Below are 60948 nucleotides of genomic sequence, written 5' to 3' on the forward strand. Positions count from 1 at the left end.
CTGCCCAGCTCTGCTCAGCCCTGCCTACTAACTCTGCCCAGCCCTACCTACTAGCTCTGCCCAGCCCTGCCTACTAGCTCTGCCCAGCCCTACCTACTAGCTCTGCCCAGCCCAGCCCTACCTACTAGGTCTGCCCAGCCCTACCTACTAGCTCTGCCCAGCCCTACCTACTATCTCTGCCCAGCCCTGCCTACTAGCTCTGCCCAGCCCTGCCTACTAGCTCTGCCCAGCCCTGCCTACTAGCTCTGTCCAGCTCTGCCCAGCCCTGCCTACTAACTCTGCCCAGCCCTGCCTACTAGCTCTGCCCTGCTCTACCTACTAGCTCTGCCCAGCCCTACCTACTAGCTCTGCCCAGCTCTGCCCAGCCCTGCCTACTAGCTCTGCCCAGCTCTGCCCAGCCCTGCCTACTAACTCTGCCCAGCCCCTACCTACTAGCTCTGCCCAGCCCTGCCTACTAACTCTGCCCAGCCCCTGCCTACTAGCTCTGCCCAGCCCTACCTTCTAGCTCTGCCCAGCCCTACCTAGTAGCTCTGCCCAGCCCTGCCTACTAGCTCTGCCCAGCCCTACCTACTAGCTCTGCCTAGCACTGCCTACTAACTCTGCCCAGCCCTGCCTACTAGCTCTGCCCAGCCCTACCTACTAGCTCTGCCCAGCCCCTGCCTACCAGCTCTGCCCAGCCCTACCTACTAACTCTGCCCAGCCCTGCCTACTAGCTCTGCCCAGCCCTGCCTACTAGCTCTGCCCAGCCCTGCCTACTAGCTCTGCCCAGCCTACCTACTAGCTCTGCCTAGCACTGCCTACTAACTCTGCCCAGCCCTGCCTACTAGCTCTGCCCAGCCCTACCTACTAGCTCTGCCCAGCCCTGCCTACTAGCTCTGCCCAGCCCTGCCTACTTGCTCTGCCCAGCCCTGCCTACTAACTCTGCCCAGCCCTGCCTACAAGCTCTGCCCAGCCCTACCTACTAGCTCTGCCCAGCCCTATCTACTAGCTCTGCCCAGCTCTGCCCAGCCCTGCCTACTAGCTCTGCCCAGCTCTGCCCAGCCCTGCCTACTAACTCTGCCCAGCCCTACCTACTACCTCTGCCCAGCCCTACCTACAAGCTCTGCCCAGCCCTGCCTACTAGCTCTGCCCAGCCCTGCCTACTAGCTCTGCCCAGCCCTGCCTACTAGCTCTGCCCAGCTCTGCCCAGGCCTACCTACCAGCTCTGCCCAGCCCTACCTACTAGCTCTGCCCAGCCCTACATACTAGCTCTGCCCAGCCCCTACATACTAGCTCTGCCCAGCTCTGCCCAGCCCCACCTACCAGCTCTGCCCACCAGCTTGAGTGCCCAGCCCTACATACTAGCTCTGCCCAGCCCTGCCTACTAACTCTGCCCAGCCCTACCTACTAGCTCTGCCCAGCCCTACCTACTAGCTCTGCCCAGCCCTACCTACTAGCTCTGCCCAGCCCTGCCTACTAACTCTGCCCAGCCCTACCTACTAACTCTGCCCAGCCCTACCTACCAGCTCTGCCCAGCCCTACCTACTAGCTCTGCCCAGCCCTACCTACTAGCTCTGCCCAGCCCTACCTACTAACTCTGCCCAGCCCTATTTACTAACTCTGCCCAGCCCTACCTACCAGCTCTGCCCAGCCCTACCTACTAACTCTGCCCAGCCCTGCCTACTAACTCTGCCCAGCCCTCTCTACTAACTCTGCCCAGCCCTACCTACTAGCTCTGCCCAGCCCTACCTACTAGCTCTGCCCAGCCCTACCTACTAACTCTGCCCAGCCCTACCTACCAGCTCTGCCCAGCCCTACCTACCAGCTCTGCCCAGCCCTGCCTACTAGCTCTGCCCAGCCCTGCCTACTAACTCTGCCCAGCCCTACCTACCAGCTCTGCCCAGCCCTGCCTACTAGCTCTGCCCAGCCCTGCCTACTTGCTCTGCCCAGCCCTGCCTACTAACTCTGCCCAGCCCTGCCTACAAGCTCTGCCCAGCCCTACCTACTAGCTCTGCCCAGCCCTATCTACTAGCTCTGCCCAGCTCTGCCCAGCCCTGCCTACTAGCTCTGCCCAGCTCTGCCCAGCCCTGCCTACTAACTCTGCCCAGCCCTACCTACTACCTCTGCCCAGCCCTACCTACAAGCTCTGCCCAGCCCTGCCTACTAGCTCTGCCCAGCCCTGCCTACTAGCTCTGCCCAGCCCTGCCTACTAGCTCTGCCCAGCTCTGCCCAGGCCTACCTACCAGCTCTGCCCAGCCCTACCTACTAGCTCTGCCCAGCCCTACATACTAGCTCTGCCCAGCCCTACATACTAGCTCTGCCCAGCTCTGCCCAGCCCTACCTACCAGCTCTGCCCAGCCCTACCTACCAGCTCTGCCCAGCCCTACCTACTAGCTCTGCCCAGCCCGACATACTAGCTCTGCCCAGCCCTTCCTACTACCTCTGCCCAGCCCTACCTACTAGCTCTGCCCAGCCCTACCTACTAGCTCTGCCCAGCCCTACCTACTAGCTCTGCCCAGCCCTGCCTACTAACTCTGCCCAGCCCTACCTACTAACTCTGCCCAGCCCTACCTACCAGCTCTGCCCAGCCCTACCTACTAGCTCTGCCCAGCCCTACCTACTAGCTCTGCCCAGCCCTACCTACTAACTCTGCCCAGCCCTATTTACTAACTCTGCCCAGCCCTACCTACCAGCTCTGCCCAGCCCTACCTACTAACTCTGCCCAGCCCTGCCTACTAACTCTGCCCAGCCCTCTCTACTAACTCTGCCCAGCCCTACCTACTAGCTCTGCCCAGCCCTACCTACTAGCTCTGCCCAGCCCTACCTACTAACTCTGCCCAGCCCTACCTACCAGCTCTGCCCAGCCCTACCTACTAGCTCTGCCCAGCCCTGCCTACTAGCTCTGCCCAGCCCTACCTACTAACTCTGCCCAGCCCTACCTACCAGCTCTGCCCAGCCCTACCTACTAGCTCTGCCCAGCCCTGCCTACTAGCTCTGCCCAGCCCTGCCTACTAGCTCTGCCCAGCCCTACCTACTAGCTCTGCCCAGCCCTGCCTACTAGCTCTGCCCAGCCCCTACCTACTAGCTCTGCCCAGCCCTACCTACTAGCTCTAACCAGCTCTGCCCAGCCCTGCCTACTAGCTCTGCCCAGCCCTACCTACTAACTCTACCCAGCCCTGCCTACTAGCTCTGCCCAGCCCTGTCTACTAGCTCTGTCCAGCCCTACCTACCAGCTCTGCCCAGCCCAGCCCTACCTACTAGCTCTGCCCAGCCCTACCTACTAGCTCTGCCCAGCCCTACCTACTAACTCTGCCCAGCCCTGCCTACTAGCTCTGCCCAGCCCTGCCTACTAGCTCTGCCCAGCCCTGCCTACTAACTCTGCCCAGCCCTGCCTACTAGCTCTGCCCTGCCCTACCTACTAGCTCTGCCCAGCCCTACCTACTAGCTCTGCCCAGCTCTGCCCAGCCCTGCCTACTAGCTCTGCCCAGCTCTGCCCAGCCCTGCCTACTAACTCTGCCCAGCCGTGCCTACTAACTCTGCCCAGCCCTACCTACTAGCTCTGCCCAGCCCTGCCTACTAACTCTGCCCAGCCCTGCCTACTAGCTCTGCCCAGCCCTACCTTCTAGCTCTGCCCAGCCCTACCTAGTAGCTCTATCCAGCCCTGCCTACTAGCTCTGCCCAGCTCTGTCCAGCCCTGCCTGCTAACTCTGCCCAGCCCTACCTACTAGCTCTGCCCAGCCATGCCTACTAACTCTGCCCAGCCCTACCTACTAGCTCTGCCCAGCCCTACCTAGTAGCTCTGCCCAGTCCTGCCTACTAGCTCTGCCCAGCCCTACCTACTAGCTCTGCCCAGCCCTGCCTACTAGCTCTGCCCAGCCCTACCTACTAACTCTGCCCAGCCCTGCCTACTAGCTCTGCCCAGCCCTGCCTACTAGCTCTGCCCAGCCCTGCCTACTAACTCTGCCCAGCCCTGCCTACTAGCTCTGCCCAGCCCTACCTACTAGCTCTTTCCAGCCCTACCTACTAGCTCTGCCCAGCTCTGCCCAGCCCTGCCTACTAGCTCTGCCCAGCTCTGCTCAGCCCTGCCTACTAACTCTGCCCAGCCCTACCTACTAGCTCTGCCCAGCCCTGCCTACTAGCTCTGCCCAGCCCTACCTACTAACTCTACCCAGCCCTGCCTACTAGCTCTGCCCAGCCCTGCCTACTTGCTCTGCCCAGCCCTACCTACTAACTCTGCCCAGCCCTGCCTACTAGCTCTGCCCAGCTGTGCCCAGCCCTGCCTACTAGCTCTGCCCAGCTCTGCCCAGCCCTGCCTACTAACTCTGCCCAGCCCTACCTACTACCTCTGCCCAGCCCTACCTACAAGCTCTGCCCAGCCCTGCCTACTAGCTCTGCCCAGCCCTGCCTACTAGCTCTGCCCAGCTCTGCCCAGCCCTACCTACCAGCTCTGCCCAGCCCTACCTACTAGCTCTGCCCAGCCCTACATACTAGCTCTGCCCAGCAATGCCTACTAACTCTGCCCAGCCCTACCTACTAACTCTGCCCAGCCCTACCTACTAGCTCTGCCCAGCCCTACCTACTAGCTCTGCCCAGCCCTGCCTACTAACTCTGCCCAGCCCTACCTACTAACTCTGCCCAGCCCTACCTACCAGCTCTGCCCAGCCCTACCTACTAGCTCTGCCCAGCCCTACCTACTAGCTCTGCCCAGCCCTACCTACTAACTCTGCCCAGCCCTACTTACTAACTCTGCCCAGCCCTACCTACCAGCCCTGCCCAGCCCTACCTACTAACTCTGCCCAGCCCTGCCTACTAACTCTGCCCAGCCCTGCCTACTAACTCTGCCCAGCCCTACCTACTAGCTCTGCCCAGCCCTACCTACTAGCTCTGCCCAGCCCTACCTACTAACTCTGCCCAGCCCTACCTACCAGCTCTGCCCAGCCCTACCTACTAGCTCTGCCCAGCCCTGCCTACTAGCTCTGCCCAGCCCTACCTACTAACTCTGCCCAGCCCTGCCTACTAGCTCTGCCCAGCCCTACCTACTAGCTCTGCCTAGCACTGCCTACTAACTCTGCCCAGCCCTGCCTACTAGCTCTGCCTAGCACTGCCTACTAACTCTGCCCAGCCCTGTCTACTAGCTCTGCCCAGCCCTACCTATTAACTCTGCCCAGCCCTGCCTACTGGCTCTGCCCAGCCCTGTCTACTAGCTCTGCCCAGCCCTACCTACTAGCTCTGCCCAGCCCAGCCCTACCTACTAGCTCTGCCCAGCCCTACCTACTAACTCTGCCCAGCCCTGCCTACTAGCTCTGCACAGCCCTGCCTACTAGCTCTGCCCAGCCCTGCCTACTAGCTCTGCCCAGCTCTGCCCAGCCCTGCCTACTAGCTCTGCCCAGCGCTGCCTACTAGCTCTGCCCAGCCCTACCTACTAGCTCTGCCCAGCCCTACCTACTAGCTCTAACCAGCTCTGCCCAGCCCTGCCTACTAACTCTGCCCAGCCCTACCTACTAGCTCTGCCCAGCCCTGCCTACTAACTCTGCCCAGCCCTGCCTACTAGCTCTGCCCAGCCCTACCTACTAGCTCTGCCTAGCACTGCCTACTAACTCTGCCCAGCCCTGCCTACTAGCTCTGCCCAGCTCTGCCCAGCCCTGCCTACTAACTCTGCCCAGCCCTGCCTACTAGCTCTGCCCAGCCCTGCCTACTAGCTCTGCCCAGCCCTGTCTACTAGCTCTGCCCAGCCCTGCCTACTAACTCTGCCCAGCCCTGCCTACTAGCTCTGCCCAGCCCTGCCTACTAGCTCTGCCCAGCCCTGCCTACTAACTCTGCCCAGCCCTGCCTACTAGCTCTGCCCAGCCCTGCCTACTAACTCTGCCCAGCTCTGCTCAGCCCTGCCTACTAACTCTGCCCAGCCCTGCCCACTAGCTCTACCCACTAGCTCTGCCCATTAGCTCTGCCCACTAGCTCTGCCCAGCCTTACCTACTAACTCTGCCCAGCTCTGCCCAGCCCTGCCTACTAGCTCTGCCCACTAGCTCTGCCCACTAGCTCTGCCCACTAGCTCTGCCCAGACCTGCCTACTAGCTCTGCCCAGCCCTGCCTACTAGCTCTGCCCAGCCCTACCAACTAGCTCTGCCCAGCTCTGCCCAGCTCTACCCAACCCTGCCTACTAACTCTGTCCAGCTCTGCCCACTAGCTCTGCCCACTAGCTCTGCCCAGCCCTACCTACTAACTCTGCCCAGCTCTGCCCTGCCTACTAACTCTGCCCAGCCCTGCCTACTAACTATGCCCAGCCCTGCCTACAGAGCTCTGCCCACTAGCTCTGCCCACTACCTCTGCCCATTAGCTCTGCCTACTAGCTCTGCCCACTACCTCTGCCCATTAGCTCTGCCTACTAGCTATGCCCACTAGCTCTGCCCACTAGCTCTGCCCATTAGCTCTGCTTACTAACTCTGCCTACTAGCTCTGCCTACTAGCTCTGTCTACTAACTCTGCCTACTAGCTCTGTCTACTAACTCTGCCTACTAGCTCTGTCTACTAAGTCTGCTTACTAGCTCTGCCTACTAGCTCTGCCTATTAGCTCTGCCTATTAGCTCTGCCTATTAGCTCAGCCTACTAACTCTGTCTACTAACTCTGCCTACTAACTCTGTCTATTAGCTCTGCTTACTAGCTCTGTCTACTTGCTCTGCCTACTAGCTCTGCCTATTAGCTCTGCCTACTAGTTCTGCCTACTAGCTCTGTCTACTAGCTCTGCCTACTAGCTCTGCCTATTAGCTCTGCCTACTAACTCTGTCTACTAACTCTGTCTACTAACTCTGTCTATTAGCTCTGCCTACTAACTCTGCCTACTAGCTCTGTCTACTAGCTCTGCCTACTAGCTCTGCCTACTAGCTCTGCCTACTAGCTCTGCCTACTAACTCTGTCTACTAACTCTGTCTACTAGCTCTGCCTACTAACTCTGCCTACTAACTCTGTCTACTAACTCTGTCTACTAACTCTGTCTATTAGCTCTGCCTACTAACTCTGCCTACTAACTCTGTCTACTAACTCTGCCTATTAGCTCTGTCTACTAACTCTGCCTACTAGCTCTGCCGATTAGCTCTGCCTATTAGCTCTGCCTACTAACTCTGTCTACTAGCTCTGCCTACTAGCTCTGCCTATTAGCTCTGTCTACTAGCTCTGCCTACTAGCGCCACTGGACCAAACTCCAGAGGACATACACTTACATAATTCTAACCTGACAGCAGTGCAACTTGATCATTAATCATTGATCCATTGTTATCTGATCAATTCATGTGTTTGCTGCACCTTTGGCTTTTGGGGTAGAGTAACCTTACTGAGTTTTCAACTGAAAGCATTTCTTACTGTAAAATGTATTTAATGGATAAGGAGAGATATAGGGGAATATTTGCCAAGGAAATCTAGTTTGTGAAACCTTTTGGCATGTCTCAGCTTTGAAGTGATTACCCATATCCTCCTCGTCCTTTTCTCCCCCTCGTCCTTCTCCTTCGCTCCTCCTCCTCGACTCCTCCTTTGCTCCTCCTCCCCTCCTCCGGGGTGGCAGGTAGCCTAGCGGTTAGAGTGTTGGGATAATTGTTCGAATCCCCGAGCCAGCAAGGTGGAAAAATCTGCCATTCTTCCCTTGAGCAAGGCAGTAAACCCCCGCAACAACTGCCAATGATGTGGACATCGATTAAGGCAGCCCCCCGCACCTCTCTGATTCAGAGGGGTTGGGTTAAATGCGGAAGACGCATATCGGTTGAATACATTCAGTTGTGCAACTGACTAGGTATCTCTTTCTTCAATAAGAAGCAAAGTCTGCCATGACAACTCGCTCAATGACATCAGACAATCACGTGCTTTGACATTTGTATGTATGTGAAACCTTAGAAGGCTTAGCTTACATGTCTCTTTTCTAGATAATACATGCAACATTTCTGTTATGTCTAAATGTTACTCACCCATACAAGTCAGATACTACTAAAATCTTCTATGAATTTTGTCAGTGTATTTGCTGCCATGTGTATTACTGATATGTTCCAGGGAGAATGTATAAGAATCTTGTTAAATTCTTCTAGATCTTTTCCATACGGGTATGGAGTGACATTATCAGAGATGTGCGTATTATTAAACATTCTGTCTCATTGATTTGGGTGGGACCCAGTCATTGTTATATACAGTTGAAGTCAGAAGTTTACATACACTTTGGTTGGAGTCATTAAAACTCGTTTTTCAACCATTCCACAAATTTCTTGTTAACAAACTATAGTTTTGGCAAGTCGGTTAGGACATCTACTTCGTGCATGACACAAGTAATTTTTCCAACAATTGTTTACAGACAGATTATTTCACTTATAATTCACTGTATCACAATTCCAGTGGGTCAGAAGTTTACATACACTGAGTATCACTAAGTTTACATACACTAAGTACACTTTTTGGTATCTTTAAACAGCTGGGGAAATTCCAGAAAATGATGCCATGGCTTTAGAAGCTTCTGAGGCTAATTTACATAATTTGAGTCAATTGGAGGTGTACCTGTGGATGTATTTCAAGGCCTACCTTCAAACTCAGTGCCTCTTTGCTTGACATCATGGGAAAATCAAAAGAAATCAGCCAAGACCTCAGAAAAAAAATTGTAGACCTCCACAAGTCTGGTTCATCCTTGGGAGCAATTTCCAAACGCCTGAAGGTACCACGTTCATCTGTACAAACAATAGTATGCAAGTATAAACACCATGGGACCACGCAGCCGTCATACCGCTCAGAAAGGAGACGCGTTCTGTCTCCTAGAGATGAACGTACTTTGGTGCAAAAAGTGCAAATCAATCCCAGAACAACAGCAAAGGACTTTGTGAAGATGCTGGAGGAAACCGATACAAAAGTATCTATATCCACAGTAAAACAAGTCCTATATCAACATAACCTGAAAGGCCGCTCAGCAAGGAAGAAGCCACTGCTCCAAAACCACCATAAAAAAGCCAGTCTACGGTTTGCAGCTGCACATGGGGACAAAGATTGTACTTTTTGGAGAAATGTCCTCTGGTCTGATGAAACAAAAATATAACTGTTTTGCCATAATGACCATCGTTATGTTTGGAGGAAAAGGGGGATGCTCGCAAGCCGAAGAACACCATCCCAACCGTGAAGCATGAGGGTGGCAGCATCATGTTGTGGGGGTGCTTTGCTGTAGGAGGCACTGGTGCACTTCACAAAATAGATGGCATCATGAGGATGGAAAATTAAGTGAATATATTGAAGCTACATCTCAAGACATCAGTCAGGAAGTTAAAGCTTGGTTGCAAATGGGTCTTCCAAATGGACAATGACCCAAAGCATACTTCCAAAGTTGTGGCAAAATGGACAACAAAGTCAAGGTATTGGAGTGGCCATCACAAAGCCCTGACCTCAATCCTATAGAAAATTTGTAGGAAGAACTGAAAAAGCGTGTGCGAGCAAGGAGGCCTACAAACCTGACTCAGTTACAGCAGCTCTGTGAGGAGGAATGGGCCAATATTCACCCAACTTATTGTGGGAAGCTTGTGGAAGGCTACCCCAAACGTTTGACCCAAGTTAAGCAATGTAAAGGCAATGCTATCAAATACTAATTGAGTGTATGTAAACTTCTGACCCACTGGGAATGTGATGAAAGAAATAAAAGCTGAAATAAATCATTATCTCTACTATTATTCTGACATTTCACATTCTTAAAATAAAGTGGTGATCCTAACTGACCTAAGACATTGTGAAAAACTGAGTTGAAATGTATTTGGCTAAGGTGCATGTAAACTTCTGACTTCAACTGCTGTCTATAGGCCCAGCTCTCCAGGCAAAGCCTTGAAGCAGGATGTTTATCAAATAAGCTCAGCTGTAGCCATTAGTCACCTGTTGAGTATGTTTCTTAGAGCATGTTAATCTAGCCATTTCTCCTGCCTTCACCACTTCCAAAAGTGAGCGGTGCTATTTTGATGGTATCTCTCATCCTCCCCATGTTTATCTCTCTCTCTCTCTCTCTCTCTCTCTCTCTCTCTCTCTCTCTCTCTCTCTCTCTCTCTCTCTCTCTCTCTCTCTCTCTCTCTCTCTCTCTCAACTAAGCCGCTGGGCTGACACTACTGGGATCTCTGGCCTGGCCAATGGGAGAGCAGCTATGGGATCAGGTGGTCTTTAGCTATTTTGAACAGGAGCTTGAAGTGAAGCAACTAAATTACTGACAGAATCCATGGACAGAGGGAGTGGAAGAGAGGGAAGGACCGTATGCAGTAAAGGAGCATGTAGCGAGGCAATGGGAGAGAGAGAGAGAAAGGTTGAGGAGAGAGAGGACAGTAAGATAGAAAGAGTAAGGGGGGGGTAAGAGTAATTAGAGGTATCCATACTGCCTGTTGATCGGTACATCACCCTGGTCCCTGCCTCACACTCCCCTCCCCTCCAGACTGTATGTGTTTCGTAAAGGATTGATTAAGTCCCTAATTGTGTCTCCCTCTCTTTTTCTCTCCATCGATTTCACTCCCATCCTTGTCTTTTTCTATTCTGCGGGTTTGTTATGTGGTGTGACCAGGTTGAGTGAGTGAGTCACACATACTGTAAACGCACTCGCACACACACACACACACACACACACACACACACACACACACACACACACACACACACACACACACACACACACACACACACACACACACACACACACACACACACACACACATCCCTCTTGCTCCCTCTCGCTTCACTGCATCACAGACCTGTTGCAGCAGTCAGGGAGTTGCTGTTCTGTGAGAGTTATTCTGAGGAGGCAGTAAGCTATTCTCTCCTCTGTATTCTCTCTCTTAGACAGACACAGTCCTCTTGGTTTCTCATCTATCGTAATTAACCTTTCTGTAATAATCAGCTCTCCATGTTGGGATGCACCTGTATGGGTTAGAGGATGACTCAGAGCCGGTAAGTGGCAACGGCTATTATCATCATTATTAAACGCTGCATGTCTGTCTGTGTCGGGGAGACGGGCAAGGGTGGGTGTGTTTGTGTTAATGAAACAGGAAGTAGGGATGGTCAGGGGTGGCTCCCCTGGAAGTGACTACACGTTGCCTTGGTTACCGGGCGTGGCATTGCTAAGCCACCGATTTGATTTTGATGGGAAAGGTGGCTACACAAGAATCAATGTTCTGTTTGTTTTGAATTCAAACCATATAAAGTGACACAATAAATATCGAAGTACCTAGCTCTCACTCACACACAGTATTTCTGTCTGTCTGTGACAGGTTGCCCTAGTGTATATTTAGTCCTTCGAGTGCTGTCTCGTCTCTGTTTGCTCTGGAGTAGAGATGGGGGCTGAAGCCGCTGAACCTTCACCTCCCAACCCTGACCCGTGCTACCTTCTGGGGCATTCTGGGACTCAACCCTTCTTTTCATTTCTTCTTCTCTTTCACACGGCTCTATACGTAGCAACAGTACCTGCAGTTGCTGTTATAACAGGCAGAGACCGAGAGACCAATAGGGAGTCAGGAAGTTTTCTGATTTTGGGATCGCACCATTTTTTAAAAGCAGTTTTGTTGAAGCACATACTTATGTGCTAATTACCAAATACCTATGTGTTTGAACTCCCCATTTTCTCACCGGGGAATTATTTCAAGTCATTACATATGGTGGATGTCAATTCTCACCACATTCTCACCTCTATTTTAAAACCCCACACCTAATGACTCAGTCATTCTGCCTCACACATTCAGCTGTCCGCATTCTTGTCTGCACCTCCCACGGGTGTATGCGGCAAGCGAGCGAGAGAGAGTCTGACGCCTGGAAAAAACCGAACAAGTGGGATAGTTACATAAAGAGAACACTCAAACACTTTACAAGTGAGCCGGGCTGTACTACCAGTGCTGGGCTGTAGTGTACAGTATGCCAGGCAGGGAACGCTCCGCTCTGAGCAGAGCCCCCACAGGAGAGGAGGCCAGGGTTTTTATTGTGTGGATGGGTGGATTAGGCCGTTTTATCTGTCTTTTCTATCTCTATCTCTCCCTCTCTCTCTGACACGCCCGCACTCAGTGAATCTGTAGGCACTGGGTGTTAAACACGTCAAAGTGCCTGATCAGATGGGATTCAAGTTTGCATATGTGTTTTGATGCATCCACTTCACACTCATATTACACCAGCCAAGTGTTCTGTGCCAGACAGTAATGTGTGTGTATTTGAGGAGTAGGCTTGAGTGCAGGCAGCCAGTCAGGCAGGCAGCGGCAGCCAGTCAGGCAGGTTCCCTTTGTGCCTCCAGGTTATAAATAAAGGGTGAAACAAAAGAAATACCACAGAGAGGTGGGACCTGATGACAATTATAAGTGATTCAGAATGCCATTCAGAATGAGGTAGGGACCCGTCAGTAGTACAGAACACAGTACAGTACATATTATGGTCTAAACAGAGATGGACAGAACACAGTACATATTATGGTCTAAACAGAGATGGACAGAACACAGTACATATTATGGTCTAAACAGAGATGGACAGAACACACTGCAGTACATATTATGGTCTAAACAGAGATGGACAGAACACACTGCAGTACATATTATGGTCTAAACAGAGATGGACAGAACACACTGCAGTACATATTATGGTCTAAACAGAGATGGACAGAACACAGTACATATTATGGTCTAAACAGAGATGGAGCAAAGCATAGGGAGACGTGAAAAGACAGGCAGTGGAAAATAATATATTGAGAGAAGAGACTGAGAGGCACAGAGTGAAGGAGAGATAAAGCAGAGAGGGAGAGAGATCCCAGGGAAGAAAAAACGGATTATCACGTTGAGCACAAGACCTTGATTGTGTTATTCCACACACACCTCTACAGTCCACTCATTTCTCTCCCCCCTGTCTGTCTGTTGTTATGGGGAGGTGTGTGTGTGTGTGTGTGTGTGTGTGTGTGTGTGTGTGTGTGTGTGTGTGTGTGTGTGTGTGTGTGTGTGTGTGTGTGTGTGTGTGTGTGTGTGTGTGTGTGTGTGTGTGTGTGTGTGTGTGTGTGTGTGTGTGTGTGTGTGTGTGTTTCCAGTAGTACTATTGCTGTCTTTATTGCCCATGGGGTTTTTATTCAAGGACGTGTGGTCATGCCATAGAATACGCTTGTGTACACACACACGCTCGAACAAACATACACACACACACACACACACGCTCGAAAAACAAACATACAGCACGCTAGAAAAAATGGCCATGCCACCATCTCCCACATTCTCCTTCTTTCCTTCTCTCTATACCTCCTCTCTCTCTGCCCTCTTTCTTTCTCTCTCTCTCACACATAAACACACACTCACAAACATGCACACACTCACTTACTCTCTCTGTGTGTGTGTGTGTGTGTGTGTGTGTGTGTGTGTGTGTGTGTGTGTGTGTGTGTGTGTGTGTGTGTGTGTGCGTGTGCGTGTGCGTGTGCGTGTTGCAGGGCTCTGCCGACTCCTACACCAGCCGGCCGTCGGACTCAGATGTGTCCCTGGAGGAGGACCCAGAGGCACTGAGGAAGGAGGCAGACCTACAGGCCCTGGCCACCCTCGAGAAAGCTAAGGTCAGAGGTCACCATGGCCCTTCCCTGTGACCCTGTCCTTCTATTATACAGTACCCCATACAGCCATACAGAACAGCACAGTCTTTAACCGTTCGCCCTGACCCTAACTATACACCTGACTAATCTCGCTAACAGTGTCCCCGCAATGTTTTAGGTACACGGTTAACACATATTATAACCTGTATTTCTAGTCAATTAACATTCAATAACAGTCTTTGTGACATTATAGACATCGAGCGACATGACAAGTTGAGTAATATCTCACCCGCTCTGTCGCCCTCATGTCATTCATCATTCTTATCCTCCGTTCTCATTCTTTGTTCTGCTTTCTCTTTTGCTTCAACCTCTCCAGACCAAACCAGTGGCCTTTGCTGTGCGGACGAATGTGGGCTACAACTCTGGGCCCAACGATGACGTCCCAGTGCAGGGCATGGCCATCTCCTTTGAAGCCAAAGACTTCCTACACATCAAAGAGGTACCGGAGCTGCGTAAACAGCACTGGGCCTTCTTGTTTCTTATTGTTAGATCATTTCTGAAGATGATTTTGTCCCCATCCCCTGGATGCTTTACAAAGACAGTGGGATATGGTGAAATGGCATTCTGTTATAATATAAACATCCGGTTCTATATTTATATCTGATTGATGTGTCGATAAGCAAGCTACGATGGCGGCGGCAGTTGCCTTGGCAACAACAGCCGGGGCTCTGCGAGCGAGGGAGGAGAAGACTGGTGTGTGTATTATTGGGTAGCGTTTACGTGTCTGTCTGTCTGTGTACTCTGTGCAGAAGTACAATAATGACTGGTGGATTGGGCGTCTGGTGAAGGAGGGCTGTGAGGTGGGGTTCATCCCCAGCCCAGTCAAACTGGAGAACACCAGGCTACTGCAGGAGCAGAAGATGAGACAGAACCGCCTCAGCTCCAGGTACTGCTGCTGCCCACACCCTTCACCCAGTCACTTTACGCCAACATAGATCAGTTACCTATCGGCTACCGTCATGTCAGAGCTGTTATCCAACAGGGTTGGGCTCAATTCGAATTGAAGGCAGTTAATTCAGAAAGTCATTTGAATGTAAAAAAATTTTACTTTTGAAATCAGTAGCGTCTACTTTTCAGTTTATTGAGAAGTCATTGAAAATAAATACCCTTATTGAATTGTAATTTTAGTTTACTTTTTAAATTGACTGCCTTCAATTGGAATTGAGCCAACCCTGTTATCCAATTAGCTTCCACAATGCATGCAACATAATACAGTACAATGATCACCCAATCACCACTTCACAAGAGTCACTACTTCACAATTTAAAAATGGGAAAAGTTCCATTTATTTTCAATGACAATTTCTTTCAATCCACTTCAATTTTCACCTACCAGTAACCATCCACTCATTGTTCTCTCCTCCTCACTCTTACAGTAAATCTGGTGGCAGCTCCAGCCTGGACGTTGCCACGGGAACACGCAGGCCCACCCCTCCTGGCACAGGTAATGTCAGAGGTAGCGGGTCATCTTCATCGCTCGGCTGGCTAGAAGAGACGCACACGACAGCTATAGATATAGCCCTCTGCCGCGGCCTGTCGCTAATATTCCGTGTAGATTTGAATTGGATAGTCAGTGATCCATGATGAATGAGCTGTCTGCAGTGTGGAGGGGAACGTCTCAGTGGGTGTGCTGCTGCTGCTGCTGGAGTGCGAGTCAGATGGAGAGAAAGAGAGAGGTCCTATAGCAGGTTTGTCATTAGCATGGCCAACAGGACCAGCCCGAAATACAGCTGAGGATATAGTGCTCCTCTCATTAAACCTGATCACGACGCTTGGCCAGGCCAGGGCTGCGTCCCAAATGGCACCCTATTCCCTGCATAGTGCGCTAGTTTTGACCAAAGCCTTATGGGCCCTGGTCAAAGGTAATGCCCTTTGGTGCACGATTTGAGACGCAGCCCGTACCTTAAGTGTTAGCACCGGGCAGCAACGGGATAGTTCAGTTCAGTCATGCTGCTGGATAGACAGTACGGTTCACTGAGGGAAATAAATAGACTGACGTAGAGACAGAAGGAAAGATTGACAGAAATATATACATGTTTTTATTAGAAAAGAACTGACTGGGAGTGAATTCATTGAATTGAATAATTGAATTGAAGACAGATGGACTAGATCAGCCACGTAGATTGACTGTAACTGGCATTGTTTCTCCATTGATGGATGTGTTACGTTAATACACGACAGTTATAGTATGGTTCTCTTTATCAACTATATTTGTTATACCTGAACTGATATACCAAACCCCTCTTCCTGCCTGGCTGTGCCAGCTTAAAACACCCCTACCCACACCCAAAACACAGAGCCTTCAGCACCTTAACCAGTCCCAGCACACTGTAAACCCTCCTTACACACCCTTTTCTGCCTCCACCTCCTAGCACCTCTTCTTCCCTGCTCTCTCTCTCTCTCTCTCTCTCTCTCTTTTTCTCGTCTCCGCCACTTCTTCCTCAGCAGTGAATAGCTCTCTCTTCCACCTCCTTTCTCTCTGCATTTCTCTATTACTCACTGTTCTGTTTCGATCACTGTTTTCCTGACCTGCTCATACACTGACTTCGTCGTGACCAAAAGCATTTATTCTTTACTTAGTCACCTATTGACTTTTATTTCAGCACTGTTATTTCTGCTATTTCTAGATCTCAGATCCGAGTCTGGCGTTCTCTCTGCTTTTGATTGCCTTTCTTATCATGCTTTTCTTGTCCTCCCTTTTTTCTCTTTCTCTGTATACATCTCCCCTTTTTCTTCTTCTTTCACTATTGCTCGATATTCTTTCTCTCTCTTTCTGTCATTCCCTGTCCCCTCTCTCTCTCTCTCTACCCCGCCCCGCCCCACCCCTCAGCTCATGTGGACATGTCCACGATGGCTTTTGACCTTGACCCCCTGGACCTGGATGCCGAGGAGCCCCCTGAGCCCCAGGGTGACCCTCGCTCCCCCAAGGGCAGCGCAGGCAGCGTCACCTCCCCCCAGGGCCAAATCCACCGCCTGCCCTTCTTTAAGAAGGTAAAGCCCTCCAGGGGACCCAGGCAGCACGGCTGCCTCCCCTCCCCACCTCCCTTCAACCAAACCCCCCTTCTGCACGAAGCTATGGCCCAGTCCTAGGCTATAATAACCTCTGTCTGTCCCCACTAGCCCCTCTTACCCCCCATCGTCTCTGACTTACTGCCCTAAACTGACCCACCGTTCCCGCCGCTAGCTAGCGCCTGTCTGACTCCCTAATCCCGATTGGCCCCTCAGTCTCTGGTCACCATGGCAACGTTGAGTTGTGTTTGCCTGTGTGTTTCTGCGCTGGTCAACTGGGGGAGGGGTTGAGCTGAGCTAAAGACGAACCTGACCACGTTCATACATTCGCCGATGCAAAAGCAATGTATGAATATTCGTCGACGGTGCAACTCGAAACAATAAATGTCATTATCGATCAGACTACAGTGGGTGTGGTCTCCGCTGTACTATTGAACAGCTCCACTCCCAATTCCCAACTAACCGTCACCTGTCAATAACAACACGTCCTCTGTCTTTTGTGCTTTTTTGTCTCTTTTTTTTGTCCCTTTTGCTCTGTCTTTTCGTGGGGGTGTGCGGAATGATACTGTAGGTGGTCCAGCTAAACAGAAACAGAAGTCGGTGAGTCGTTGCTGACCTTTAATTCACCTTTACCTTCTGTTCTGCCTCGTCCTCCTCCTCTTCTTCCTCTCTGTTGTCTCTCCATGTTCCTCAGTCTGCTCTCATGTCAGCTTATGCTAGAGAGAGTGGGAGGTGACTGGATTTGAACATTTCCTCATTTTTGTAAAGGTTTTCACTTATTCCCCAAGAAGAAGATTTCCATGTTGCAGTTGTCCCCCAGGGATATTGTGTTCCAAAATGATCAATTAATAAATGATGGAAAATGAGAAATTATAGGGAGGAAGGGAAATGTTAGTTCCACCCCCAAATGCAAGCAGGGCTTCCATTGTCTCTGTCGTCAGAGCTGATTGGGTAAACACGGGCTGTCAGTATGCAGGCAGAGCTGATTGGGTAAACACGGGCTGTCAGTAAGCAGGTGCAGGCGTGTCACGGCCCCTGTCGCTCACAGTTCTGGTGAACGTTAATGCTCCCTGATGTGTTTTCATTCCCATTCTGGACGGCTGCTTTGAGTGACAGCCAATAGCCTGTCATCAGCCCGCCTCGCTATCTCAGAGCTGTCAACACAGCTTTGATCCCATAGATACAGGAGACTGTGGAGACAGAGGCACGCTTTGTCCTCCAATAGCAAAAACATTTTCTATAGATTACGTGAAAGTTCATGTTATTCCAAAAGAGAGAGATTAATGGTGATACACAGTACACTTCTCTCAGCACTGCACCTCTAGTGAGGAGCTGTAATGGCTTTCGTATAGAGGGGACCAAAACGCAGCGTGTTGAGTGCTCATTATGATATTTATTAACTCAAAAACACTAAAGACAAAATAATAAACAACAAACGATCAGAATACAGTTCTGTCAGGTACAGAGACTAAACAGAAAATAACTGCCCACAAACACAGGTGGAAAAACCCCTACTTAAATATGATCTCCAATTAGAGGCAACAAGGACCAGCTGCCTCCAATTGGAGATCAACCCAAAAAACCAACATAGAAATAGAAACATAGAATTAAACATAGAAATAGAAAACATAGAAAACCACCCAAAAACACCCCCTGTCACGCCCTGACCTACTCTACTATAGAAAATGACATCTTACAAGGGTCAGGACGTGACATGAGCACCATTTGGAAAAGTTCTTAAGTGTATTTTTAGATGTAGTGAATCGTAATGAGGTGAACTGAGTCCACTGCCTGGTTGTGGAGGTGTGGCTTTATGTAACGTAATGTACCTTAGTGGAGGAGAGCTCTTCAAGCCTCAATGCTACTGCTCTCAGTGTACTAAAGTGCTGCGTGGAATACAGAGGAGAAGGCGTGCTGAGAATACAGAGAGCTGACACCGAATACACGCTAGCACCCTACAGGTGTAGGATCTTAATGTGATCACTTTTTGCTGCTGAGAATTTTCCTGCAGGAAATGCAAATGAGCTTTGTTATTTACATACATTTACTGAAAACCCACACTAACACACCGTTGTATTAACAGTATTGCACTTTTCATGTGTACTACTTTTGGCCAGTTAATGGCCTAACCACGAATCAACTAACATTATGGACTAAACGTTCAAAACCCGTTGCTGCAGGATTATTTTGCTGTGACAATATAGGTCAAATGAAGATCCTACATTCTCCTAATGCCTGCCTATCTGTTAGTGGATAGACCATGGGACCTGTTCTCCACTTAGTGTTCTCACCTGTCACTCCAAAACGGGACGCTTTCTATACCAGAACAGATGCTTATAGATGCGTTGTTGGGCAGATGAATCATGCTTCTCATGATTCATATTGATGCAATGTTAATGTATGCATTTGTTTTACTTGTCGGAATATTGATTGACTGGGTGTGGGTGTTTTGCGTAAGAGTGCGTGTCATCTGTGTATGTTTCCATTTTCATTGTGATATGAGTGTTTAAGTTAGTGTCTGAAATACGTTCTCTATATGCTGGTTCAAAATGAGGGGTATCTTTTTGTAGGTTTAGTGTGTGCTTGTTGTCCATTTTCTCTGGGCCTAAAAACCCATTTGGCTCGGTGTCTATCTGGCTTCTTTCTATAAAGCGAGAGGAGTCTACCACACACAGATAACATGCTACGAGAGAGTAGGAGAGAGAGAGAGTTATCTTTGACTGGAACCGCAGTCACATAAGCATTTGGCTGCATGAAAGCTCCTGAGATTCTTTTTTATATATATATATAAATAATGGCCCTTACCACTCTCCATAGCTCATTCTGATCCAATTTGATGATGGTTTATTTCATTTGCTATGACTGGGAGAGCAGACTGAGAAATGGAAATGAGTGCTTTCTGTGAAAAATGTTGAGCTCGGTCTTTTATCCTCTCCAAGATAATAAATGGCCTCTGTCTGAAATGCTGAACTGCATTATATATCCTTCTGACTGTAGTCCACTGTACAGAGAGAGGAAGAGTTGGTGTTGACATAATGTTGATTTATGTGTGTGTGTGTGTGTGTGTGTGTGTGTGTGTGTGTGTGTGTGTGTGTGTGTGTGTGTGTGTGTGTGTGTGTGTGTGTGTGTGTGTGTGTGTGTGTGTGTGTGTGTGTGTGTGTGTGTGTGTGTGTTTCTGTGGCAGTAGATTGTGTAGCTCCGGCCGTGTGCGTACAAAGTGGCTGTAGATTGTGCGTCTCAGAGTATGCGTGAGCTCTGTTCGCGTGTATGTCTGTGTTCAGACACAGAGGTTATAGTGTCTCACCCCACTCTTGGTGCTCTCCTGCCTGGCTCAGATGGAGCATGTCCCCCCTTACGACGTGGTGCCCTCCATGAGACCCATCATTCTAGTGGGGCCGTCACTGAAGGGCTACGAGGTAAGGCTACTGTGTAGCTCAATCTCCCCAACTTTCTTCATGGTTTATTATACCGGTCATATTCCATGCCTCGGTTGTTCTTCTTCTCCTCGTCTCCCACCAGGTGACTGACATGATGCAAAAGGCTCTCTTTGACTTTCTCAAGCACAAGTTTGAGGGCAGGTGAGTTTCAGGCCAGCCAGAGAACCTGACTGAAATATTGACCATATTTAGTAAAGGTTGAAAATGTCTTCAACTTAGTATTTAGTTAACCTGCTTTAAGACGTTTCCAGTTCTCAGCCCTGATTGGTTGATAATGTTTCTTCCAGGATATCCATCACCCGGGTGACAGCAGACATCTCCCTTGCCAAGCGCTCGGTCCTCAACAACCCCAGTAAACACACCATCATCGAGCGCTCCAGCACCCGCTCCAGCCTGGGTAAGACAGGACCTGTAGGGCAAGACGTCTTTGTACCTTTCGTGTACCTAAAAGAAAACCACTGTTCACAATAAGCGCCAGGACTGGCTCTGTGCCTTTCCAACACACACCCACGTGATACATTTCAAAAAGCTTTGTTAGTTCATGTTTCTTATCATCCGTTGGGCTATTGTGTTGTTACCTTTCACTATCAGTGTGTTCATATATCCGTATTAGCTTGTGTAAGTGTTTGATCCTGCTGATGACCTGCCCGACTCTAAATGGAATACCAGTTTGTACTTGGACCATGACTGGTGTTTACCTGTCTCCGAGTATTGGGAGAGAGATATTTAAAAGTATTGTTTCTGTTGGTTATAGCTACCTGGTCAGCAAAAGGTCAGGGAATATTGGTTGATTGGATGTTAGCATCTATTGATAACATGCAGTAGGGAGCCTCATAGTCGCCCATTCAACCATTGAATTGAAATGGAATTGAATTACACAAATGTTTTCACTTAGAAGGTCATCAATCCACTCCATTTGGCGTAGATAGGCTTCAATATCAGTGAGTAGGGCTAAGCACAGAACAGGAAGGCCCCTCTAGAGGAGAGGCTAGCTGAGCAGAGAGGGGCAGTGTAGCCTGACAACCCCTAGCCTTCTAGCTTTATTACTCATTGTCCCTCTCTGACCTGGCCTCTTCTCTTTCTCCATCCTGTCTTTTCCTACCCTCCACCCACCTGTCCCTCTCTTCCACCACTCTCCTTCCCTCCACTCGCTCTACGTCTCTCAGACGTACTGGGTACGTATGCTCTCAACCCCACGAGGAAAACAACCAAGAGCTTTTTTTTCTCTGTTCTCCTCCCCTGTCTGGTCTCTCACTACTCTCCTCATCCCCTCACATACTCATACATCTGTCTGCCTGTCTGTTCCTCACACATGTTTGTGAAAGCCTGTTGCTTGCAGTAATAAACAACTTGAACTAAGGCTTGGAAGGAGTAGACTAATTACACAGCCGAATGAGTTGGCTGGTTGGCTCTGGTGGCTCTAGGCTGCTCAGCTGAGCGTCTACCTGCTGTCTGCCTGTCTGTCTGTCTGAGGTTCAGGGGAAATGTGATAGGGGGGGGGCTGGGGGGGCAACTGTAGTCAGGGATGAGTGTACAGAGGAAACTGATAGTCCATCCTCCATTGCCTCCCACCCTGTGAGCCAGAATCAGGGACCCTGCTGTAAAGCGACATGTAATAACACTTTACTTACAAGGAGCCTGTATGCATACACAATTAGACGTTCATATATTCATGAGTTTACATACCGTACATCATTGGTTACTACCAATCTCTGATACAGGGAAACACATTCTTCACAGAGATGCAGTGTAAATAGAGGACATTTGCAGGTTAATAAAAGCTAGGACAGTTTGTTAGGTTTTCCTTAATTTCTCTTATCTCTCTGTGGAGCCTCTGGTCGCTGACTGCAGGTTTAATTCCCTTTCTACCTCAGCCCTTCGGAGGGAGACCGTCTGCAGCCCGCAGGCCCTCTGCAGATTACATGTCCCCTGTTATGTCATTGTGGCTGGAACAACCCCGCCCCCCACACGTACCCAAAAGGAGAACATCCAAACAGACTAATACGTTTGCGATGCCTGATAGCGCTAACAGCGAATGTAGTTACACTTCATCACTTTCCGATTATTTTATTCATTGATATGTTCAGAACGGTATATCAAGTGCTACCAAAGGCATCTCATTCTCACAAGCCTCCTTCCTTCCCGAGGTTTTGAGTCGATATATAAACTTGTGTTAAGAGATCATATTTACCAGTGCAAAACACCAGTCACTGCTCGTTGGAATGTGGCAACAGAATGAGAATGCCCCAACGTTCCATTTAGCGGTGTGTAAATGGAACGTCTAGTACGATGGGTTCCGTTTCACACGCACCGAACCTTTTGCCAAAATGTTGACACGCATGATACAGTGTTAACACGCTACGTTTGCATGTGCGTGTGTCCTGTTTATTTTACAATGGTAAGTGTGTGAAATATGAGTTATCAAATTGGCAATAGTCCCACTGATCTCCTGTATACTCCAGAAGGGATTTAAATGTGGACAGATTTGAGATTTGACAACCGGTTCAATTTGTATAACCTGTGTGTTCAGAGACCTACTACACCCTGTTACTTATTGCATTTCCATGTTGTTCTCTACAACATAGCGGAGGTGCAGAGTGAGATTGAGCGTATCTTTGAGCTGGCCCGCACCCTGCAGCTGGTTGCCCTAGACGCAGACACCATCAACCACCCCTCTCAGCTGGCTAAGACCTCCCTGGCTCCTATCATCGTCTACATCAAAATAGCCTCTCCGAAGGTACCCTCTGAGCGGGAATGACTTTGTGGTCAATTGACTTCCTCTATCACGTCCTACTGAAATGGCATGTATGTGACTGAAATGTCTGTAGATGTGACATCTCTGTCAGTGACCAGCGGTATGTTGTTGCCTGTTTCCCTTCAGGTCCTCCAGAGGCTCATTAAATCCCGGGGGAAGTCCCAGGCCAAACACCTGAATGTGCAGATGGTGGCAGCAGACAAGCTGGCCCAGTGCCCCCCTGTGAGTGTCTGTCTGTGACCCTGGATTCTGTGGCCCGAAAGGCCCATGTTCTTACATGCTGTTTGCCCTGAACAAATTCATTCACAATGACCAATCTGAACAATGGCATTGGCTTAACATTGAAATGAATGCCTTTTTAGGTAGTCGGCTGAATCTCTAAAGTTGAAAGGTGAGACACTGACATAATGTCCCTCTGTGTTGTATGTAGGAGCTGTTTGACATCATCCTGGATGAGAACCAGCTGGAGGACGCCTGTGAGCATCTGGCTGACTACCTGGAGGCCTACTGGAAGGCCACGCACCCCCCCAGCAGTAACCCCCCCAACCCCCTCCTCAACCGCACCATGGCCACGGCCGCCCTGGCCGCCTCCCCAGAGCCCGTCTCCAACCTGCAGGTACAGGTGCTCACCTCCCTGCGCCGCAACCTGGAGTTCTGGCCCGGCCTGGATGGCCCCGGGGCCGAGCACGGGAAGGTGGCCGAGCACGCCCTCTAAAGGCCAGCTGTGGGGAGGGGGGGGCTTAGGGGGAGAAACACCCCCTTCCAAACCCGGCTGCCTGCTCTCCAGATATACCTCCCCCCATCCTCCCTCTCCCCATCCCTCCCTTTGACCTGAAAGAAGGAAAGAACCTAATCACATTATGTTTAGACCACGTTCTCATTCATAATACTGTCTAGAGAAACACCACATACATGGAGAGAGGGAGGAGGCTGTTTACCGGAGAGTATACTGGGTCCATCACACTGGATCCAACTCAATAGCACATACACACACACTTACACAGACATTCATATTCACACACACACTTACAAACACATCAGAGTACTCGGAACAATATAGGCCCCACACATTACTGTAAAATCCTTCTGCGTTAGAAAACACCCACGTACAAACACCGAGAGGACAAGCAGAGAGCTACATCCTCTTCAAGAAAACCTCTCTGAAAATGACACAGTATCTTAGAGCAACACACACAGCAAAATTAGCAAAGGAGAGTTTATATGGGCAGGACACTGGATCCAGACCAAACCAGCACTGGCAAGGGTTTTCAGTGAGAATAACACACACACACAATCACATTGAAGTTGTGAAATGAATTGACGGGGGCAGTTATTGGAAGAAGTGAAAATCCTCCATCATCCATCCATCAGTCAGTGAAGTACCTCTGTCTCTGGTCTGCTGCCTATTCCCTGTATACTGTAATTGGTAGAGAAAATGGTGTGCCCCTTACCCAACCTCGGGGCTCCCTGCCTGGCCTCCTTTCTTCAGCACTCCTTTATCATCTGGGAAACGGTGTCCAGTTTACTTCCCTTCTCCGTGTTGCCATGGCACCGTCCCTGAAAAGGAGCGAGTCACCTCGGCCGCTCGGCCAATGTGTGCCTTGTTGTTGTGGCATACATTTCTAGTTGTCTGATTTGTGTGGCGTGGCGGGGATGGGCTGTGTGCGTGTGAGCGTGCATATGCGTGCGCGAAGTGTGTGTGAAGTGATGTGGGCCATGACTAATAGGAATGTCCTATTTCATTAATTCACACAGGAAACTCTAACCAGCAGAAATATGATCATCTGGGTCTCATCTACAATCAGCCAATGGCTTCAGCCAAATACATACAGCATGACTCATGACTGTCATAGTCCAAGACCTTGTAAAAGTGTCCAAGCTGCTTCCATATATCAATGAGTTATACCCACAGAATTGATTTAATCGTGTTCAGTTAGACATAAATGCACTATTATGAACAGTGCTTGCTCTGATACAATCGGTCGTATTTGATATGGTGCGGCTGGCTGTACAATGGCGGCTGTATAGATTCATTAGAATTCGTTCAGATGGAGGAGATTTTGTTCAGTTATGATTTTACTGTCAATGGGTGTGACTAAGCTCGGCCTATTCAAAGTCATTAGCAAGGATCAGCCAAATCTTGGCTTGACCCAACTCTAAAGTGTCTTTGTTAATTGTGCTGAGTTTCAACAGAATGTAATACTTACTACTTAGGATGAGGAACATGCTTGTGAATGTAAAAGAGATATCACAATTAGTTGAAACATCATTTTAGCTGCTGTGAATAATCTGCCAGAAGAGGGCACTGTTGGCTTTGCAGCCAGGAGCTGAACATGGTGTTTTGCTTGCCTAATGACTGCATGGTTGTTTCTCTTACAGATGATGAATGAACACATTTCTGTAGTCAATGGAAAAGAGTCTGCCTGCATGTATTAAATACAAAAAATAATGTCACTTTGACCAAGAAATGATTTCAATGCAATAACAATGCAATAGCGGTGTGCTTTAAGTACTGCATAAATAAATGTACTGTTATAGTGTGAACCTCTATTTGTGTTGCATTGTGAACTGACTGACTGACATTACTGATATCCTGTTTTTTTTATCTAACTGCACCCTAACCTGTCCTAACCCTGTTGACTAACCCACTGCCTGGGCCTTGTTCTGTCTGTCTCACTGTGTCTCTGCATGGCGTGTCGTGTGGTATGGGCGTGGCTCGCTGCAGGGGCCATACCTGGCGCACGGAGAACAGAAGCGGGAAGGGCCTCTTTCGGAGTGCGGTGGCAGCGGCAGTCTCCATGACTACCAGAGTGACCAGGGAGGGAAGCAGCAACAGCAGCAGCACCAGCAGCAGAAGCAGCAGACCTACCTGCACTCTTCACGGGGCCAGCTACGGGGAGGGGGTGGGAGGGGCCTGTCCCGGCAGGACACCTTTGACTCGGAGACGCAGGGCAGTCGGGACTCGGCCTACACTGAAGCAGGGGACTCTTGCATGGACATTGAGACCGACCCCTACGAGGAGTCTGAGATGTACCGCGGGGTAGGGGGGCGGGGACAGCCGCCTCCACCTTGCACAGCACCATGGCCGCCAGGCCTCCTGGGAAGACGAGGGGGCCGAGCCGGACCAGGAGAACCTCAACCACCCTCCCATGCCCTCCCACACCCAGCCTGGGCAACACAGCCGGGCCAAGCTAAGGGAAAGGTACTGCCAGGAACCCGGGGACACCGGCGCCAACATGGGCCGCAACAAGAACCAGGAGGACTGGGGGAGGGACGTGTATATCCGCTAAACACACATCACAACGCATGGGCTAGGAGGCTGATGGACAGACTGGGGAAGGGAGGGAGGGAGGAAGGGGGTTTCACGGTTAGGGCTAGGGGATTAGCGGGGAGAGGAGGGTGGGTTTGGGGGCCATGCCAATCAGAAGCTCATCAATTGATCTGTTTACAACCCTTATTAAAGAGGTACTTTTCTCGTTGTTGAGTACGCTGTAGAGAAAAAAACAACTGCCAGATGCCATACACCTCATCCAGTTATTTTAGCTATATTCAATTTATTTATGTTTTGAGAAAAAAAGCAGTTTGGTTGGTCTCTTTTTAGTTTATTTTGTTAGTACTACTGCATGAATACCATGGAATCCTACTGAACTGACAGCACGAGGACAGTTATCATTATGATTGTGAATTTATGATTGTGTGATCTGTATGGCTCAATCTCTGTAGTGTAGAATGTGAAGGCTGATAGAGCTGTAGTCTGTCATGTCTGTCCTCTGTAGTCTTAAACAGGGTTGTATGTCCCATGTACGGTACAGAGCATCAGGGTCTCTATCCCCACAGCTTCAGGCTCAGCTTCAGGATTCAGACACTTTCAGGATGGATCCTAAGCTTTTTGAGTCCCTCTCCTCTGATTCCTCATCACCCAGACCTTAAAAGCTATCTGGTGGAAAAGTTGCCATAATGTCTTTAGAATAGTTTATTGAGATAATTGGTTTATTCGTTTGACACTTACCTTAATGTTAAGAATAAAAGGAAACACCCCAAAGATACTACTTCTTCTTCCCTAACCGGCTTCAGCCATAGCATTTAAATAGAACTGTATTTGTCTGTGTCTGGTTTTCCACATCTGTTTCCTGCTATTTTAGGGATACTGTCCGTCTGTGGGTGATAGCTTTGCTCGTGTAGTATACATTGTCTTTTCAAATGTGGTACTGTTCATAAGCAGCACTACAGTAGTAGTCGTGTTAATGAAATATCCTACCTAATAGTCTCTCACACCCGCAGACTTTACTTCAAGATAACTCCAATCACAAGTGCCGGAATGTTTCGCCAAGCCACGTCCACCATTGTCATGGTGGGATGTCTTAACTCTTGTCACACTCACTGTTTTCATATCTGTGTGTCTCTACTGTATGTGTCTTCTTGGCTACTACCCTGCACTGTAGCCAACCCTGTTGCTCCAGCACGATGTCCACCACCATCTTGTTTTCTCTGCACCAGCTTTGTGTTGTTTACTTGTTATAGGGCACACTAACAGTTATATAAGAGTTGTTTTGCGTGGTAAATCACCCCAAATGTTCAGCCAAACAGCTAGCATGTCTGAATGTCAGATGCCATGCACTTCTCTTCTTGATTTCTGACTGACTTTAGTGTCGTTTTTCCTGTGGACATTTGTATTTTATAAGGTCTTCAGTTATTTAGCGCTAGTGAGAAGGGTGTAAAGGGGGGCGGGGATAGGTACAAAACATGGTCTTCAACTCAGTTAACTAAATGGAGGATCCACAAATGTTTTTGGTGGGCTCCTTCTGCCCACCCCTTTCTTCAGTCAAATAAATAAATATTAATGATTCGTAAATAATGTTTATTGTTGCGTTATCGCAATTGTTAAAAAGATGAAAGAACATTTATCATTGGTGCCTGATTGTAGCTACATTTTGCTTTTTCTGCCTTTCATTTTTAATCTGTGGATAAATTCGTATTTTAATTAAAATTTTAATCAAAAAATGTTTGGGAATTTCATTGTGTCAGTCCTTTGATCAAATCAAATTGTATTGGTCACATACACATGGTTAGCAGATGTTAATGAGAGTGCAGCGAAATGCTTGTGCTTGTAGTCCCGACAGTGCAGTAATATATAACAAGTAATCTAACAATTCCACAACAACTACCTAATACACACAAATCTAAAGGGATGGAATAAGAATATGTACATATAAATATATGGATGACCGAGCTAAATAGGCACGATGCAATAGATGGTATAAGATACAGTATATACATATGAGATGAGTAATGTAAGATATGTAAACATTATTAAAGTGGCATTATTTAAAGTGACTAGTGATCCATTTATTAAAGTGGCCAATGATTTGAGTCTATGTAGGCAGCAGTCTCTCTGTGTTAGTGATGGCTGTTTAACAGTCTGATGGCCTTTTCAGTCTCTCGGTCCCAGGTAGCGGGGTGAACAGGCAGTGGGTCGGGTGGTTGTTGTCTTTGATGATCTTTTTGGCCTTCCTGTGACATCGGGTGCTGTAGGTATCCTGGAGGGCAGGTAGTTTGCCCCCGGTGATGTTTTGTGCAGACAGCACCACCCTCTGGAGAGCCTTGTGGTTGAGGGCGGTGCACTTGCCATACCATCCGGTGATACAGCCCGACAGGATGCTCTCAATTGTGCATCTGTCAAAGTTTGTCAGGGTTTTAGGTGGCAAGCCACATTTATTCAGCCTCCTGACGTTGAAGAGGCACTGTTGCACCTTCTTCACCACACTCTGTGTGGGTGGACCATTTAAATGTGTCTGTGATGTGTATGCCAAGGAATTTAAAACATCCCACTTCCACTACTGTCCCGTCGATGTGGGTAGGGCGGTGCTCCCTCTGCTGTTTCCTGAAGTCCACAATCATCTCCTTTGTTTTGTGAAATGATATCACTGATGATTATCAGGGACACATACTTGCACATCCTCCACACCTAGAGGGCTGTACGACTGAATACATTAGTTTGCCATGTAAATTAGCTATACTTTCATTTAAACGATCACTCAGTTCTTGCAATGCAACCCGAAACCATATAGTAACTTAAGTATATTGATGATTGAAGCCGTTGTCAAATAACAGAAAACCTCATCCGGTCCATGACGTAACAATACGTATGATAGCTGAAGCTTGCTGTAGTTCAACTTTTGTTACATAAACTGTGGCTTAAAATATGGTTTCTGTTTCTCTTACAAAGGAAAAAAAGAAGAAAGCTTCTTAAGAACTTGTGGTTTTTGACTCATCTCTGGTTGAAAACCCAACAGCCGCAGGACTCAGCGCAGCGCGTGTCATGCCCTAGACTGTCATGCATACACTGTGGAGGAAACTATATATATTTTTTTTAATTCCAGACATTTTAAAAGGAAGTTAGAACCATATAATGTTCTATAGGAGGAAGTGGTTAACTAAATATCTAGAAGTGTGGGTGTGGTGGTCCCTCTTCCTGAATCTAAGATCATATGTTGCATAGTTTTTAAGGCTTCCCTAACGCCCACATCATGACCGAAAGTCACTGTGTTAACAAACCTCCAAACGAGCTTCAATGCCATACAACACTCCTTCCGTGGCCTCCAATTGCTCTTAAATGCTAGTAAAACTAAATGCATGCTCTTCAACCAATCGCTGCCCGCACCCGCCCGCCCGACCAGCATCACCACTCTGGATGGTTCTGACTTAGAATATGTGGACAACTACAAATACCTAGGTGTCTGGCTAGACTGTAAACTCTCCTTCCATACTCATATTAAGCATCTCCAAACCAAAATTAAATATAGAATCGGCTTCCTATTTCGCAACAAAGCCTCCTTCACTCACGCTGCCAAACATACTCTCGTAAAACTGACTATCCTACCGATCCTCGACTTTGGCGATGTCATTTACAAAATAGCCTCCAACACTCTACTCAGCAAACTGGATGCAGTCTATCACAGTGCCATCCGTTTTGTCACCAAAGCCCCATATACCACCCAACACTGCGACCTGTATGCTCTGGTTGGCTGGCCCTCGCTACATATTAATTGCCAGACCCACTGGCTTCAGGTCATCTATAAGTCTTTGCTAGGTAAACTCCGCCTTATCTCAGCTCACTGGTCACCATAACAATACCCACCCGTAGCACGCGCTCCAGCAGGTAAATCTCACTGGTCATCCCCAAAGCCAACACCTCCTTTGGCCTCCTTTCCTTCCAGTTCTCTGCTGCCAATGACTGGAACGAATTGCAAAAATCGCTGAAGTTGGAGACTTATAGCTCCCTCACTAACTTTAAGCATCAGCTATCCGAGCAGCTTACCGATCGCTGCAGCTGTACACAGCCCATCTGTAAATAGCCCATCCAACTACCTACCTCATCCCCATATTGTTTTTATTAACTTTTTAGCTCTTTTGCACACCAGTATTTCTACTTGCACATCATCACCTGCACAGCTATCACTCCAGTGTTCATTTACTAATTTGTAATTACTTCTCCACTATGGCCTGTTCATTGCCTTACCTCCTTACTCCATTTGCACACACAGTTTTTTGTTGTACTGCTTTGCTTTATCTTGGCCAGGTCGCAGTTGTAAATGAGAACTTGTTCTCAACTGGCCTACCTGGTTAAATAAAGGTGGGAAAAAAACAAGTGACACCTGAGCTCTACCATTACACGATTCTTGAGTGAATCCCATGTAAATAAATAGAGGCCTGATCAGTGTTCGGATTAGGGTGGATGTCAGTGTTGGAAATATTCAGGTGGGATCCGGCTATGATATTCAGTAGGAGCACTGGGGCATACGCTTCATGGGGCAACTAAGATATGAGTGTGATAATACCGTTTTTAAAATATATGAATGTGATTGAAGTGGAACAGCTAGTGATCCTGAAGTTACATGGCAAACACATTACCCCCTGCACTGCCATAAAGATCCAGACTTCTAAGTAGAAGCCTCATGTTGTGGGACTATCACTTCTACCACCAATGTTGAGAGGACATTTTAACTTGGGAAAGTCAAGCCTTGAAGTTTATTCAAACACATTCTCATTCACAGGAATAGAAAGGGAATTCCAGGGGAATGCCACAGTCATTGTTTTACTTTTTGATGCTATCAATAAATATCACCTGTAGAATCCCCTGAAATGAGGCTTGATCAAAGTACACAGTACTTTACGGGGCAACTAAGATATTAGTGCAGAGTGCCGTTTTTAAAACAATTGATGGATATTCATGTAATTGAAGGGGATCAGCTAGTGACCCTGCCCACTGGGCACAGACATCAATTCAACGTCTATTCCAAGTTGGTTTAATGTAATTACATTGAAATGACGTGGAAACAACGTTGATTAACCCAGTGTGTGCTCATGGGTGAGGTTAATTGGGAAAGTCATGCCCTGAAGATTATGATAAACACAATCTCAATCACAGGAATAGAAAGGACATTCCAGGTAAATGTCACCGTCATTGTTTCACTTTTGGTTACTATTAATAAACATGTAGAATTCCCCTGTTGGAATGACGCTTGAGGAACTATAAAGTACTTCCGCGTCCATATGTTTATTTAAAAAATATATATATAATAATGATTTTATTTTATTAACAACAAATCAATACAGAGAGTACATGAGGGAACACAAGTATATATAGATTATATACAATGGACAATTGAGCTAGGGGTACAATATCACATCACAAAAATATGTGGGTTGATACGTTTTGCGTCGTCCTCTTTCGTCATATTTGCGTCTAGTTTTTCTACGGACGCGTGGCCACGCCCTCTTTAGCCGAGGAATTCCTTTGACCCGCCTTTTTCCGTGACTCGCTCCAGTCACCCCCCCCCCCCAAAAAAAAATCTAGCTAGCTAAGTACAAGAATGCACTGCCTATTTTCATCTCAGAATCAATTTGGTATCGATAGACAACCCATGGGCACATATCTAGTTTTGTTTGTGTCGATGAACGTAAGAAAAATACTTTTCTAGGCTGTGCTACCTAATGTTTTCCAGGTAACGTTAGCTGGGCTTAAAAGCATCAAAGCACAGCACAGGGTTAGTTATCAGTACAGTAATTTAGCTAGCTAACGTTAGCTCGAGTTGTGGGGTGCCTATTGTGTTAGCTAGCCAGCTAACGTTAACAACTGTCTGATTTGTTCTGTTGGAAATATTTTCTTACTTTGAGTTTTTTTCATTCTCATCACCGGTGGATATGGGACTACTTTTTACCAAGCTGATGGCTGTCTTCGGAGATAGAGGTAATAATTTGTCTGCCTGGATACATTTAGCTAATTTACTGCTGTTATTGTTTCTCCTAAGTAATCTCCACTCAGTGCCTGATAATTTCTGCTTGCTTGGTTTACTAACGTTAGCTGCTTTGTAGCACGGTGTTGTTATGGACTGGATGGAAATTATGAGAAAACGCAAGAAAAGCTGTTAGACGTGATTTTCAATAACGTTAGAGTGAGCAATTTCGGCATAGCCTACGTCGATGTGCTTCAATTATCTAACTACACCGGGCACCTTCCAATAACTGGTTAATTTCTGTGGGACATGAGCTAGTTCGGACTGGATCTTCTGTTCACTGTGTCAACGTAAAGCACACGTGTCCCGTGTAATTATCTATTTCATATGTAGCGGTAGTGAATTGCAGTAATATTATGAAACCAATAACATTTTGTTATTCAGTACTGTTTACCTCGTTGATGAGATGATGGCAGGGTAAGAGGTCGCTGGGGTTTACTATCAGGATTTTGGCCAGTTGTAAATGAGAACTTGTTCTCAACTAGCTTACCTGGTTAAATAAAGGTGAAATATATGTATGTATGTATGTATGTATGTATGTATGTATGTATGTATGTATGTGTGTGTGTCAAATGGTACTTGTTTTACCTAATTGTAATACAGCAAACAAACACAGCGAGGTTTTGACCCCTTTGGATAATAAAGAACGTCTGCCCATGTTTTTTGTATCCCCGAACAGGCTCTTCAAAGAGTCCATCAGTCTGATGTGTTATCATGGCGAGGATTGATTAGCTTTGGGGGTCACAGATCTGTGAATGGCAATCTGTGTGTTTGTTATGTAGAAGTGTGTAAATGACTTTCCTCATTCCTTCTCTCATAGAGCACAAAGTGATCATAGTGGGCCTGGACAATGCTGGGAAGACCACTATCCTCTACCAATTGTGAGTGATATCAAAATAGATTTGTGTAATTCATGATCACAAAAGTCAAACATGTATGCAAGTGATATGTATAACCACTTAGTCATAACAATCACTCTGTCCCCTCAGCCTTACCAAAGAGGCGGTCCACACCTCCCCCACCATTGGCAGTAACGTAGAGGAGATCTCTGTACGCAAGACCCGCTTCCTGGTGTGGGACGTCGGAGGCCAGGAAAGCCTGAGAGCCAGCTGGAACTCCTACTACTGCAACACAGAGGTACGGATCTGTTGGTGTGTGTGCTCGCCGCAGAAAGTCTTATGTAAGCAACGTGTGTGTTGGTTTCTGGCCAGTTACAGCTGGAGTAGAAATAGAACCCTGATGAAGGTGTTAATGCCTAAACACTTTTTGCTTTAACTTCCCTTTTTCCCTCCGAGACTGTCTGAATAGCTACAGCTGGAGACGAGATGTTTTTCAGCTGTCCAACAATTAGGCCAACATTGAGTTATTACACTTTAACCTGTAGCTGATTGTTGTTGTCATTGATAAGGCATGGGAACACTATTACATCATCTGTTACAGAACTAACCATATCTGTCTGCTGTCCTGAGTATTCCTCTAACACTCTAGACTCTTACTGAAGTCATGTTAAACGTTGATGAGATGAGAGCACTCAGAGCCTGGGGTACAGTTAAGTGAGTAAGTTGGTCCCCTTTGGCCAGGGTATTCAGTTGTTTTGTCTCTCTTTAGATTGTTATTCTGGTTGTGGACAGCACAGACCGTGAGCGCCTAACTCTGAACAAAGATGAACTTCACCGCATGCTTGAACATGAGGTAACAACCACCTGGGTTTTTGGGGGGGATCATGGGAAGGGGGAGGGAGGGTCAGCTCAACCTTACTGTTTCAATATTTTTTTCTGAAGACCAGTTTCAAATGCAAGAGGGATTTTTTTTTAAATATATTTCAAAATATATATATATATAATGACAAAACACACATCACGACAAGAGAGAGAGATCACTACATAAAGAGAGACCTAAGACAACAACAGCATGGCAGCAACCCATGAAAACACAGCATGGTAGCAACATAACATGACAAAAACATGGTAGCAACACAACGTGGTAGCAGCACAAAACATGGTACAAACGTTATTGGGCACAGACAACAGCACAAAGGGCAAGAAGGTAGAGACAACAAGAAATCACACGAAGCAGCCACATCTGTCAGTAAGAGTGTCCATGATTGAGTCTTTGAATGAAGAGATGGCGATAAAACACCGGTTTGAGTGTTTTTTTGCAGCTCGTTCCAGTCGCTAACTGCAGCGAACTGAAAAGAGGAGCGACACAGGGATGTGTGCTTTGGGGACCTTTAACAGAATGTGACTGGCAGAACGGGTGTTGTATGTGAAGGAGGAGGGCTGCAGTAGATATCTCAGATAGGGGGAGTGAGGCCTAAGAGAGTTTTATAAATAAGCATCAACCAGTGGGTCTTGCGACGGGTATACAGAGGCGTATAGAGCGCAGTGATGTGTCCTATAAAGAGCATTGGTGGCAAATCTGATGGCCGAATGGTAAAGAACATCTAGCCGCTCTATAAATGATGTCTCCATAATCTAGCATGAGTAGTATGGTCCTCTGAATCAGGGTTAGTTTGTCAGCTGTGGTGACAGAGGAGCGATGACGATAAAGGAAACCAAGTCTAGGTTTAACCTCAGCCTGCAGCTTTGATATGTGCTGAGAGAAGGACTGTGTACCGTCTAGCCGTACTTGTATGAGGTGACTACCTCAAGCTCTAAACCCTCAGAGATCGTAATCACACCTTTGGGGAGAGGGGCATTCTTCTTACCAAACCACATGACCTTTGTTTTGGAGGTGTTCAGAACAAGGTTAACGGCAGAGAAAATTGTTGGACACTAAGAAAGCTTTGTTGTAGAGCGTTTTTTAAAGGTGCAATATGCATAAATCGCTCCACTATTTTCAGTGATTAAACAAGCAATGTATAGTGTAGAAATTTGTTCTACCATCCAAACCGCTGTGAAATATATTTTTGATAACAAAAAAGATTGTATTTTCAGCTGTTTGACGCTGGTGTGTAAAATCGCTTCTTAGACTTGCTTTCAATGAGAATGACAGATCTGTAACTCACATTTCTATGTGAATTTGATCAGGTTGCCCAAAAAGTGACACTGTAGCTTTAACATGTTGACGCGTGAGCTGTGTTCATGCTTTCAAGATGACTCATATCACCACTACAGAGCAAACAAACTGATCGCAAAACCACGAAGGGTTGTTTCAGCATTTCCCCTGTGTGAATCGTTTCTGTTCCGCTGTCGCTGCTCTTTTCTATTATCTGAGACGTCACCGCGGTGAGATTCTGTAGATTACCACAGGAAATGCTCAGACGTGTAAATATGTTGAATATAAAAATGAGAGAGAACTGTGCCTCTCTCTTCTCTCCTGTCCATTCTGACTGGTGTGTGTTGTACCTACAGAATCTAACCCTGCCTATCTGTCCTGTCTTTTGACTGGTCTTTAGGACCTACAGAATGCTGCGATTCTAGTTCTGGCCAACAAGCAGGACATGAAGGACTCTATGACAGTGGCAGAGATCTCCCAGTGCCTCACCCTCAGCTCCATCACAGCCCACTCCTGGCATGTACAGGCCTGCTGTGCTCTCACAGGGGAGGGGTGAGTACACTGCATAACTACAGAAACACCTGGGCCTCGTGTGTGTGTGTGTGTGTGTGTGTGTTATAACATTCCCATCATAAATAACCTTAAGTCACTCAAACACAGTTTAATTTTCAAAACCATTTCCATCTCTTTCTCCTAACCTCCAGACTACCTGCCAGTCTGGACTGGATGAGGTCTCGTGTACTGGCCAGTTAGAACTCCTTCCGTGAGCTCATCCAAATTGGAACCAGGACAGCTATCCTTTGACCCAACAAACACAACCTCTCAGACATTGCAGCTGAAGCCACAGTACCCAGATCAGGACCTCCACTATCTGTTGTGTCGCTGCCCCTCTGAGAGCCCCAGGGCTGGCCTCAGACCTGCCCTGTCACCATCATGCCTTACCTGGGCCTTACTGTGTCTGCAAGGGCTGACCAGGGTCCAGGTCTGCATCGCGATAGAGGAAGCCTGGAGGAACCTGGCAGAACCTCAACAAGGCATGCCAGGGTATGCCATTGTGCATTTGAGTTAGCATGGGTGTGTGTGTTATAGTGTGTGAGACTCTGTTCTAGATGTCCACCATGTTTACATAAGAATCTTACCTGTCAGACCTGATTCCATGAGGGTGACACAGTATGTCCCACATAAGCTGAATAGGGACATATCACAGTATTTAAGCCTCCTGTCCTCATGAACTCCACAGAGATGGAATGGGAGGTTGCATTGGATTTCTTTAACATACAGTTTTGTACCTCTGACTTGAGGAAAACCACAGTACACAGGTTAAGAGGCCAGACCTAATGGGGATCAGACTGGTGCTCAGCCTTCTAAGCTATCAATGCACAAATTACTTGGAAGTATTTATATCAAAGAAGAAAAAGGTGGTTGCTTGACAGTGAAAAATAGTATCGTGATTTCTGTTAAAAAAGCAAGATGACAAACAAGTATTGTCTGATTTTAAAACAGGTTAATCATGTATTTATTTTTATACATATACATTATTTTAAAGTGTACAACATATTTTTTTGTACAAATAAATGTTATTATTGATAAACTGGTGACTGGGCTGCCTTCTCTGTAGTAGGGGAATTACACATGGAATGTCTGAACCAATGATTTATATACTGAACAGAAATATAAGCGCAACATGCAACAATTTCAAAGGTTTTACTGAGTTACACTTCATAGAAGGAAATCGGTCAAATGAAATAAATTCATTAGGCCCTAATCTATGGATTTCACATGATTGGGCAGGGACGCAGCAATGGGAGGGCATAGGCCCACCCACTTGGGAGCCAGGCCCAGTCAATAAGAATTAGTTTTTCCCCACAAAAGGGCTTTTACAGACATAAATACTCCTCAGTACCCCCCCCTTCTCAGACGATCCCACAGGTGAAGAAGCCGGATGTAGAAGTCCTGGACTGCCGTGGTTACTCGTGCTCTGCAGTTGTTAGGCCGGTTGGGTGTACTGCCAAATTCTCTAAAACGATGTTATGGTAGCGAAATGAACATTCAATTCTCTGGCAACAGGTCTGTTGGACATTCCTGCAGTCAGCATGTCAATTGCACACTCCCTCAACTTGAGAGATCTGTGGCATTGTGTCCTGTGACAAAACTGCACATTTTAGTGGCCTTTTATTGTCCTCAGCACACGGTGCACCTGTGTAATGATCATGCTGTTTAATCAGCTTCTTTATATGCCACACCTGTCTAGGTGGACGGATTATCTTGGCAAAGGAGGAATGCTTACTAACAGGGATGTAAACAAGTTTGTGAGGAATAAGCTTTTTGTGTTTATGGCAAATTTCTGGGATATTTTATTACAGCTCATGAAAATAATATTCTCAAGTACTCCCCGTGGATAGGCCAAGTATCCTAGGGTCCTAATACCCCTGGTTGGGAACCACTGCACTAGATGACTGACAGGGGACGCTGTTTTGAAGCAACATCTCCATCTTCGCACTCCCCCACCTTTGTAAAAAAATATATTTTGGAAGCTATAGAAATGCATTTATTGTCTACATTTGTTTTTGCCAGGTTTATGCTATTACAGACCCCTTAATGCATACTTTATAATTATGGAGCTAAACATTGTAGAGAATCACTGTACCATCCAACCCATTGTGAAATATATTTTTTATAACCAAATATGTTGTATTTTCATTTGTTTGAAACTGGAGAATCACTGTACCATCCAACCCATTGTGAAATATATTTTTTGCAACCAAAAATATTGTATTTTCAGCTGTTTGAAGCTTCTGTACAAAACCGAACTTAAGACTCAAAAACATAACTTAAGAACAGGAAGCATAGAAATAGTGCAGATCTATGGCTTCTTAGACTTGCTTTCAATAAAAATTACAGATCTATAACTCACATTTCTATGCACATTTTGTAGGGTTGCCGAGGTGCCTTATTGCTATTATAAACTGTTTACCCTCGTAATTAGAACAGTGAAAATAAATGTTTTGTCATACCAGTTGTATATGGTCTGTTATAAACTGGGTGGTTCGAGCCCTGAATGCTGATTGGCTGACAGCCGTGGTATATCAGACCGTATACTACAGGTATGACAAAACATTTATTTTTACTGCTCTGATTACGTTGGTAAGCAGTTTATAATAGCAATAAGGCACCTTAGGGGGTTTGTGGTCTATGGCCAATATACCACAGCTAAGGGCTGTGTCCAGACACTGTGTTGCGTAAGAACAGCCTTTAGCCGTGGTATATTAGCCATATACCACTCCCCCTGATGCCTTATTGCTTAATTATAAACTGGGTGTTTCGAGCCCTGAATGCTGATTGGCTGACAGCCATGGTATATCAGACCGTATACCACGGGTATGACAAAACATTTATTTTTACTGTTTGAATTACACTGGTAACCAGTTTAAAATAGCAATAAGGCACCTCGGGGGTTTGTGGTATATGACCATGCGTCGCGCCTAAGATCAGCCCTTAGCCGTGGTATATTGGCCATATACCAGACCCCTCATGCCTTATTGCTTAAATATACCACCTTTTTCAGCCAATCAGCATTCAGGGCTCAAACCACCCAGTTTATAATTGCCAAAACAAAGCGTCAGCAATCCAAGGTTTATATTATATACCCAATTGTTTCTAACAGCTACACTTCACTTTACTGGCTCGCGGGTTCAAAATAGGGGGCATCCGGATTTGAACCGGGGACCTCTTGATCTGCAGTCAAATGCTCTACCACTGAGCTATACCCCCGTCGCACTTCATTAGCAAAATAAAAACGATTTATCCGAAGGATAATATCAATTCTGTTAATAAATGATAGTTATATACTTTAATAACTATCATTTATAGTTATATAGGTACCGGGGTTTTTTTCGGTAAAAAATAACGTATTTAACGGTTTATCGACGTTTTTCAAGACGTGTTCGTCTGTTAGGAGAGTGCATACTGTGCATTCGTTTCGTCCAATAGGAGGAGACAAATACATGTGTCTCCTGCGTGCTGTCAGTACTGTTCAGTACACAGTATTTTATATAGGCTATCAAGGCGGAAATGAATGTTAGTGTCTTTTCAGTACTGTACAGTACACAGTATATTATATAGGCTATCAAGGGGGAAACGAACGTTAGTGTGTCTTTGTATATTTTTGTCAGTAACAACATCAGTCGGTTCTCATGCATGCCCAGTGATATATTTTTTTATGAACATGCGTGCACCCTAAAAACATTAGATAAAAATATGGGTTTGGTCACAATGGTAAACCTCAGATAGTAAAACTCTAGTCCTGTCGTGCATTTCATTCGTGCATTTGCCATAAAACGACAACAACAACCACTCACATGACACATTTCGAACAGTTTAAGTTCATTTCGATGAGCAGTTTATGGTGTGCTTGTATAGGGTACGCCTTGATGATGAGACAATTAAGGGTGCAGAATGTTGTTAAAATCGTGACCGCGGAAACCAATAAACGTGCGAAAAGGCCCGTTGGGAAGACAATGCAGAAAAACAGCTCTGCAGGCCATTTTACACCCCAGCCACTTGAAATGACATTGAGGTTTATTTGCATCACGACGAGGACATTGCGTGCCTCAGAATTTCAAAAGTAAATCTGGTGGTGATAAATACGTGTGAATGACTAGAGAACGACTCTGACTTCAGGAATACAATAGGCCTGCAATACAATGAATGACCTTCCATCAGGTATGTCTCCTACACTTCCTCAACAAGGGAGGTAAAATAACGGGTATCCGTTTAACAGCTAGTTTGTTCTAAATGAAAGATATCCTTTATGTATAATAAATATAGGCCTAATAGTATGACGCAACAATATCTGACAGTAATAAACCTAACCATTTTATTGTAACAGTTATGATCAGGTAACATGTTTTGAAGTGTACCCCTGGCTATCTGTAAAAATAAAAAATAAAAACAATGGCGCCATCTGGTTTGCTTAATATAATACATTTGAAATTATTATACTTTTACTTTTGATACTTACGTATATTTTAACAACAATTACATTTACTTTTGATACTTAAGTATATTTAAAACCAAATGCTTTTAGAGTTTTACTCAAGTAGTATTTTACTGGGTGACTTTCACTTTTACTTGAGTCATTTTCTTTTAAGGTTTCTTTACTTTTACTCAAGAATGATAATTGGGTACTTTTTCCACCACTGAGATGGAGTGAAGCCAACATTGTTCCTTTCAGATTTAAGAGCGGTATGGGGAAAGAAACCTTTTTGGAATAGTTGGGTTTCTGTCATTATTTGGAATAGTCTTCCAAAGAACTTGAAATTCATAACCTCCATGGTCCATATTTTTTCTCACAAAAAATTGCTAAATAGTAGCATATCTACAGTATGTGGGTAAGAATAAAATGCTCCTATCTACTGACCAGGTTGTGGTACTACTTATACATTGTCATAAGGAAACAAAGATGAGTAAAATACTTGAATAAAGGTACTACGTGGGTGAGAAGAAAATGCTCCGGGTTAGTATATGGACTGACTTTTGGTGCCTACCGTGTATCATATTGTGATTGTCTTGTATATATTAGGGGTAAATGAGACGAGGGCGATTAACCTGTCCAGGGTTGTTTATTATGGAACGGTACTATTAGCTCATTTTATGAAACAAACAAAAATGTTGTCCGTCATTGTTTGTAGCCTCCCCCCAAAAGGACCACAATGGAAATAAGCTTTTGAGATTTACTATGTTATCCTTGGTGATCTTCTTGAATTGTTTGTGGAGGCATATCCAGCTGGAGCGCTCTTATGTACGTATTTTAATCTTGTCTAATAAATTAAATCAATCAATAAATCAATCAGTCTTACCATATATAATTCTAATGGCAAAGGAATAAGAGATAGGCATATATTTCAACTGTAAACTGGATAAAACTGACCATCTGTGCATGTCTGATTATAGATCTGTCTATGTCTAGGCTTCAACATCCCCATATTCTGTTTGTCTATGGCAGGGATGGGCAACTTTGATGGGGGAGGGGGAAACAAAAAATCAGGAACTCATCACGAGGGGCCGCAGTTGCTCGCGGGTCTTCGTACCCACGCACCCAGTGTCACAGGAAGGCCAAGAAGATTATCGAGGATCTCAGCCACCCGAACCACGGCCTGTTCACCCCACTACCATCTAAAAGGCAAAGACAGTACAGATGCATCAAAGCTGGGACCGAGAGACTGATAAACAGCTTCTATCTCCAGGCCATCAGACTGTTAAACAGTTATCACTAGCCGGCCTCCGCCCAGTACCCTGCCCTGAACCTTAAACACTGTCCCTAGCCGGCTGCCAAACAGTACTCTACGCTACACCTGTACATACAGTTGAAGTCGGAAGTTTACATACACTTAGGTTGGAGTCATTAAAACTAATTTTTCAACCACTCCACAAATTTCTTGTTAACAAACTATAGTTTTGGCAAGTCGGTTAGGACATCTACTGTGTGCATGACACAAGTAATTTTTCCAACATTTGTTTACAGACAGATTATTTCACCTATAATTCACTGTATCACAATTCCAGTGGGTCAGAAGTTTACATACACTAATGAGCGTCTGCGTAGCCAGGCGCTAAAATAGAACTTGGTTCTGCAAGTCCTCCCTCTCCCATCTCCTCATTGGTTTTTAGGAGTATATACCCACGTTCCATCTCCTCATTGCTTTTTAAGAGCACATGGGTGATTGAAAGATGAACTGAGGCCCACACTCCAGTCCAGTCGGTTGTGGTAATGCACCTTAAAGTTGGTTGCCAACTGCCATAAAAAGTCCAAAGAAGAAGAAGAAGCCTGAAGGAGGAGAGATTACTAGAAAACAAACATTTACACTTTTATCTGTGGATTAATTGTCGGAGTAGAGGACCTTATGCATTTCAGGTAAAATAACAACCTAATGTTTATATCCCAGGACAAATTAGCTAGCAACAGCAAGCTAGCTAGCTAAATTGCCATAAATGTTTAATGCTTTTCAACCTGTCCCCAAATTAATATAGTTGGTTCAGATTTGTTTTGATATTTCATCCTGCATGTCCTGATCGCATCTGATGTGGGGGGGGGGATAAAATGAACATGCGGTCTGGTCAGCATGTTAGGTCCCTGGGTTTGAACACCTCCCTCTGCAACTGGATCCTGACCTTCCTGACAGACCACCCCCCAGGTGGTGAGGGTAGGCAACTACACATTCACCACGCTGACCCTCAACACGGGGGCCCCTCAGGGGTGCGTGCTTGGTACCCTCCTGTACTCCCTGTTCACCCACGACTGCGTGGTGGCGCATGACTACAACACCATCATCAAATCTAGTCTAAGAAAATGTTAATTGTCACATGCTTCGTAAACAACAGGTGTAGACTAACAGTGAAATGCTTATTTAAGTACCGAGTTGAGTAAGCATTTCACTATTAGTCTACACCTGTTGTTTATGAAGCATGTGACAATTAACATTTTCTTAGACTAGATTTGATCTTATTTAGGTGTTCGAAAAGTATTTATGAATCACAAAAAAATGGTTTGGAGATCCTTTACACACGAAGGAAAGAACACGGTGGTTTGATTCCTTCAGTAAATTGGCACATTCAGTTCTTAAACCCATGGTAATGTTGGAAAATTATTGTACGTAGAATTATAATAGGGAGAATAGTGTACAATAGTAGGCTAAACTTTTGTCTATTGCCTGCACTAACCGTGGAATTGTGTGATGACACGGCCAAGTATTGCGCCATGCGTCGGGTTCAAACTGTTATGGCTTGGTCGGCGCTCAGCTCCAGAACGATTGAATTAGCTTACATGTCATTTAAAAAAAATATATGATCAACTGTTACTAATGATCCTCAGCAACAACCACATGGCCGTGACGGCGTTTACAGAGGAAGAAAATGAGGGTAAACGAAACAATGTAATTAAATAGAATGATAATGTAGGCTATACCAACTGAAGAGAACCAACTGTAAATTGATGTTATTAGGCCTACTGACGGTCAATACTGATGGTGGCTAATATTTAACATGATATAAATAGGAAACAGGGGTAGCCTATAATTAAGACATTCGAGAGTACCCATCCCTGCAAGTTACAATAAAATGCAATTCCCTTATCCAAACGCATTACTCATTTACCTAGCTCTTATCAACAGCTCTTATCAAGTTGTAAATTGCAGTGCTACTGTATTTGTGTTACTGTATTTCTATCAGAAAAACTAAAGTAGATGCTTTTCCCACTTGGAACCGCTAGGTTCTCCAGACCTTATTCATGGTTTCCTTCTGCGCAAAGATGGTGGAATTATTAGGGAATTAAGTCAAGGTCAGAATCCGGATATCTGTAGACACATTTCCACTACACGATTTATTTGATCTCCACCCAAAACAAATAGCAGGTGAATAGCATGCTATTCTCAAGCTCAGAATACACATAGAGAGAAAACTGCATAGAAAGTGAATTAAGCTCCATTTATGCGCGCTTAACTCATGTCGGAATCAGGCCGGCCCATGTTTATCTCGGCCTTACCTACCCAGTTAGTCACCATTCACTATTCACCAACCCACCATTGATAACAACTATTAGATCTGTGATCAATACGTTTCAAAGAAAATGAGGGGGCACCCGGATTTGAACCAGGGACCTCTTGATCTGCAGTCAAATGCTCTACCACTGAGCTATACCCCCTGATATAGAGCCTGGGCAACAGAGGTCTTCTAGTCAATGTTCTGAGTAAGTGTTTTATAGGTTAGTGCTACTAGAACATTGCTCCACCTCTTGTAATTATAAAGTGTGTGTTTTATTTTATTTTTATTTAACCTTTATTTAACTAGACAAGTCAGTTAAGAACAAATCCTTATTTACAATGCCGGCCTAACCCGGACAGTGCCTTAGACTGCTCTGTGTGTGTGTGTGTGTGTGTGTGTGTGTGTGTGTGTGTGTGTGTGTGTGTGTGTGTGTGTGTGTGTGTGTGTGTGTGTGTGTGTGTGTGTGTGTGTGTGTGTGTGTGTGTGTGTGTGTGTGCAGGGTTGGGTAGGTTACTTTCGAAATGTAATTTACTAGTTACCTGTCAAAATTGTTCATCAGTAATGTAACTTTTGGATTACCCACATTTTGTAACATAATCTGATTACTTTCAGTAACACACGCACCGCATCCAGAACACAGAGCCAATATTTACCCAGCTGGCTGCACAGCACAGGAGGATCAGATGTACAGACGCATGAAAGATATAAACAGAAAAATGTAGAGAGAGAGAGACAGTGTCCCAGGGAGAGAGCCGAGGAAGAGAAAAAGAGAGTAGGGAGGTAAAAAAAAGGCTATTAAAAAAAAGGGAATGAGGAAGATGGAGAGAGAGAGAGCTGTGTTAAATGAGAGGGAAAGATTACAGAATTGAGTGGGTGTTTGTAATACAGGAGAGGAGCTGAATATAAGAAATAGTGTGAGTTGAAATGACACTGGAACAGCAGAACATTCTTCGGAAGTTTGTATTTTTACATCCAGATCCACGTTATTGACCTTTTTGAATCTGACTGACTCGTGGAAAAGCCTGAACGCATACTGACCGCAGTATAATGTGAGTCATTGACAATTCAAGTCTTTCCCTCTGTTAATGTTGTAATTCCCCAGATGACCAGTAGAGACCAGTGTAAGCAAATTAAATTTGGGAGCTTATTCAGAACATGCTTATAGAAATTTGTTGACAGTAAAACCGAGATGTATCTTTTCATTGTGCAAGAGAATAGTCAGTTCTATTATAACATTTCAATGTTCAATGACATTCTGAGTATCACGCCCAACTAAACATGTCCCTAGCCCTAGTATGTAGGCTACATTTTCCAGCAGTGAATCTAGTAAAGGCTCAACTGTCATTTCCTCACCAGCGTTCCCTAGCCTGATTCTTCGAAGTGGAACTGATTGTAATGAAACAGCTGAGAGAGAAGCGGAGTGATGGTGGAAATAACCACACAGTGCTTGTAAAGCAAAGCTTATTTGAACAGTATAACAGACAAAACTGTTATCACATGTGCCTGGAAATTAAACCATAACCAAACAAAACATGCCGCTTTTTCATATGACCCACAAAATGTATGCTCAATACTCAGACAATATGGTTGTTTTTATTGACCAAATAAACATTCATAGCAGCGGGCATGGAATCCCAAAACTAAAGTGCTTATGGACAGTACCTGTAAATGTCGTCGTGGTAATTATCTGGTATGGTGGCTGTATGGTTAGAAGTGCTGTTAACTGTTTTTACTGCATTCATTTAATTCTCTGCAGCAGCCATGTCTGAACACAGAGAGAGACTATATCATTGTCCAGGGCTAGGAGATACCATGGCATGCATGTACTCCTCTACTATTGAGTTCCCTAAGAGATAAGAGAGAGGGCTCCACTGTGATTCCAGATGATTTCACTAGCATCCCAGTCAAAATATGGAGGGAGAGAGACAGAGCGTGGGGCACATCAAAGCAAAGAGGATGGATAGAAAACACGAGAGAGGCAGGACATGCAGGGAGAGAGAGAGAGAGAGAGAGAACACTTTCATCTCCTCAGCTGCTACACCTTATCATCCCTCTGTCTTTGTAATCACCATGGCAACGGAAGAACAGTTTTAAGAGGGTGTTGTAGAGGGAGAGAGAGTGTGTAAGGGGAGAGAGCATGTGAGGGAGGGAGGGGAGGGGGGGGAGAGGGAGCTACAGGGTGACTGGGACCAGGAGAAACTGTGTAGTTGAAAGAGAAGAGAGGGAGAAGAAGGAAGAGTGAGAGGGAAAGAGCTGTGTTTTTGTTGTTGCTAAACAACATGTGTCTCAGTGCCCTGCTACTCATCTGTCTCTCCCAGGCAGAGTTGGGGAGAGTTTGGGCTCAGCAACAAACAGGTAAGCTTTTCTTTCTCCCCTACCTCTCCTGTGTTTTCCATCCTGATTCTCTTTTCTCACTGTACTTCATCACCTTTTTTTCACCTGTTGTTTCCTCCCTCCTTCCCTCCTCATTTCCCCCATGGATCACTCTCTTCATTACACTGGAGGTTGGTGGCACCTAAATTGGGGAGGACGGGCTTGTCGTAATGGCTGGAGTGGAGTTAGTGGAATGGTATGAAATACATCAAACACATGGTTTCAATGTGTTTGATGCCATTCCATTCGCTCCGTTCCAGACGTTATTATGAGCCGTCCTCCCCTCAGCAGCTTCCAATGCTTCACACAGCCTGTCTTCAGGTCAGTCAGGTGTTGTACTTTCTGCCTTACAATAGTAACCTCATCCAGACTCTTCTCTACTTTTTTTATCCCAGAATCATCCTTTATTTACATAATATATGCCATTTACATCTGTCCACCTGTCACAGCAATTTATGATCACATGGAATAATAACTTTTGTAATTAACATAAAAAAAGATGTGTGTGTGTTATGGATTTGTTTTTTTTAATATCTTATGGCTTCAATGACCTACATAGAGATATCTTTGAAGACACTGTTTTTACTAACTTACTTATATATGGAAAATGGTGCAGGTTCATGATTGTGTTTGGAAATGGGCATACCCTTATACTTTTTGTTTGTGCAGAAAAGTAAGTGACCTAGTTTACAATGAAAGTGTAACCATAAAAAACACCATGTTCCAGAATGACTCAGAACAACAACCCACAAAACAGCGTTGCTTCTGCCTAAAATTAGATTTGGACATGTTTCTCCCTGCCACTCTGCTAGCCTAAAAGTAAGGCAGTCCAGGGTGGGAAAGAAGAGGGGACAAGACAGAGAGAAAAAACTGTTGAGGAATGTAGGCAAAAAGGTGGTAGCTTGTTGAATCATGTTTTTTTTTATCCAGGTTTTTCTCATTGAGATAAAAAATAAAAATAATTCAAGAGACACCTGGTCCAACAGCAGCAGGAGGAACAAAGTTTCACACAAAACAACTAACACAACATTGACCAAAACTGTAGACACACATACAGTACAACAATGACATATTACATGTGTGTTTGTATGTACGTGTGTTGAAAGCGTATGCATTTCTGAGTGCTTGGGGTGTGACAGGAATGCTGGTAGACTGATGGAGGGGGATGCATCGTGATGTGTTTCTCCTCCTAGCCATATAAAGCCTTTTATTAGAGATTGAGTACTTAGATTTGTCACTAACACTGTCCCACCACCACACTCCTCTTTCTATGACCTCTTCACCTCTCAATAAATCCTGTAAGCCTTATTAGCCAAATCTCTGCTCCGAATAAATATTTTATTTCCTTTCTTTGCTGAGTGTATTCCCCTCGTGACCTTTGTTTTGCTCCAATATTCCAATGGGAAAGGAAGATGCATCCCATTCTCCTTCCCTGTTACTATCTACCACCTTCAAAACAGCAACAGCTCTTCACTGAGCTGAATTAATTGCTTTTCTTGTTTATCTTACACAAAATAAAATTAGATTATTTTATTTTTTACATGCAGTGTAAAAAAGCTGTTTGAAATAGGATCAAGTGGAGCTACCCCTTGAGAGCTATCTGCAGCAGCTAAGGCAGATTATAGCTTGAGGGATGAAAATGAATTGTGAGGCTGCTGACCTCAGAGCTTGGCTCTCTGTTCTTTGTCCTGTTGAGAATTTCATTTAACAAACGACTTGTGTCTGGTGCAGCCATACTGGGGCCAAGCCTGAACAGAATAAAAATGGAAAGGATAAATCTGGATATACTAAATATCTTTGTGGATGACATCCATAGATGTGATTTCGCTGTCGTGGAGATTTTGATCGGCAACAGCAAGAGTCATTGTGACATCTATACAGACACTTCTGGCAAGTTCCAAGAGAACAGAAGGATCCGTGAAGTAAGGATAAAGAGACAGGGAGGGAGACAAAGAACCTACAATCCTAAAGGGCAACTCAATATGCCACTTTCAACCACATATTCATTATCTCCAGCACCATACCAGTGGGTACATACATACGTGTTACCGTCATGTTTTTATGATCTGGGGTTAAATAGATAAGAGGAAAAGGCCCTAAAATGTGCTTCTCTGTAGGATTAAAAGAAACAAAATAAGACAGGGATTTTTAAAACCTTGTTTCTAGCCGGGGGGGGGGTTGTTCGCCGTGTCACAGTGAAACCTCATAGTGTTTGAAAATCACAGTTGTTAAAATCTTTCAACTTTTGATGACTTTTTAACTTTACATTTTTCTTCTACAAAGTGTATAAATGTGCCGTTTTCACATATGTAGACAACCGTGTGTGCTGGAAATAATGAAAATGAGGTTGAAAAGTGGTGGAATTGCCCTTTAACGATGAGGCGTGATGTTGGCATTGGGGAATAAGACATGGTTCAGCCCTGATCTTCATTGAGTTGCCTAACTTAGTTCGTTATGGGCTTTGTCTTATCATACAATGAAAACCAGAATTAATTCCTTTCCCTCATCCACTGAGAGATTGGGTTTCACCATAACAGAGGAAGTGTGAGGTCATCATTGCTCACTTGTTTTCATAGAAGAGATCTTGGTGTTTTTTCAGAATAGAAAATCTTGTTTCAGCATAACGCCTGCTACCTTATCCGTTTTATCATGCAACTTTTTGTGCTTTATGCAACCCATCAGGTGGCATACATTTTATTTTAATGATATTAGTAATGTGTCCAAGTTATAATGTGAGGACAATTTGCTTGATTAGCTGCATGCAAGGTTTTCAGACTCTTCACAGTCGCTTTCAGTGGGCAGTCTGTATGGTGGTTGTTCCTCTTGTGGGTCTGACCCTACAATTACCACTGCAGCTGTAGTGAGTGGGTGTGTGTGCCTGCAGTATGTGTCAATGTAAAGCAGGGATGGGTAGCTGGCGGCCAGGCCCCCTTTTTGTAGGCCCGTGGACCAGTACAAAATAATATATATATTTTTTAGGAACTCAGTCGGGGTCTCAACTTACTGTTGAGAATTAGAATACTAGAATATACATGGTGTAAAACTCTCCGCCCCATGGAAAAATAGAATTGCAAGTAGAATTGCATGAAATCAGTTATAAAATTGCAAAATTGCAGGAAACCTTTTTTTACCCTCTTCGCTGTCACGAGGGGGGCCGCTAAAATGTTTTGCTCGCAAGGTTGGGGGGTATGGATGTGGGTGAGCAGACCCACGAGCCACTGCGGACCCTCATGATGAATTCCATTTTTTGGTGGCCCCCACCCCCATAAAAGTTGCCCGTCCCTGGTGTAAAGACTGGACCCGCTTGTTGAAAGGCAATGCTATGACCTGGGCACAAACCTTAATAATCACCATACATTACAATAATTCATCATAATAATGTCTGAAAAAAAATATTTAGCAATATTTCGAAAACAAAACTACATTTTTCCCATATTAGGTCAAAAGTTCACATTATAATTCAGGTATCAATGATAATATGCTGTGGATTTGTAGTTTCATGTTTTTATTGTCACGTGTACAGTGAAATGCCTTTCCTAATGCAGTAATCAATATTATTGTAGTGCTATAAAGTAGAACAAAAATACACAAGAAATAGAAACAAGAACACGAGAAAGTAAGTATGCTATATACAGGGTCAGTGCCTATATCATATTTACAAGGGATACTGGAGTGATAGAGGTAGATATGTATAGGGGTAAGATGATCATCAGGCATCAGGATATATGATAAACAGAGTAGCAGCAGTGCATATGATCATCGTATGTGAGTGTGTGCATGTTATGTGTGTGAGCAAATTAAGTGCGTGTGCTGGAATGTCAGTGTGAGTGAGTGTGTAGAGTTCTGTGAGTGTGCATAGAGTCAGCGCAAAAATAAAAAAGAAGGGAAGTCATATTCATATGATCAGCCACATTGAGTTGAGCTGTGGAAGTAATGTGCCATCCGGCTGATCCTGAGCCAGCCCTAGCAGCCTATCCCATGCAGGAAAGGGAGTGCCCTCTTGCCTCCCGGTCTGACTGACCACTCACAGAAACAGGCCTGGAAATATGGGCCGAGTGGTTTCACAGCATCAGGGTTACTTTAGTGCTCAGGCCAGAAGACTGACTGACTATCGGCCTATGAGCTGTAGTTTAAACTTTACCATGTTGTTTATGCCTGAGAGGGTGGGGGCAGATGACCCTCCCGTTAAATTCGTTTGGGCTCTAGTTCTATCCCTTTGGTCATTTAAAATAGTATTTTAGCATACCTGGACTCCAATTGTTTAAGACAATTAATATCAAATGAAAGCCTGAGGTCTGTGACTAAGTGACAGTTGCCTGTGATAAAGCAGGCCAGACACTCTGTGTGAGCCTTATATTCTAACAGAAGAGGTGTTTATGTTATAATGCTATTCTCACCTGTCATATCCTATTTGTCCTCTGTCATAAGGCATTCCAATACATCAGTGGTTCCCAGACTGTGGGGCCGAGGGGTCGGCAGGGGGGAAGTCAGTTGGGCTTTCAACCTACTTTTAAAAGTTGTAAATGGCAGAACGCACCAAAATGGGTAGTGCATTTGCAGTTCTCCTCTTGCCGTGTCAGTCACCGTAGAGATATTTATAACTTGTCAGAAATGTCCAGATCAACTAGCCCATGTTAGCTAACGTTGTTTAGGTTGATTTTTTTTGCCCGTTGATTTTGTTGTAATGCTTGAGTCACTCAGATACCACATGAACAAACAACAGGACGTTCGCCAATGATAGAAGGGGGGGGGGGGGGGAGCAGAGTGAAAAAGTTTGGGAGCCACTGCAATACATGATATATCACCCCCGCCTGCTGATTTTAAAAACAGACCTTCTCAAACACCATAGTCACACGTGCCTGATTCTTCAAACTGGTTCTGTATGTTCTCTCTCTCCCATCTGGGGAGATGACCCTGGATTGTAGTACTGTGCTGAAACTGGGTTCACAAGATAATTGGATGTTGTAGCCATAGAAATAGAACGGTCCTATATGTTTCACATCACCAATCATACCATACCTTATTTCCCCAGAAACATGCTGCAGTGCTGGCAAACGCATATGTCTATGGGGAAAACGTGACACCAGAGATCCAATTAGACTTTTTATATTTTATTTTGCAGACTGTGCCTGTACTTTTCCTCAAAAAGAAGAGCAAGGATACAAAACAAATCTAGGACCAAATCTCCCTCGTGACACTACCCACTATCATTGGCCTCTCACACTCTTTTAGCATTTTAATTGTCCTTTAGTCCCCTCCATTTCCTATCTCCCCCTTCACAGCTCTCTATATACTCCTGATCTCGACTTGAAGCCTCTTGATGTATTTAATTGGTCTCCCCCTGCTCTGGGTATAAGTCTGTAGGGTTATGCCATATAATTACTAGCCTTGGTGCTAGTCAGTTTGTTTCTGCTCACTTGCCAAGCAGGCAGTAGGTAGACTACCAGTTAAGAGTGTTGGGACAGTAACTAAAAGGTTGTTGGTTCAAATACTCGAGCTGACTACCAAACATATGTTTGTCTTGACAATGGAGCAGGGCAAAAGCACAAACAGATCTGGGACCAGGCTATAGAACACATAGGAATTTAACAGTGATTTATAGGATCTATATCAGTTATATACATCCAGTTGGACAGTGTAGTACATGCTTCAACATGGTGGTCATTATGTTTTAGTGACATATAACACTGAACATTTCCTTTGAAATAGATATCTAATAGAGCCATTCAGAGTGTACCAGGTAAGAATGTCAAATGATAATGGCGATAAAATAAGACATTATTGATTTACAAATATGGAGTGATAAACCCCTGGTTTCCTGAGTCTATTTAAGACGGGGGTGGGGGGGGTTGGATAAACCTTAGCTGCACTTAAACCCTCTTCACTCCCTTCTACCATCAATCATCCTACTAGCGTGACGGAGCACATGCAAAACACAGTCTGGATGGCAGCGTGACTCTTTACCACAACAGCCCTTTACTATTAGGAAGTGACATCTTAATAGTAATGGACTGTTGTGGTAAAGAGTCACGCTTCCATCCAGACTGTGTTTTGCATGCGTGACGTCGCTTCCTCCACCTCCTGCCCCCCCTCTCAGTCCTGTAGACAGGCAGGCTCCTCTTGTTGTCTTGGTGATTAGCCAGTGATTTAAGTACTGATGGCCTTGAGGGTTTTACTCTAGACCACTTAACTGATCAGAGCTGGCCAACTACAACCCCTAGCTCCCTCTACACATTCCACTTGCAGGTTATTTCAGTGTTTGGGTTAGGTTTCCGTTTATATGCTAAACATAAGCTTCTTTTCAGATTTGTCAGAAACAAGCCACATGTACACAAATTGTGGCCTAGTGTTAGTCAAGCACCAGATAATTTTTACTTAATCAGGCAAGTCAGTAAAGAAACAATTATTTACAATGACGGCCTACCCTGGGCCGGATGTATGACACAGCCTTCTTCAACTATACCTAAACGTTCTGAACGTTCAGTAAGGGCACTGGTAATATACAATTCATGCCTGTGCCAGTCAGAATTGATTACATCCAGTTAGTGCAACAACAAAATCTGGTAACAAAAAATGCCGTGTTCCGAGTCGGAGTTCTATCACACACGGTATCCGAAAAATAACGAACATCTCTCTCCCTAATCTAGCAAGCAAATTCAAACGTGAACAGACTGCACATTTTATAACTTGGTAAACGATTGAAAATGTTTGAGCACGGGCTTTCGACCAGAATCATCATTTACATCCGCCTGTTACCCAGCTCAGTTTGATCTGCTCAACAAGTTCTTTCCAGAGAAAAATCACCAGAGCAGCAGAGACGAACCCTTCGCGGCAGCCATGCTGACCACGGCATGTTCATGGTGATTCCACCGGGAAGAGTGAGCGTCACAGAGTGAATTTCTTTGCTTTTTTGTTTGCCATATGCCTACCGATATTCGAAAACTTCCTGTCGTCTACTGAAAGCAAGAAACAAAACAGTAAACGTATCGTACAGGAAGAAGCACAAATTTAGGGTTAGAAGAGACACTCCGTTTGAAAAAAGAAAACACGTGCGGTGAGATTTATATAGTACGTGTGACGTCATGAACACACCCCATCTTTCAGAGCAGGACGAAATATTCCTAAAAGTTGCGCAACTTTGAAGCTGTCTGGATCAGGCAGGCAAGTTCACCAGGAAAAAACGATTAATGTAATGATGACGCTGATAATAACGGATATGTACTGTATGATAATAGACAAAATAGTCCAATGCAGATAAAACAAAAAAAATTGTTAGTAAACTCAGCAAAAAAAAGAAACGTCAATTTTTCAAGACCCTGTCTTTCAAAGATAATTCGTAAAAATACAAATCCAGACGGTAGGCAATTAAGGTAACAGTTATGAAAACTTAGGACACTAAAGAGGCCTTTCTACTGACTCTGAAAAACACCAAAAGAAAGATGCTCAGGGTCCCTGCTCATCTGCGTGAAAGTGCATTAGGCATGCTGCAAAGAGGCATGAGGACTGCAGATGTGGCCAGGGCAATACATTGCAATGTCCGTACTGTGAGACGCCTAAAACAGCACTACAGGGAGAAAGGACAGACAGGCAGACCACGTGTAACAACACTTGCACAGGATTGGTACATCCGAACATCACACCCGCGGGACAGGTACTGGATGGCAACAACAACTGCCCGAGTTACACCAGGAACGCACAATCCCTCCATCAGTGCTCAGACTGTCCACAATAGGCTGAGAGAGGCTGGACTGAGGGCTTGTAGGCCTGTTGTAAGGCAGGTCCTCATCAGCCAACAACGTCGCCCATGGGCATAAACCCACCGTCGCTGGACAAAACAGGACTGGCAAAAAGTGCTCTTCACTGACGAGTCACAGTTTTGTCTCACCAGGGGTGATGGTCGGATTTGCGTTTATCGTCGAAGGAATGAATGAGCGTTACACCGAGGCCTGTACTCTGGAGCGGGATCGATTTGGAGGTGGAGGGTCCGTCATGGTCTGGGGCAGTGTGTCACAGCATCATCAGACTGAGCTTGTTGTCATTGCAGGCAATCTCAACGCTGTGCGTTACAGGGAAGACATCCTCCTCCCTCATGTGGTACCCTTCCTGCAGGCTCATCCTGACATGACCCTCCAGCATGACAATGCCACCAGTCATACTGCTCATTCTGTGCGTGATTTCCTGCAAGACAGGAATGTCAGTGTTCTGCCATGGCCAGCGAAGAGCCCGGATCTCAATCCCATTGAGCACGTCTGGGACCTGTTGGATCAGAGGGTGAGGGCTAGGGCCATTCCCCCCAGAAATGTCTGGGATCTTGCAGGTGGAAGAGTGGGGTAACATCTCACAGCAAGAACTGGCAAATCTGGTGCAGTCCATGAGGAGGAGATGCACTGCATTACTTAATATAGCTGGTGGCCACACCAGATACTGACTGTTCATTTTGATTTTGACCCCCCCCCCCCTTTGTTCAGGGACACATTATTCCATTTCTGTTAGTCACATGTCTGTGGAACTTGTTCAGTTTATGTGTCAGTTGTTGTTGAATCTTATGTTCATACAAATATTTACACATGTTAAGTTTGCTGAAAATAAACTCTGTTGACAGTGAGAGGGCATTTCTTTTTTTGACAAGCTTATTTAAAGTTGACCTTACCACATGTTTTATATTCTGAAGGCTGAGGAATGGGCCTAGAGAATTGTAACCACTCTCAAATTCATAGTCAGAGCTATGGATGCAAGGACTGATAATCCATGATATCAAAAGTATAGTTGTAACTATGTTTTGAGGCTATACAGTGTTGATGGTTTAAATGTCCATTATGTTCAAACATTGGAGTAAAACAAGCTTGTATGTTAGGTTCTGATGGGGTACAACAGTTGAACTATACTCATGAGGTATTTATAAGTTATATTCTTCAGGATGTAATGGCTATATATCATTAATTTGTTCCAAAAATGTATGTAGCAACTAAAGATTCTAGCTGTAAAGGTATAGTTCACTCAAAATGTATATTTTAGTATTTTGATCATTAGTGCAATGAATACAATCCCCCAAAAACGTGCATGTCAGCAGTCAAGTTTTCAAGATAAAGCTTGATATACAACTTTATCTCGCAACTGTATTCTATACAGAAGTGCATTATAAAAGATAGAATGCACGTACAATGTTCTGTGCACATAAAACACAACACTGCTGACATAAACGAGAAGGCTTGGATGTTGCAAACATTGCTAGCCAGCATCTTATGACACTGGATGGCGAAAGGCCAGCAGAATTAGTAATGGAATGTAGCTAGCACAGACAACAACATCTCCAGCACCACTCATGTCAAACACCTCCTGACTTATCTAGATGAACTGGCAACTAACCATCTCAATAACTCACAAGCAATTGCCATGCAGGGCCAGAATAAACAAACAAAAACAAAAATGACAGCATCTGCACTGCACTGAGAAATGTCCCAAACCGAACAAAAACACTCCCTGCTTCCCGCCCCCTGCTCAAAGTACTTTAGCAGAAAACCAACCAGATGCAACTAAACAAAATGTCCAGTGGGGGGAGGAGGGGAGGGGGGGGGGCTCTACATCACAATGTGCATACAAAACCTGAATGAGGCTACGGCCACACATAGAAAAATGAAAACGGATAAAAATCCTATATGCATTCTGGTTGAATCGGTAATTTGGGTAATTTCCGGACAGAAAATCTCTATGTGGCTGCGGCCTGAGAAGCAGTATAACCAGATGCATTGTGGCCTCAAGCAGAGTGATGTGGGGACGTGTGTTATCTGATAACAACGGAGGTCCTCAGAGATTTGTCCCTCCTAATCCCAGAAGATCTCAAATCCACATTGAGTTATTTGTTTGGATAATGTTTTAGCAGAATGTTGTGGAACATATGCTGTATTGTAAGTAGCTTTGGTGTGTGTGTGTGTGTGTGTGTGTGTGTGTGTGTGTGTGTGTGTGTGTGTGTGTGTGTGTGTGTGTGTGTGTGTGTGTGTGTGTGTGTGTGTGCGGGTGCATGCGTGGGTGCGTGCGGGTGCAGGTATAGGAACTCTGAAAAAAGGAGTTCAGAAGTTGAAATGCATGTCAGCATTCCCTCATGGCCAGAGATATGTTAATGCTATGTTCACTTTCAGCCCACAATATCCAAACCATTGCATTGAGAAATACACACTTGCTTCAGGGCTATGCAGTGACCTAAAGCCAGTGTTGGGGAGTAGTGAACTACATGTAGTTCAACTAGTAATTTAACTACATTTTGCAGTAGCTTTGTGGTAGTTGAACTCAATTCTAATCTTGGTCGTGTTTTCAGAAGTTAATTACTTTTTTTCTGCCATGGGTGTAGCTAACTACTGAACTACACACTACTTTTTTGCAAAAAGAAAATCTGGGTGATGTAGGCAAGAATGTCCTTTCTTTTTTCAGCATTAGACCTGCCTAATTCTCACTTTAAACTGATTTGTGTTAATGGGCTAAATTACACATTCTGTTGACATCTGACTCCAGAGCGATTTTTCACAAAGTATATTTTTCTTAAGGCTAGCTTGAGTGTAGCTTAACTTCTACCAGTGAGAAGTAATTGGTTGCTTGGTTAAATATTTTCAGAGAAACTTCCCCAACTCTGCCTAAAGCAAATGCTTGATTTGTTTATAATTTGACCGAGTGGGATCTTCTGACTGACACTGACTTGATCTGTGTCACTGGCTCACTGTGTTTTGGACAGAGATGCGGTATCATGTGAATGGACAGCAGCATGAGAAGCCATCACACAGGACCCCCAGAGAGCCGTGGCTGGGTTACGCCAGGGTAGCCAGGGAAGTACTGGGAGGAGGACTGACCATTGACACCCTACCAGACAACATGACACACTTAGTGGTGAGTGGCGCTGGGGCAGTGGTCCAACAACACACTAGTGTGGGCAAGATATGTACATACAGTATGTCAACGCGAGATTCGCTTGTTCCAGTTGTGGTGGTAGAATACTGCTCCCTGCTGGCCTTAGACAAAACAAATCAATGTTGAACCGCATTAGACTGCAGAGGGTATATTGAAAAGAGTTGAACAATGCAGATCAAATCAAATTGCAGTGAATCATTTCAACCTTGGGGCTGAAATTTACAGTCCAAGACATTCAAGGATATCCTAAGGTTTCTAAAAGCGTATCCCCTTAACTTATTTAGTATGCACCCTGCATTCTTTATATTTAGTATCCCTCTCTTGTTATACTACTATGTAATAAACTGGAGACTGGCACTCAATGTAGAGTGTGTGTTTCTTTGTTTATGTGGGCCTGCATTCAAATGTTGCTTTCCCTGTTAACCCTGTTGTTCATTATAACATCTCCTCTCCATCCCTTCTCACACCATTATTCTATCTCTCCCATCTCATCCCTCAACTTCTCCTCTTGCACTCACCTCTACTGTTTTTATAACAGGAGGACGCTGGTAGGTATTACTCATGGCGTAGTTTTGGCCCTGATGACCAGCGCACAGATGAACTCTGGGTAGATCTAAACGACCTAGAGCATGGCCAAGTCAGAATGCATGGCATTTTGTCCAACACACACAGACAAGCTGCGGTGAGTCATACACACAGATACACACACACATACACGGGCACACACGTGCACGCGTATTTCATTTCCCTCCCTCTCTCTCTTCCTCGTATTCCAGAAGGTCGCCCTCTCATTTGACTTCCCCTTCTACGGACATTATTTGAGGCAGATTACCATAGCAACAGGAGGTACATTTCATTATTCTTCCGACACATGGCAAGTTGTTCAAACTCAGATGGAGCCACTTATCATAATGCTTCCTTTCTACTCCCTGCTTGTTACTTACGTTAAGCCTAGAAGGAATGAACTATTGTAACTACCAGTTGCCACTTGCCATGCATCTCCATAGAACCCTGACCTCTGACCTTCCCCAGGGTTTATTTTCATGGGAGAGGTCACACACCGCATGCTGACAGCAACACAGTACATCGCCCCCCTCATGGCCAACTTTGACCCCAGCTTCTCCAAGGAGTCTATTGTGCAGTACCTGGACAATGGTGAGCCATAGAGTAACATTCAGACAACGCTTGTTATTTGACTTTTGACCCTTGGTTGACCTCTGTGTGACCTGTCCTGTACTGACCACAGGTGAGGTGTTTGTGGTGCAGTGGGAGCGGGTGAGACTCCACGGGAGGGAAGCAGAGGGGGCATACACCTTCCAGGCTGCCCTGCACCTCACAGGGACCATCACCTTCAGCTACAGAGATGTGAGAGAGACTTACATGCACACTAATGAACCTTGTTCAACACGTCTTTGATTTTAATGTATTCCATCTTAACACAGTCACACTTTTCTGTTTCTCGGTCCATTTTCTCTCTACCTGTCAATCTTGCTCTTTCAGATACCTTTGCCAGTGGAGGTGATAAGTTCTGCTGAGCACCAAGTGAAGGCAGGGTTGTCAGATGCATTCCTGGTAAACCTGCCATCCCCTCAATCCTCAGGTTAGCACCAAAGGGTTCCCTAACCCTAACCCACAGTTATCCAGGTTGGCAAATCTTTGATGTCAAAGGCTTTTGCTAAAATGATCTGAAACGATATCTCTCACATAGATGCCCAACGTCGGCTCTACGAGTACCATCGGTTGGACATCGATACAACTAAGATCACCAACAACTCTGCCTTTGAGTTCACTGCATTGCCTAGTAAGCAGCTAATCTCTATCCCTCATACAGGCCTCTCAGACATTTCATCCTCAATAACCAGTCACAGGCACAGCTTAGTATAATGTTAATGCTGACGCCAATCGTGTCGCTGCAGAATCAAAAACCCAGGTCTCTCTGTCTCTCCCTCCCTCTGTCCAGCCTGTCTGCAGCATGACAGCTGTGAACTCTGCCTCTCGTCCAACCTAACCTCTGGCTGTACCTGGTGCAACATCCTCCAGAGGTGAGCAGGAGAGGAATGTAGGTCACTATCTGAATAAAGGAGTCCTTGTTTCTTTGTGTTTGACATCTGTGTCTGTTTCAGGTGCTCAGACGGAATGGACAGACACAGGCAGGAGTGGCTGGACTACGCCTGTTCAGAAGAGGTAGAATTGGACAATGTCAATGAACGTTCACATACTTTACATGCACTGTACATCAAATGTAAATCACAGTCTCAGCTTCCTCTGTTAAAACCACAATTCCCATCCATTATATGGACAGGCCAAAGATGTCACATGTGAGGATTATTCCATGGGGAGACCAGACAGCTCCATTGACCCTTCAGTTCCCTCAGACTCTGAGGTCACCACTCCCCTGGAGCCCCTACTAGAAGGCCCTGCCACGGAGAGTAAGTCAAGTCTGTAAATGAGTGTGCCTGGGAGGGTTTATATCGGAGTATCAGAGTTCAACTGTGCATGCAGCAGCGTTAAACAGAGCTAGAAGAACCTGCATAGTAATGCTCTAGTGCTCAGTGTCTGTCTTTAGCCAGTGCCTACAGTAATCTGAGTATTCTTAGAACATGCAAAGAAATTGCACAGAAATTAAGTTCAGGAAAATAACAATGGAAGCAGTTTGAGTCCTAATTGCTCAATATTCAAACTGATCCTACATTTGAGCTTCCTCCAGATGAAACCAAACATGTGATTCTATACAATGAAGGTGGGTGGATCTTGATTCACTTTGAATTGTGTGTATGGAGCCATGTTACAGGATTTTGATTGTACATTGTCTCTCTTTGCTGGTTAGACGTGAAGACAGGCCCCCCGAGACAACTCGACGGGTCAGCTCACACAGGAGTTATAGCAGGTGTAGTAGCTGCATTGGTGCTACTGCTGGCTCTGACACTTCTGGCTCTTTACATCAACTCTCATCCTTCTGCTGCTTCACCCCTCTACTTCTTACAGGTTAGTAACACTATCAGGGCTCACATTCAACCAGCTCTGTCCTGTTAAATGTAGACTTCTCCTCCAATTCTCTTTAACCTTTTAAAACAATGAACTGTATGATCTTATTTCAATAGCGACGCAACAGCTACTGGCCATCCATAAAGTTCAGGAAGCAGGAATTCCACTCCAGCTATGCAGAGGTGGAGGTCGAAGGTCATGAGAAGGAGGGAATCATGGAAGCTGGCCAGTGCTGACCGGACTGAAGAGCAACTGGATGATGAAGAGATGAAAATGAGTTTGTAGGAGAGGAAGGAGTGAGCTTAGAGCTACACACACATCCCTTACTCCATTACACAAATAATGTTTTTCTGTTCATTCATTTTTCAATAATCACCTCAATATAGTCCTTGTCTTTATTGGCTAAAAAGTGGGTGGCATTTTATATAATTTTTGGTGGACAAAGTCTTCTACTCTTCTTTTAGACATCCGCGACATCCGGAGGAGGCCACTTTTAGGCTTTGCTAGAATTTCTTTGTTCAGTATGGGTGTGGATGAGTTCCAAGTTTCTCAGCAGGTACGGATTGCTGTCTCACTCACCATTTACCACACACCTCCATGGGATGTGTAACTGGAATAAACTGTGATACGTTATGACTATCAACATCCATGGAAAAAACACTATAAAGGATTCTGTATCCCTGCACTTCCATGACAAGAACAAAGACTGGTTGTGGATGTTCTTCAATGATCATCTCTGCAACTTTTTTTTATTGTATAGTTAATGTTTGAATGTTTTGTTCCTGTATTGCTTTTTTAAATTTACAGTACCAGTCAAAAGTTTGGACACACCAACTCATTCAACAGTTTATCTTAATTTTTACTATGTTCTACATTGTAGAATAATAGTGAAGACATCAAAACTATGAAATAACACATATGGAATCATGTAGTAACCCAAAAAGTGTTAAACAAATCAAAATATATTTTATATTTGAGGTTCTTCAAAGTAGCCACCCTTTGCCTTGATGACAGCTTTGCACACTCTTGGCATTCTCTCAACCAGCTTCACCTGGAATGCTTTTCCAACAGTCTTGAAGGAGTTCCCTCATATGCTGAGTACTTGT

At 45.4% G+C, this 60948-nt stretch overlaps 2 protein-coding genes, 2 non-coding genes and 1 pseudogene across 5 annotated transcripts; 3 read left to right on the plus strand and 2 right to left on the minus strand.

Annotated features, from left to right (window-relative positions):
* LOC106607253 (voltage-dependent L-type calcium channel subunit beta-1-like) overlaps window positions 1-26164 on the plus strand; it is a 44684-nt pseudogene extending 18520 nt beyond the window's left edge.
* Window positions 26165-31599: 5435 nt separating this feature from the next.
* Window positions 31600-36641, plus strand: LOC106607252 (ADP-ribosylation factor-like protein 5B). 2 transcript variants are annotated; one of them, XM_014204032.2, is made up of 7 exons: window positions 31609-31717; window positions 31983-32007; window positions 32874-32934; window positions 33043-33190; window positions 33662-33745; window positions 35451-35602; window positions 35755-36641. In XM_014204032.2, the coding sequence occupies exons 1-7, from the start codon at window positions 31631-31633 to the stop codon at window positions 35801-35803; spliced, it is 606 nt and encodes a 201-aa protein (XP_014059507.1). In that variant the 5' UTR covers window positions 31609-31630; the 3' UTR covers window positions 35804-36641. The 2 variants fall into 2 exon arrangements, with proteins under 2 accessions (XP_014059508.1, XP_014059507.1); XM_014204033.2 differs by having other exon boundaries at window positions 31600-32007.
* Window positions 36642-38749: 2108 nt separating this feature from the next.
* Window positions 38750-38821, minus strand: trnac-gca (transfer RNA cysteine (anticodon GCA)). Its single transcript has one exon. It is a non-coding gene; the product is annotated as a tRNA-Cys (tRNA).
* Window positions 38822-43676: 4855 nt separating this feature from the next.
* trnac-gca (transfer RNA cysteine (anticodon GCA)) lies at window positions 43677-43748 on the minus strand. The gene has a single exon. It is a non-coding gene; the product is annotated as a tRNA-Cys (tRNA).
* A 1988-nt stretch (window positions 43749-45736) lies between these two features.
* Window positions 45737-60706, plus strand: LOC106607251 (plexin domain-containing protein 1). The gene is made up of 13 exons (XM_014204030.2): window positions 45737-45943; window positions 56685-56836; window positions 57396-57539; window positions 57634-57703; window positions 57890-58012; window positions 58104-58222; window positions 58358-58457; window positions 58566-58658; window positions 58818-58899; window positions 58981-59041; window positions 59160-59286; window positions 59685-59842; window positions 59959-60706. The coding sequence occupies exons 1-13, from the start codon at window positions 45868-45870 to the stop codon at window positions 60076-60078; spliced, it is 1425 nt and encodes a 474-aa protein (XP_014059505.1). The 5' UTR covers window positions 45737-45867; the 3' UTR covers window positions 60079-60706.
* The last annotated feature ends 242 nt before the right edge of the window (window positions 60707-60948 follow it).

This window comes from Salmo salar, chromosome ssa06 (assembly GCF_905237065.1).
Source record: "Salmo salar chromosome ssa06, Ssal_v3.1, whole genome shotgun sequence".
NCBI classification, from domain to species: Eukaryota; Metazoa; Chordata; class Actinopteri; order Salmoniformes; family Salmonidae; genus Salmo; species Salmo salar.

Bases quoted from the DNA above. Each gene is read 5' to 3' on its own strand.
- LOC106607252 (XM_014204032.2), top strand. From the start codon at position 31,631: ATGCACTGCCTATTTTCATCTCAGAATCAATTTGGTATCGATAGACAA. The intron at 33,746-35,450 runs GTAACAACCACC...ACTGGTCTTTAG, and splicing joins ACCGCATGCTTGAACATGAG to GACCTACAGAATGCTGCGAT. The intron at 35,603-35,754 runs GTGAGTACACTG...CCTAACCTCCAG, and splicing joins TGTGCTCTCACAGGGGAGGG to ACTACCTGCCAGTCTGGACT.
- LOC106607251 (XM_014204030.2), top strand. From the start codon at position 45,868: ATGTGTCTCAGTGCCCTGCTACTCATCTGTCTCTCCCAGGCAGAGTTG. The intron at 45,944-56,684 runs GTAAGCTTTTCT...TGTTTTGGACAG, and splicing joins TTGGGCTCAGCAACAAACAG to AGATGCGGTATCATGTGAAT. The intron at 56,837-57,395 runs GTGAGTGGCGCT...TTTTTATAACAG, and splicing joins ACAACATGACACACTTAGTG to GAGGACGCTGGTAGGTATTA.